The following is a 60,948-nucleotide window of genomic DNA, read 5'->3' on the forward strand; positions in this document are numbered from 1 at the left end:
AAAACGCGCATCTATCCCTCAATCTGCTCTCTCATTGGTCCGCTTTATCTCCTTTTTCCGTCGAATTTTTGTTGCGTCCCAAGCTCCGCTGCGCCACCCGTGATTTGCGCTCCGTTCTCCCGGTCGCTATCTCCGCACGGTGGACGGGCTTATCCAAGTGTGGGGAGAAGGGGGAGTGCGTGAGGGGACGGGGTAAAGCCGTCCTTTCCCCCCTATGGGGAGGGGGTGCTGCAGGTTTGAAGTGACTGGGTGGTGAGGTAATTGTGCCTCTTCCTAAATCCTTGGCCTATTGTTATGTCACCTCAATTGTATTTGCTTCAATTTATGGTGGGCCCCTCCCCTTCCGTTGGGATAAGGGGGTGTATTTGTCGTGCTGGAGGATTTAGCTGGGTGCGTAGCATCACTATAATGTCTTGGTTTCTGCATGGCCCAGAGTTGCCGAATACCACATATATCTCTGTATATCTATCAAATAAATACTTTTCATCTTGACAACTGCAAATACATCTCTTTGTATCTACCTGACTCACTGTGCATTTATTTGCGTCATCCTGGCACACTGTGCACATCTGTTCAAAATGTTACAATATCAACATAATTCGTTTAACTCTTTGTATCTACCTGACTCACTGTGCATTTATTTACGTCATTCTGGCACACTGTGCACATCTGTTCAAAATGTTACAATATCAACATATTTCGTTTAACTCAATGTTATTTCTATTATCCTTGACATACAAATCTTAAATTTTCCAATTAAGCTTCAAAACTAATCTTCGACGTCTTACACAACTGTTTGCCTAAATCTAACACCTCCAGGTCTCCAAAACTTTTCAACAGTTATTATAAATCTAGCAATCTAAATTTCTCTTGTCATCACTCCAAAACTTGTCGGCAGTTATACTAGCAATCTATCAATCTAAATATTCCTCCTGCTATCATTTGATAACCAGCAATGTAACATTAAGTCCACAATTATCTCCGACAGTAATTACTTCTCCATACCACTGCTCAGATAACTAACAAATATCAATTAGTAAAATTCAATCAAAACAAATATCAATTATCCAATAATCTCCATAACGACTCAATAATATTTATAACCGTCGATAAGGTTCAACATATAATCGGTCAGAGCACAGTGTATCATGATAAGGTCCAATCCTTAAATATCAGGTTCAATAATATCTATAAGGTCCAATCCTTAAATAACAGATTCAACAATATTGATAAGGATCAATCCTTAAATAACAGGTTCAATAATATCGATAAAGTTCAACATTTAATCGATCAGAGCACAGTGTATCATATACCAGCCTCCACTCTCTCTCCACCAACAACCAGTCGCTGGTCCAATTACTAAACAATCATAAATAACGCTCCTTTAACACTATTCTATATCGAGTGTCCTTAATAAAATTTAAGCTTAAACAAAAACTTAAAATAAGCTTCTGAACATTTTTCTTAACACATCCATTATAATTCCAAGTTTTAGTAGATCTCAATCCACCCACATCTATCTCAAATATGAACAGTGTTTCATTCGCTTTATTTTGATCCATCCAAAACTGTCGCAACACATAACATTTCAATTTCAAGTTTGAGTGCAATTTTGATTCACCACACTGTGTTATTTATATATTTGTTTTTTCTATAATTAGGTTCGGTCCGCCTGTCCATACGACCGTTCGTCCTTCCATCACTCTCTACGTCAATCTTTTTAGCTTTTTTCGTTAATTAATACATGTCAGCATTGTCCTATCGCTTCCAAACTTTACATCTATCTATTTTTTGTATTTCGAACTTTACATGGTGATTCCTGCAGTAATTAGGTACGATTTAAAAAACGTAGCAACACTATAATCATTTCTAAGACGTCCGTACTTCCATTTTTAAACATGTTGATTTTCTCTTTTAACAACAAATTTCTATATGATCTAATTATCTGATTGATTTGATTGTATACTGATTCCTGGGACAACAAAGTAAAATACTTTATGATTGCGGTGTCAAGCATCCAATCACCCTTCAGACAACTAACACTCTGAGATGCACAACCTTTGTCTGAGAAATCCCAACTGTGCATGGTATCGAGTTGCACCTGTTTTGGGCCAAGGCATTCCCCCACTCTAACTATTTACGTCAAGCATCTCACCAGTGTCCTGGATAGAAAACAGGTTTTTTTTGACATACGTCTCACAAGACCTATGTAGTCATGACCGGGAGACAATGACGGCTCAGTAAATGACCTTCGTTAAATCACAGCTGATCATTTTTGTGGATTTTTTTGAAAATTACTTTTTTATCCAAAATTTCATAGTTTTTCCCAAAAAAATCTCAATTTTTTCACATTTGCTGCTTAGTTAGCCTAAATTTACGCAAGAAAAGTATAATAAGTAACAGCTGTACTGAAGATTGTGCTATCACCTATAACAAGATCTTTCAGAATCAATGGAATAAGATTTGTAGTCTAGAAATTGAGTAAGAGTTAATTATTTTGAATTAATGTTCAACAATAAATTTGCACGTCAGAACTGCTTCTAGCCTCCATAGGCTTTCACCTGGCTTTAACATGATTCAATCTATCTGACTTTGCCTTTGACTCCACAACATAAAGTTATTGCCCTCAAATTTCTTTCACTAAAACATTATCTCCAATCAATCCACATGTTAAACTTCTTGTTTAAAGACGTTAAAGTTACTGTCCCTGTCCTTCAACTTTAACAAGTATGCCTCATAATACTTTCCACTAAACAGGGTACCTCTCTCCACTCTGGTATAGCCAGACCTCTATTCTAGCCGGCTGACATGTTTCACCCAGCCTATAAATCTTGATGGAAGTCAGTTTAGAATTCTGACCTTGCTTGTTAATCAACAATTTCACACACTTTTGACTCTTTCTTTATGGCACTTGTTTGCTATTGAACTTGTGGCTTGACTTTTGCCATATAAAGGAATAACCTCAAGATTCAGAATAAACTTTCAAGTATTCTTACTTTTTACTTCCTTTGGTTTCCTATGAACCAACTACTGTCATGAGAGATCTTTCCATGAATGAAAGCCAAGACTGCCATGCATCTAGCTACATGGTCTTTAAGACTCCCTTGCCTTAGTTACTTCAGCTACCTTTTATTTACCTCGTACGGGTGGGATTGCAGCCAAGGACCTTATTGACTTGATGTACTGTCCAGGTCCTGGTCCAGCAATCCAGGAGAACTAAGGATGACTGTTACGCACCCTTCTCTGTCCAAACACCCAAGGATATTAGGTTAAGTAACATCCAGCAGACAACCAACTCTCTGTGATGCAGGACCTTTGTCTGAGAAGTCCCAACTGTGCATGGTCTTGAGTTGCGCCTGTTTTGGGCAAAGGCATTCCCCCTACTCTAACTATTTATGTCGCGCATCTGACATAGCAGCAGTAGGAACCATTTTTAACGTCTATAGTTATGACGCGGTGGCGGACCGAGATTCGAACCTATCACCTTCCCGACGACGAGCGGATGCGCTACGTGTTGAGCCACGGTCGCGGGTAGTTACTTCAGCTAAGAGCTCATATCCTCTCATTCTCCATTACTCAGAAATTCACCATGGTTTCCGCCTACTCTGCTGATTGAAAGTCAGGTGGGTCTATGATTCCAAATTTAACACCACTTGATAGACAAACTGCCCTTTATTTTTGCTTTGCTAATCCTACATTTTGGTCTTCCTGTTCAACACCTTCCTAGGTCCCTTTACTACTGGTAGCTTTTAGGAAGGGTAGTATTGATATGCTTAGGACAAAGAACTTGCCTGTGTTTATTTTCAAATTGGATTTTAAAGTCGCCATTGGAAATCACACTTGAATAAAATCCAGTTATGATCATGTAACCAGCATTCACATTCACTCTAGTAATAAGCTACTATTATTTTCTTCAAGCTATGAGCCAAGTGCTTTCCTGTCAGTTAGCTGCTCTTACACTATCTTGAATACACTATCTTGCAAATTATTCACCCAGCTTAGAATCCAATATGTATCTATAATCATTCTGTAGGTTCACCTATGTAAAACCTTCCATGGTTCTCACTATGACATTTAATCAGTAGTAAAGACAAGCAGTGTGTATAAAAGGCAGAGACTCAATCAAGACCAGCTATAGACTGATCTTTACACGGATTCCAAGTTCATGTCAAACACTTACAAGTGATAATCCCACTTGTTAAAATATTAACCTTCTACTAAGCTCTTTTGAACCAAGGACTGGTTGTATATTCAATTGTAGCCTGGAATATATGGTAATATAGGACTTTAAACATGGCAACTGTGGTTGTGGATATATATGTTATACTCCAAGCAGATATTGTTTTGATGTTGAGACATCAAATCAGCCAGAAACCAATATTGAGCAGGATAACTTGTTAATATTTCAAGGAAACTTGTTTTAAAAATATAATATGTCATGAGGCATGCAACAGGGACATGCAATATTTTTTAAAAAGTTAATTACAAGAGTTGTTTAGACATCAATTCAAATATTTACTTCAAATAACTCTTATTTCATTTCTAGACTACAAATCTTAGATTATTCAAGATTCTTAAAGATTTTGTTATTAATGATAACGCAGTTTTTTAGTTCAGCTGTATTTATTATACTTTTCTTGTGTAAATTTAAGTTAACTAAGCTGCAAATGTGAGAAAATTGTGATTTTTGAAGGAAAAACTATGAAAATTTGGGTATAAAAGTAATTTTCAAAAAAAGCCACAAAAATGATCAGCTGTGATTTAACGATAGTCATGTACTAAACCATCATTGTCTCCCGGTCATGACTAAATAGGTCTTGTGAGACGTATGTCAAAAAAAAACCTGCTTCCTATCCAGGACACCAGTGATCTAACATAGTAGCAGAGTATTTTTCTGAGAAATCCCAACTGTGCATGGTATCGAGTTGCGCCTGTTTTGGCCCAAGGCATTCCCCCACTCTAACTATTTACTTCGAGCATCTGATATAGTTGCAGTGAGAACCATTTTTAACGTTGTTAGTTATGACGCAGTGTCGGACTGAGATTCCACTCTAACTATTTTCGTCACGCATCTAACATAGTAACAGTGGGAACCATTTTTAACATCTCAAGTTATGACGCCGTGTCAGACTGAGATTTGAACCTATCACCTTCCAATGACGAGCGGATGTGCTACATGTTGAACCAAGTGAAGCAATTCTATAATCAAGTTCTAAAAATGTAAGTATGTCCATAAACATCATTCTGTAGCAAGCAATTTTTTTCTTTTAACACATTTACTTACAATTTTACATTGACTCTTATACACTTATATTCTGATTATTCAGTTCTGACACTATACAAGTATTGTTCTACCATTCAGTGCTTTTCTTTTATGAATGTTGTCTTCCTTGTTTTTATACGAACAAATTTACTTACAATTTTTCATATATTTCTTATACGCTTATATTCTGATTATTTAATTTTTGACACTATACAAGTGTTGATGTTCGTTTGTCCTACCATTCAATGCTTCGCTTCTATTAATGTTGTCTTCCTTGTTTTTTACAAACAAATTTACTTACAATTTTGCATTGAATCTTATACGCGTATATTCTGATTATTTAATTTTGACACTATACAAGTGTTGATGTCCGATTGTCCTGCCATTCCATTGCTTCGTTTTTACGGATGCTGTCATCTTTGTTTTTATACATCATATTCGCATTACAATAAAAATCGATTGATTGATTTATTATTCTTCATGTTTTTCTGTTCTTAAAAAAACTTTATATTTTTATATCCAATAGAAGTCATATATCAGCCAATATAAGCTTCCAACATTTATTATACGAGTGTTAATGCTTCATTTTTATGAATATTATCATCCTTGGTTTATACGTCATATTCGAAAATGTTTTATATCCAATAGAAGTCATATATCAGCCAAGCTAAGCTTCCAACATTTACTATACAAGTGTTAATGCTTCATTTTTTATGATCTTCTATTTATCTTTTTCATATCCAATAGAAGTCATATATAAGTCAAACTAAACTTCCAACATTTAACCGCCAAATCTAAACAACACATTTAATATTATTCTATCTTGCATCGCCCATCCTTCATCGAAATAGATATACACAATAGACATCTCTTCTCTACTCAATCGTTTATATATAATAGGTTTATTGTTAAAACTTGCACAAAGTTTACTCATTTAATTTCCGATAATTAGTAGCATTCTCTGCATTATTTAATCATCCATATATATAATATATCTATTATACACTCAAAATTTATGTTCAACAAGAACAAAAATTTCCGTACCAGTTCTCTCTGTCTCTCTCCTTCTCTCTCTCTCCTTCTCTCTCTTTCTCTCCTTCTTTCTCTTTCTCTGTCTCTTCTTCTTTCTTTCTCTCTTTCTCTCTCTCTCTCTCTCTCTTTAAAATGAAGGTATGTCAACAATATTCAAATTTCACATTCTGTTAATCATAACAACAAGTACGTATCAATCCAAATCAACGTAAATTCAGAATAATTACTTATTTTCAAATGCACTAACAATTGTTAATTCCTGATAATTCTGAATTTTTGCATTACATCCATTCAATATGCATCTTCTTTTATCCAAGTCAGGTTTGAAACACTCTCTCTCTCTGTGCTCCCGCACGCCAGGTTTACTGCCAGCTCCAATTATTGGAACAATAATTTCTAAAATACGTAATAACAATTTGGCTTCATATAAAATTCTGATGAATCAACATTTACTAAAATCGCAATTTAATTGTTTAGAAATTAAACACTTTAAACAATAATATCGTAGTCAATTATAAAACAAAATTCTGTCATATAATCAAAATTTGCATTCTTTTTAACATAATAGCTCAAATTCCTTTCAATTACTTCAACTAAATTCATAAAATCTATTTCTGAAAATCTATATTTTCAAAATATTTGCAAAATTGTATTCCTTCTTAATTCTGAGTTTTGAATTTTTGTCATCTCTTTTACATTATACATCCTTATCCCTGTCAGGTGCATCAATAGCCTGAAAAGAACAAACACGAATATATCCAAATCCGTTGAAATATAAATAAACGTAAATCCATATATTTTGATTTTTCGTATTAAAATATATCTGTTCGTATCAAATAAAATCACTTAAGTCCAAATAAAATTTTACATTTTCATTTCAAATAATCATTCATAAATCAAAACTTCTTCCAACACAAATTTTAGAGTTGCTTTGTTTTACTCTTTATCATTTATACAATGTCAGCGCTTTTCAAATTATACATGTTATAGATTCTGTAAACCTTATGCTATTATTATATCGACAAATATCATAAAGTTATTAACAAAAATAAAATCAGAAATCTACATAGATACGACAATAGCAGATAAATTGACATTCATTCTGAAAAATCGAGTAAAATCAGAATTCTACATGGATATAACAATGGCAGATAAATTTACGTTCATACTAAAAAATGTTGCACAAAGTTGCTCCACAAGATACAATTTCGCTATTGGTTTAATTCGTTACCAATAATTGATATCATTTTTATGTCAACATAACATCTCCAAGTTTTTCATCATAAATATTGTAAGCATTTAATCAAGTTAAAATACTTTCAGGTGCACAACTTCTACACATTTTTATAAGCTGTCAAATCTATCAGATGCAAAACTTCTCAACATTTTATAGTTAGATTGCATTAATCTTTTTGTAGAATCGATTTTAATCAATTTAAAAATACTTTCGGGTGCACAACTTCTATACATTTTTATAAGCTGTCAAATCTATCAGATGCAAAACTTCTACACATTCTTCAGTTATAGAAGAAAACAACAAAAATTGATCGTCGCCACACCGCTGTCAAATCGCCGTCAAACCGCCGTCATACTCAGCATAAACTGTAAAAAGAATACATGTTTAACGTTACATGTATATCCTTTTCTCCCTGCTGTACTCAAACCAGCATAAACTGTAGAACCGTCATCATAACCACAGAGAGAACACATGTCTACGATACATGTATATCCTTGCCTCCCTGCAAACTGTAGAAAGAAACACTCGTCTAATGATACACGTCTGTCCTTGATTCCCTGCTGATACAATCCAGAATAAACTATAGAGAGAAATACACGTCTAACGATATACGTCTGTCCTTGTTTACGATACATGTATATCCTTGCCTCCCTGCAAATTGTAGAAAGAAATACTCTTCTAATGATACACGTCTGTCCTTGATTCCCTGCTGATACAATCCAGAATAAACTGTAGAGAGAAATACTCGATTAATTGATACACGTCTGTCCTTCTTTCCCTCTCATGTCTGTCCTTGATTCCCTGCTGATACAATCCAGAATAAACTGTAGAGAGAAATACTCGATTAATCGATACATGTCTGTCCTTCTTTCTCTGTCACGTCTGTCCTTGATTCCCTGCTGATACAATCCAGAATAAACTGTAGAGAGAAATACTCGATTAATCGATACACGTCTGTCCTTCTTTCCCTGCTGATACAAGAACTGTAGAGAGAATACGTATTTAACGATACTCGTCTCCCTGTAGAAACAAACTGTAGAGAGAATACATATTTAAAGATACTCGTCTTTCCTCGTCTCCTTGTAGAAACAAACTGTAGAAAGAATACATGTTTAACGACACATTTCTATCCTTCTCTCCCTGCTGATACATGTCCAGGGCGGCACCTTTCCCTCCCTAGACATTATGTTGGTGTCCTCCACCCACATGTTGACCTTCACTGGACAGGATGGTGTCGTGGTGTCCTTCAATAGACAGGATGGTGTCATGGCGTCCTCCACCAACATGGTACATGTCCAGGTTGGCACATTTCCCTCCCTAGACATTATGTTGGTATCCTCCACCCACATGATGTCCTTCACTAGTCAGGATGGTGTCGTGGTGTCCTTCAATGGACAGGATGGTGTCATGGTGTCCTTAACCATCACATATCTCTCCTCCTCCAGGTATTCGACCTGGTCCATCATCTCTCCATCCTTCTCCTGGTCCACCATCTCTCCATCCTTTTCCTGGTCCTCCATCTCTCCATCCTTCTCCTGGTCCTTGACCGTTACCTGGTCCTCTCCACCTCTACACTCTCCCCCCTCCAACCTAGGATGTGTTGGCAACACCACAAAACTTACTTGTTCAAGGGAACCATCTAATTTATTGAACCAGTCCTCCATGTACCTACCCATGAAGTACAACATGTAGTCCAATTTTTCTTCTTCAGGAAATGTTTTCAATTGTTCCAATTTTTCTTCATGAGACAAAACTTTAAAAAGTTCCCAAAGCTTTATTATCTTATCGTCCTGATCTCGCATTCCTCCATGAATCGTTCGTGATCCACCTACAACCATTCCAGGTTTTTCCTCCTGTTCTGAACCTCCAGCAGACCTCTGCCAAGGCATAGAACTATTCATCTTGTTTCTTTGCTCAATCTGATCCAAAATCCGTTGCTGTCCAGGCATAGAACCAGAAGGTAAACTACTGTTCACCGTCAACTCCTCCTCCTTAATATCACTCCCAACTTCAGGCGCAGCCGCAAACACTTTTCCATTAGCAATTCGAGCCTCAAAATAGTCCATACGATTAGCTAATCCTGTAATCGCCTCACTGCTGGTCTCAACATTATCAGCGGCGATTCATTATCAAATCCTGTATTAATTTTCTGAATATCACTCCTCATCTGACCCCAGATCTCAAACATATACTCCTCCCTCTCCTCCGGTGACATCTTCCTGTACTTAGCAATGTCCACACTCATCGTGCCACCTCAGAAATGCATGAACAAAACTAAAAACAAAACAAACAATACAACCAAAAGAAAAAAGAAATGTAAGTCCGTACTTAGACTGCGCCAAAATGTAGCGTAGCCGAAATAAAGACAAACAGATCCTTTACTAATGATTATGTATTAATTCAAATACAAGGTAAATGATAATAATATAATATAGATATTAATAGTTCACAAAATATAAACTTAATACACTTTTGTCTGTGTCAATCCCAAAGCAGAATATCCTGCTTCAAGAAGTAACAACACAAGACTGAGCTACACTTAATAATATACATATATTCTCTGGGAGAGAAATGTACTTTTTACAACACAAACATGCGTCATTTCTTCGAAAAAATGAAATGACAATTACAAATTCAGAGAGATGACAGGAATATTTTTTTCATTGAAAAATGAAAAGTAAATGACCAGCATTTATTTTTCATTTTTTTAATTTTCCAGAAAATGACCCAGCATTAAATTTTCATGTTTGACTTTTTCCAAATTATGCCAAGAATCTTCATATCATTAATTAAGAGATGAAAAATAAATGCCGGTCATTTATTTTTCATTTTTTTATGAAAAAAACATTCCTGTCATCTTTTTTTCATCTAAATGCCTTTCATTTAATATTCATGCCCTTCTGTCTTTTCTATATTACATGGTTAAACAAAATCCCGCTAGAGGTCTCAAATTTTAATTTTAAAATTGGAAAACGTTAAGTAAAAATAAATTTAATTAAAATATAGTAATTATTATGTTATAAGAAAATATAACGGAAATTTTTTTGAACATGTAATGACTTTTTAACACTCATTTAAAATAAAAAAATCTTATTTGAATTACAATTTGAATTAGTCATATAAACGACTAAATTCAGTAACTACTACAATACAATACTTATGTTAGTAATATCTTTGGCCATTACTTAGATACATGTAGCAAGTCCTAGGATGCTACTTTAAAATCTTATAATATTTCCGTAAAAAGATGAACTGGCATGTAAATTTCATTTCTCCACAAAAATGATTGTCATTTAAAAGTCAGGTTTCCACAAAAATGACTGTCATTTAAAATTCATTTCTATAATCAGTGAAAATGGTGCCATTTTAGAAGGGAGTTGAATCTGAAAAATCCCTGACTGTCATTTTTCTGGCACAATGATTTTAAATGAATAGATGTAAGAAAAAAAGATGAAAATTCAATGATTTTAAATGAAAATGTTGACTGGGTAATGTAAAATGCGACTAAACCCATAACTTTGTGTTCTTTCCATGACCCAAATTTTTTTTTTTGCGGGCTGTCCTCCTAAAGTTATAAGAGGATTTTTTTTTGAAAAAAACAAACAGTTTATGTAAAATTCTCTTATAAAACAAATATGATAATTTCAATAAAAGTAAAGTTTAAAAAATGATAGAATAAACCATAAGATCTTATTTTGGTGTATCTTTGACCCGAATCTTGCTCTTTGATATGTTCAATAATCCTAAAAAAACAACCATCCCTTTGATTGTATTAGTCTTGATAGTCTATTTTAATGACCAGTTGATTCTTTCTTATTTAACTTAGCATTCCGCGACCAATCACATGACTTAGCAGCATTATTCATCATTTTAAACGTAATTGTAAGGTGTTAATTCGAGATTTGAACCATTCACCTTCCCAGAAAGAATATGTGGTTTACAATTGTGGCCTGAATCAAAGATTTCAGCTCGACTAAGGTTTTATGTGAAAAAATATATTAATTATTTATCGAATCGTATTATAAACAGATTTCCGCAGATAGTTATTTTTTTCTAGGGGCGATTTCTCTTGGGAGGGTGGTGGTACTATCCCCCAAAATAGTTTTAAACATTCCCGGGACCTATGAAAAGCTACCCTGTTAAGGAGAACCCGATTGGTTCAGCGATAAGCAAGATCCTTTGGTACAAACACACAGACATCCTGTTACTTTAGTATAAGGATAATGCAGCATATTTCAATGTATAACATTCATGGTGGTCCATCAGCTTTTATCTTCTACTGATTTTCTTTTGATTGATAATACACTTGTCTGTCCATATGTCTGCGCATGGTTTTTTTTTGTGATCGCTACTTATGAATATTGTCATCCATATTAAGACTGTGGACTGAACTTAAATTTTTTGATCATTTAATTACCTAGAATTAACATAAGCCTAGAATATCAATATTAAAGTTTTTCACTGCTAGAATGTGGTTAAAATAAGTTGCTCTTACTTATGAACGGTCCCTTTATCTTTCAAGACTTAATTTTAGGGAAACTAACATGGTGTGGTTGTTTCTCATCCCGATACATAAAAATACTACCTACCTACACATTAAATAAAACCTAACAATTTCAATAACCAAAACCATGATTAAATATAAGGTAAATATTTAAAAGCAACAATACAATAAGCATGTCACTTTTTTATGAGCCAATCAACTACGAACTAAACAGTCATTTATAAATTTATGACTTAATGAGGTCAGATTTTTGTAGTAGTTTTTGATTATATCTTTTTTCTGTCATCAAATACACCTAGGTATAATATGATTTACCTCATCATAAAATGAGGCATACGGGCAAGGCTTCAATCCATGAAACTTTTAAGTCAGGTCCAACAACCAAGGAGAGTCTATCCAGAGAGGGAGGTAACAATGGGCTGTTTATTACACTAGTCCCCAAAGTTTTATAATAACGTTTTATTGCTCATTGGCTAACAACTTTGGGAACTTTTATTTAATCTTAGTTCGGTGTTTAAACGTTTCAACCACTAATTATAACCTGAAGCAGTGGTAATTTTGTGTATCAACATTGGGGATGTACATTTCTTTAATGACTATTGTTTTATCCCGGTAGATCCCTGAAGCCTAAGCTTCCTCTCCTTTTGTTTCCATCCATACACCCTGGTTGTAAGTTATAAGTTGGCATATTTTGATACATGGCATTCCCCCAACTCCATGCGCTTCTGACTTAGCAGCAGTTGGAAAAATTTATGACATCTTTGGTTATGAAGCAATGTTGAGATGAGATTCAAGCTCTTCACCTTCAAGACGACAAGCAAATGCACTATGTGTTTACCTAAAGTTGCCGGTTAAAAATATTTCATAAGGGGGGGGGGGTCAATGCAACCATCTCGTAATCAATGCACAAATGGCACTTAGAATCCGAATTTCGTCATGAAACTTGGCATGAGTAATCCTTGGTAGGTCTATTTTCCCTAAATCGAACGTTTAGCCGTCTTTGGGCTTTTGTTTGGGCAAAATTTTCCAATACATAATAATACAAATTAACTCTTAAAAAATTTCTAGTACCTGAAATTCGGATACTAAGTACCATTTGCGCATTGATTATGAGATGGTTGCATTAACCTCCCCCCTCCCCCATAATGAAAAAAAAAATTATGAAAAGTTTGAAAATCAACATGTTTTGAACAGATTTGCGGAATTACTTGTAACGTTTGTAGAGTTGCTATGCTCCTTAAACCTAACTGCAACAAATTTAATAACAATTTTGTTCAAACTCACACATTAATATTAAACTTATTTAGTTCTGACACAGTTGTTTTATGGGTGTTGTCATCCTTATTAGGGTGGGCCCATTTCCCCCTTTTTTTAGATTTTACTGTTATCATAAGTTGTGGAAGTCATATATATGTATGATAAGCCCCATTCAAGTGTCAAAAGTTACTTGGCTCTTATGGCTGCCGGCGCTCGGGGGGTATAAAAAGTGCCCACCCCCTTATAAAACCAAAAATTTAAATTCCTTGAAATGCTGATTACAAACCTAAAACAGTTTTGAAAAATATTGCTCCTAGTTCGAATAAGATCTCATTATTCATTAATTACCTAAAAACAGCTGATTTGGTCAAAATTGTTCATTTTGGTAGGTTATTTGAAAATAATTTCAGACTGAATCAATATTTTTCAAAACGGTTTTCAGATCTGTAATCAGCATTTCAATGCGGTTATTTTGATATGCAACATGCCAGTATTTGAAGGAATTTTAATTTTTAGTTTTATAAGGGGGTGGGCACTTTTTATACCCCCCGAGCGCCGGCAGCCATAAGAGCCAAGTAACTTTTTGGTAGGTTATTTAAAAATCATTTCAGACTGAATCAATATTTTTCAAAACGGTTTTCAGATCTGTAATCAGCATTTCAATGCGGTTATTTTGATATGCAACATGCCAGTATTTGAAGGAATTTTAATTTTTGGTTTTATAAGGGGGCGGGCACATTTTATACCCCCCGCGCGCCCGTTGTTTTTGGATTAAAGTTTCACAGGTTTTTATACTGGCCCAGTAACCCTTGCCAATGTCTACTAATGTGAAATTCCAAAATCGAGCCACCCTAATCCTTATCCCAGCCAGAAAGTCGAGTTACTATCGAGCTACGATCGCTTGCGATGTCGTAGAGTAATCTTGCGCGAGTTCTTACGATATCGCTAAATAATCGCCCTATTCACATCGACAATATCATACGATAAATGGCCAAAAAGGTCCTTACAGCTGCGCGATAAACCCACGAAATCTTAAGCGATATCGTAAGGCTCGTAAGCGATATCGTGCCAAAATCGTGAATAAAAAGTACATTTTATTTAACATCATGTAGTTTTTTTGTAAATATTTTATGTAAGTAAGAAGTTGCATAAAGAATCCATTTCATACTGTGCATGCAGAGATAGAGAGAGAGAGTGAGAGACAGAGAGAGACATGGTGTAAAGAGAAACCATTCTCTGTGCCCTTCTTCTTGATGTGTACTCTCAAAAGTTTTCAATGAACTTTGATAGAGTATTTTTAAATTTATCATACTGAATGGCAATGATTTAAGAAATATTAAGACACACATCTAAAAATCTTTTATTTGTAATATTTAATATGAACACATTATGACAATTTTAGTTATCAGTTTTATATTTATTTTGTTTGACAACAGAAAAAATGCAATATTTTTTTTAAAATAATGTGAAATTCTAGTGGCCAATTTATAAACTATATTTCTCACAGAATGATGTTGATTATATGTTGGTTGTGTGTCTGTTTGTAAGTGTGTGTTGACACACATAAAATGCTATTGGTTACGATTTCTTAGGGAAATCGTGGTTGCCGCGATTTTTACTACAAAATCGAATTAATCCCTAGCGCTTTTTTTCGATTTTTGCTATAAAATCTTAAATAAGATTTTGGCGATAAAATACTACATATCGGATGCGAGTTTCCTTATGACGTTTCTAGCTGGGTATGGTAAATGTTTTTTAGGCCCGCATATTCATTGTCGCTACTTATGGCTGTCATACTGGTTTCTTTCTTATACCATTAGTAACAGAGTAGCTACAAGTTTACATATAAATAGAGCAAGATTAGTATAATATTATTATTTTATTGAAATTGCATATATCATTGTTTAATGGAAATAGAGTATAATGATTTATGAAGTATAGAGGTAGCAGGGATTGGCTATTGCTAACGTCACAGCTTATCTTCAAGAAACTATTGGCTTCGGATCATCTCAATCTAAATAAAAAAATATTATGGATTTGGTTCAGTTCATGGTAGAACAGGGGTGTATATTCGGCAGAATTGACCCTGCTAAAGGGGGGGGGGGGATAAAATATGTGGTTTGGGGAATAAATGTTAAAATTAAGAGAACTGAAGAAAAAAAATTCAATTTCCCCCCCCCCCCTCCCTTAGTGAAAAAAAGATTTAAAAATGTGTTGGGGGGGATAAAAAGAATAAAATATAGAGTTCTTGAAATATTTTTCCATTTTCCATATTTTTTTACAGTTAGGTTAGGTTATAGGCTAGGGGGCTAAAAAAATTAGTTCTTAATCTTATAATTGTTCCTTTTTAAATCCGTGGTAAGCTGTTTATAATACAATGCGTTAAATAACTATTAAAGCATCTTATTTTAGACAGCTTTCCGCGGATATACAAATGAAAAATTAGATTAAAATAAGTTTTGTTAGTCCAAAGGGACCGATGATTTTGTTTTGACATTCGTGGAAAATTCTGTAATAATATGCTATGCATGATTTTTCAGTGTGGCTGAGAATCAGTTCTAATCCATCAGATGTTAATCGATTCGAAGCCATACTGGAAATTATATAACATGTATTATTTTAACAAGAATAAAAAGTGCAGGGGATAGGATAGATCAACTGAAGAAAAAAATACTTTGCCTCAGTTTAACCTTTATATTAATCAACTTAGTATTATCAAATTAGTATATGTTACATTAATGTTTCATTTTCATCTGCCACAGTTTCTCTTAGCTGAAAAATTAAGTAGTTATTTTAGCATGTTAATAATTCAACATCCATAAATATTAAATACCTAGCGAAGCACAAAAATATAAAACTGTTAAAGAAGTTTAACTCTCACCTCCCCAAAAAATAAAAAATGGGTGGTCCTTGACTGCCCCCCCCCTTTCCTATTCTTTTTATATATATTTGCTTATAAATAAAAACGGCTAATAAAAGATACCTTAAAGGCTTTTTCCCGTGCTGTTTCGGTTTGTATAAACTGCTAATTTAAGTTTTTAAAACAAGTTTACCTGGAACTATTGGTGAAATGCTTCTACAAGTAGAGGTTGATGTCTGAGACACTGACCATTCAGTCCACCTACTATAACCTCTCATTTAAGTTCCTATAAATAAAATAATTTAGTTGTCAGCTTATTTGTTTAGATATCAATCCCATTCCACTAGATTCAAAAGGATAATGGATAAAAAGTAGGTAATAAAAGTTAGGTTTTGATGTTAAATTTACTTAGGAAACAAAATCTATTCTGCAGTTTAGTTGGGGCCAATAAATCGATTAATTTATTTTTTATTCAATTGTCTACAATAAAATAAAATACATGATTTTTAAGCATGGGTTTGACTTTGAACTGGTTTCATTCCAGTGGAATTTAGTCATAATTGGAAATATATTAGAAACAGGGTGGCAACGTTATTATTTAATAACAATAAAACGGCAATAAATCTTTTGTGTTTTTTTTCATTTTATTATCAACGGAAAGCTGTCTATTATATTGTTTTCAGCTGCCGCTATGAGGCTGTTTAGCTCTCACATTCATTTCAAGGTTGCCGGGCTTTTAACAAAGATTACGACCATAAACAAAGAAAAAAGTTCCGTTTAATACGTTTGTTATTAAAGACAGGCGAATACTGAGAAGAATAGAGTAGCCACACCATAAAAGAAAAATATAGATTTACCCGAATAATTTAGAAGAGATTTTTAGTATAATAACCGTTGATACTTTTTGGTTCGGCTTGTAAAACTTTGAGGACCAGTGAAATAAACAACAACTATGTTTGTTTATGTCATGTATGTTGTCCTGTCTGCTATTTTAATCTCAACATGACTTTTATTTGCGTACAGTGGACAACTTTTCTCCGTAAATATTTTCCTAGTATTTAATATTAATATTTTCCTAAATAATCATATTTTCAGTAATATCTAGGAAGTTTTTTTCCAGAAACTTTTTTATCATTTATTTGTACTGCAAAATAACAACAGTATTTATGCAAACTCTACTCACATCCTGTTGTGAATATGGGTATTTGAATATTGTAGGGAACCACTTCTCTGACGTCATGAATTGGCCCAAATTGGCTAGGTTTTTAGCCATAACGGCCTTATCCAATGGAATATCTTTATTTGCTTGAGTTATTCATAATGTATATACTTGCACCTTTGATATAAGCTCATATCATATCCAACCTATATTCGCCCTTTAATACGTTATGTAGACATGTAAGAAAAGCTTAAGTTTAAAATTTGAAGTCTCTAAGTCAAAAATTGCGGCCACAGGAGCCTTTTAAAGATTTCTGGAGACCTGGAGGATCAGGACCTGCAGGATCATACCTGGAACCTGAAAAAGACTTGAACACCTGTATTTCATATTAGGATGTACTACTAGAGAATATTTTAGTGTTTTGGTATGATGAAATGCTTTGTTTTAGTCAAAAAAATATTTTTGCTCTTTACCTGGATGACCCTGCCATCCTGTGCCCGCCAGGATGGAGATTTCAACTCTCAGTTGTGTGTCATACCCATACTTAAAAAGTCACGCAGTTTGGGCTCTTTATCTTTCACACACAGAAAATGAGATAGAAAATACCGACCGTTAAGGGTTAAAGAAAATGCACATTTACCAACAATTTCAAACCATAATAACTTGCTTATTTTTAAAGATATTGAAATGAAATAAAAAGTGACTTGTTTTATTTGTCAATGCACGCAGTATTAATAGAGATTTTTTTTTAAAAACTAAATTCTGAAGAACATAAAAAGGCCTTTGCATGGAGCCAAAAAAGAAATTATGTAAAAAATTTCATAGGGGGACATTGATTTAACCTTTTACTACTTTGTTATTGTACTTTTGAAACAATATGTTGCAAAATATACAAGTTATTTCAATCTAATTGATATCTCATATTCAACATCAAGCATTTTCCCCCTACATGTACCAATCAGTACAGCTGCATTTTTAGAGATATCAAAATTTACCTTAAATAAATCCGATGTACATTTTTACATAGAATATGCACCTATAATCCTTTTTTTCATATTCCTTCTGGTTGTTTCTCAAAACCTGAAAACGCAGTTTATTTTGAAACACTGTGTATATATAATCAGTATGAGATATTTTAAACATAATAATAAACATGTTTGAAAAGATACAAAGCAAATGATGGCTTGAAAGATATGAAAAATAAAAATATCCTATTAAAGCTTTTCTTTGTTTTGATTTATTTGATGAAAATCTCTTATTGTTGATTTAAATGTGTTATAATTGTACTATCAATTGACTATTTCTAACTTGGCATAATGATATAATAAATTCCAAGTGTTATAATCTTAATTAAAACATTTATAAACATTTATGATATCATCAAAATATTTATAATTTTAGAAATATACATACTGGTTTTGAATGAAAACAACATTCCAACACTAATTGAAAGACCACCACCCTCCAAAGAAGCCTTGAAGTCTTATCTGGCCACTCATCTAAGTTTGTCAACAAAATATAAAAGAAAAGAGAAATTGAGGTTCTTTCTTCAGTATATGGAGGTGGCTACCAGTCAGGACATATTGACAAAAAAAGATGTTTATGAAATTCTTCACATAAGAAAAGCTGGATATGAGATTTTTGACACAGTTTTGAACAACTGTGTCAAAAATAATGATCAGGAGTCTGCTACTGAAATTATGAAGTTGGAAAAAGAAGTTCATAATTATGATGAGAACAAGTTATCTCTCCTTCAGTGTACCAGATTAAACCTGGATGATGAAGAGTTGAAACAATGGATTATTAGACAAATATATAATGAAGACAATAATGACTGTTTGGGAAAGATAGGGATAAACAAAGGAATAAAGATGTGGATTTCCATTATTTTTGGAACGTTTCTGTTATCTATGGGTAGCTATGCAATGGATCAGGAAAGACAAATTTTTAAAAAGAGAGAATTTGAGAATAGTAATATAACTGTTTTTCACTAAAGAGCAATGCAAGGATCATTCCTCAAAAAGAAATTCTAGTATAAAAACATCTTTGTTAATTTTTTGATGATATAAATTTCCCTAAGCTAGCTTTATCCTAAGAAATTCAACTATTAATAGCTTACTTATAGTACATGTTTTTTTTTGATAATATATATTTCCCTAAGCTAGCTTTATCCTTAGAAATTCAACTATTAATAGCTGACTTATAGTATATGTTTTTTCATATTCTTCACTTTGTTCAAGCAGATATTTTTTTACATGATATGATTTACCAAATATCCTAAGAGATAGAACCATTTAAAGCCCAACAATATAACTGAAGGCATTACAAATGGATCCTTCTGTTGCTATGTCAGGTGTCCAACACTGAAAGTTAGAGAGAGTGGGAATGGCTTGGCTCATAAACAGGCGCAACTCATTACCATGCACAGTTAGGACTTCTCAGACAAAGGTCATGCAATATTGTCTGTTGTATGTTACTTAGCATAATATCCACTAGTGGGTTAAATTTAGAGTATATGATGTCCTTGGTTTTGCTAGATGATCACTTATATCAAATGGAAATCCTGCCAGGCTATTTGTAATAATAGTGCCAAAATGTTCCTCCATTATTTTCCTATTGGCTGGTTTAGAAAGTATGTCTCTAGATTATCTCAATTTTCTATTCTTACAATTAGAAGAGATAATTTCTTACATGGAAATTTGATTGATAGACCATTATATAATATTGGTTCATTAATCTACATAATCCTCAAAAAAAAGAGATCTGTCCACCTAAAGTAGCTGAAGAAATTATATTCTTTTAAAAATTCTTGTGTCAGTAATAGCAATAGTGTATACAAGTGAATTTTATACTGGATGCTCTTTGTTAAAAAGAAAACAAAAATTTAGATGTCTATCTTATATACCTAGAGACTTTGTAGACAAAATCAAAGATGGACAAATATTCAGACAGAAGGACAAACTTTTGGCTAAATATATATTTTTTTTAAGTAAGCTCCAGAAAATGTAAAAAAATCATTTTTGAAAAATTTGTTTTAATTAGGTGTCAGATTTCAATTTGATGCTGGATTACAACTCAAAAAATGTGAATGAAACATGGGATCAAATTAAGGTGAACAACAAAACAGCCTGTACAGTAGATGATGCAATTGCTAGTCAATATGCTATTGCAGGATATATCATGATGTTGGTACTTCTATCCAATCTTTTAACACACATCATTGGAGTAATCATAAGTAATCCAACCTGGGTAGATCAAATGATAGATAGAGTGAACAAAGATTTAAAAGAGTACAACAGAATCAAAAAACTGAAAGATAAATACTTTTTTACTACTGATGAAGAAGAAAAGAAATATGATGACCTCAAACCTAAACTTCCTAAACTTGAAAGAAAGCTGACATTTCTCAAAGTCTTCAGATATTTTACAAAGTTGTTCTGGCCATTCTTGATTGTATTGCCTCATGAATACTTGACAGGTATTAAATGGTGTATATGTTCTATTTCTCTTTTTTCTCAAGAATACTTTAGATGTACTGAATCGTGAATATTTATGATAATATTTCTGTGTATTTCCATGTTAATACTCATGTGTATTGAGCATGTAAATTTTCTAAAATTTTTGTTTGCATTATATATGTATTATTGTGTAAAAGATGTTTACTATATTCAAACCCGGCTCAATAATCATAATATAACCTTGTTTAGAAATTTATGATAAAATTTGATGAATAAAGTAAAACATTTAAGAACATATAAACCCCTTAAAAGGTACATCTGACAACCCAATAAAGTACAACGACGGAAGAAATAAGTCAAACAAACTGTGGCTTGGTGTTAAGTTCATTGAAACATCAGTAGAAAATACTCTCCAGCTTTTTTTGATGATATGGTTACTTGTTCCATACTTTGCCTGTATATCACCATCATTTACTGAACTATCTTTTGAAGCATTTAGAGGACTGAAAAATATTCTCTCTTTCAATTATTATGATGCTGGAGACCTGGCAGTCAAGTGTGGAAAGATTGTATTTGCTGTCATTTCCATTTCTACTGGTTGTTCACTATTGAGAATTAGAAAACCAGGCCTGGATTTTAAAAGGAAAATGAAGTCATTGCTTGTTTTGTTGCCTGGTGCTCTGTGTCAAGTTATTGCAAGGCTGCTCTCCCTCTGTACCCTGATGCTAATGGAACAAAGTGGATTGTTGAAATACAGTTTGTTTCTCGTGACCCACACAACTCTATTGATGTTGATAAAAACCCTGTTTGAAACCAGAGCCAAGAAAAAGAAACAGAAAACTGCCAAAGTGCTATCAGAAGAAAGCTTTGAATTTGTTCTGCAAAAAATAAGAATTGCGCACCTCAAGAGTATAGTGGAGACATGTATAAAGAAATCACTTCCTTGTCTAAACAGTGTGATAAGTGGATATTCAATTTTGTATAACAAAACCAAGAGACCAATATTGATGTTCATTAGCTGCATATCTTCAACTTTCCTTCTAAATAATCTACACAACTCTAGAACACATTTGCATTACCCAAAGTTTGATATTATCAGCAGATGTTTGTTTCTGTTGGTGGTTTTTATTGAGAACAACATCCTGTGTATTCTACCATTTATATTCCCCAATCTCTTCCCCAACATATCAGAACACTCTTTTGGAATCATTGTAGCTGTAGTTAACTGTCTATGGATAATCAGTATAATTACGGAGGTAATCAAAAAAGCCTTTATTTTAACCCTGAGAGGCCATTTGATTGTTGCCATTTTTTAATCTTTTCATGCCTAACCGGCCGGGAATGACTAGCTCTTGCTCAACATCACTAGATCAAAACTGATCATCATTGGTAAGGTGAATATTCAAATCATTGTCCAAAGCAGACCACAAATAAAGACATTGAAAGTTTTACCTTCTTCTGAGAAATGGAGAAAATGCCTTGGTCCATAAAAACTTACTACCAGGCACATTTATGATTATTAAATAGGGTCTTGCAATCAATCCCCATAATTATTAATATTAAACACTTTACTTATTAAGTTGATATACTTCAAATACATCCACATATTGAACACAATCTTGGGAGTTCAGAGACTAGAAGAAGGAAAATATACCATTCATACCAGGTAATATAGATGATTTTCTTCTTACTCCCCTCATTTCTAACTAAAGTAAGATTATGCTGAAGTAGTCAAACCTGTTTACAACAATAAACACTATTTCAGTTCTTTGAATAGATGATTTCTTGTAAAAGGTGCTTTTTCTTAGGGTAACACTAATAATTTCAAATCCTAGATTTATAAGATGGTGGTTATCTTCCTCTTCTCAAATAAAACCTGCTATTTAGTTTATAAAACTCATTATCATTATTTTCTCTAGATGGTTGTGCAAAGAGCATGTACAGAAAATCTCATGGAGTTTCCCTTGCAATTTTTCAACAGAGGATTATAGAGGTATGGTAATAAAATGAACATTTTACTTCTTGATCCTGAGTCATTGTTTTTTATTGTAAACTGATAGAATGTCAAATACTGGAAAACTTATGTTTTTATGATAATAGTTGGGCAATATTTCTTTGTCGCTGTTATTTAACAGCTTTAAATCTTATGAATCAAAACTATTTATAGTTGATAATAAAAAAAATTCATTAAGGAATTGAGAATCCATTTGTTGAAGATGGTGAAGAAACTGAAGAGACTGAGTTTTGGAATAGGGAGCCAGGAAATATCATCATTGCTGAGGTAATTCAAATATATAAATATTATTTAAACTTGTTTGTCTTGTAATTGAAATGATTAGTTGAAGTACTTAAGAGTTTATTTTAATTAAGCTTGTCTGCAAACAAATTGTTTCATAGATCAGAAACAGACACTATTCTTACTTTAAAGTTTTTTTTTATACAATCTTGGCCCAACACAGTTTGTATAATCACTGAAAAGGGTAGTCTGATATAACAAGGTAGTGAGATTTTAAGCTGAAGATGGAAGGACAAAAACTGTAATACTTTTTTGATCAGTAAAAAAAAAGCAAGCTTGCCAACTTTCCAGTGGCATATTGTTGTTAAAAAAATTTCAACCAGCACCAAAGAGTCTAATTTGCTGTATCAGGTTGTATCAGAGCATGATATTACACCAACAGAAGTGGAAATAAATCATCAAGAGGCATATGGGATTGTTCAGGTTATATTACAGTTTAACAACAGAAGTTGGTCTACAATGTTCAATTCTTTATTACCAAATAAATTTTTATACTAGTAGCAAATTTATTATGTATTGCATAATTTTTGTATGATTTCTCTTCCCCAAAAATAGTAATAACATCTCTAGACCTGTAAGAAGCTTCACTATAAAGGCATACCATATATGTTAACAAGATCCTCTGTTACACACAAACAGACTTACATCCTGTTTCTTTTCTGCAAGGATTAATAAACTAATGAATAATTAATGAATTTATTATCAGGATGAAACTGTAGCAGAGAGGGGTTTGAATGAAAATGAACCTCTTTTGACAGGAAACAACCAGGTTGGTTATATTTTCAGTAATGATGCTCCTCTATATATTTTCTGTCCATGAATATCTTCATGATGCTATCATAATTAGCAATTACTCTTACTTTAAAAATTAAGTTTTGTAAAGATTTGCTAAGTTTGATTTCATACTGTTTTCTAAGTATGCAATGTTTCAGATAAAATTGAGTTTCAACAAGGGAAATAAAATTTATTTGGCTTCTATTGCAGATAGAAAGCTTATGTTTTTAAAAGAAAATTAATGTATAAATCTTTTGTCAATTAGTAAAGCTATTTTTATACTATCTTAGGTAAATGTTGAAATTCATGAAGAAATTCCCAAACTTGATGAAAATAACCACATTGTTACTGTTGACAAAACTATCAATGTTCAAGATGAACAGGTAGTAACTAAATTATAAAGCAATATTTTATTTTATATTTATAAGAACTATTTTATAGTTTCTAAATTTTATATTCTGTATTTTGTATCTTTTATATTTTGATAATTATTAGAATGAAAGTAGCAGAGATATGGATGAAAATAAGCCTCTCTTATCAAACAACAACCAGGTTTTTAACTATTTTATGTATCTGCTTTTCTTATATTTTGATTAATACTTGACTGGGTAAAAATGAAAAATTAGGGTTGGTAACCAAATAGTATTATTATAAAAGTATGATTCTATAAAACATCTCAAAATAATATTATCTAAAACAATATTCAATTTATACACCTTACTATTTTTCTAAATTTTTCTACTCATAACTATCAGACTGAAAGTGAGGGATATATAGATGAAAAAGAAAGACTCTTGACAAACAAGGTTTTATCTAATTTGTTTTTTTATTCTCCTTTACACTAATAATCTATGAAATTTACATGTATTCTAAATTAAGTGTTCAATTTTATATAATTTTAGAGAAATGTTGCAGTTGAAATTCATGAAGAAACAAATGTTAATTCAAATGTTCAAGATGAACAGGTAGGAGGAAAAATATATCAATATATCTTTGTATATTTATACTATTATCCTATAATTCTGTCATCTTTTTTAAGTATTTATCTTTTATTTAATATACATTATTATCAGAATGTGAGAGATGGAAATATGGATGAAAATAAACTATTCTTGTTGGACAACAATCAGGTTTTTGTCTCTTTAATCTTTTTGATTTTCATATACATTGAAACTTGAAATTAATTTTAGGTTGGTTTAAACTCAATTGTATGGATTGTTACCAACCATTTAATCTTAAAAGTCTGATTCCAAAAAATGAATTGTCTTACTACCATTTAGTATTATTTAATAAGTCTGATTCCATATATTTTAAATCCAAAAAAATAATTGTCCCTCCCTACTATTTAATACTTTTGCTAAATTAGAATGCAAGTGAGAGAGATCGAGGTATGGATAAAAATGAACCTCTCTTAACCAACACCAAGCAGGTTTTAGCCTATTTCATTAATTTTGCTCCTTTATAGCCATTGAAACTAATAATTGATATTTACCATTGATTTAATAAATCATTTTTTTTTCAATTTTTTCAAGGTAAATGTCACTGAAGTTGTTGACAAGAATGTAAATATTCAAGATGATGAACAGGTAGAAACTAATTTCTAGTAGCAAAGCAACTCTATAATTCCAAATATCTGTCCGCCCATCTATCTGTTAGTCATGGTGGGGGGGAAACATTATTTTCTCAGCTCTTATTTAAGATAGAAGACTGAAACTTCTTGTCATTATTCCTATTATAATAATTATAAAATATCTATGGAGGTTGGACTGCTTTTTTGCAGTTTTTTTGGCTATCTTTACATCTTAAATTTTCCCCATATATTTGGTGTTTTTGGTCAATAAAGTTTTTATCTTACTATTATTTAATATCTTTTATTTATTATCCAGATTGAAAGTGAGAGAGATGGAGATATGGATAAAAATGAACCTCTCTTGACCAACACCAAGCAGGTTTTAGCTTATTTCATTAATTTTGCTCCTTCATAGCCATTGAAACCAATAATTGATGTTTACCATTGATTAAATAAATTATTTTTTAAAATTTTTTCAAGGTAAATGTAACTAAAGTTGTTGACAAAAATGTAAATATTCAAGATGATGAACAGGTATAAACAAATTTCTAGTAGCAAAGCTACTCTATAATTCCAAATGTCTTTCTGTCCGTCTATCCGTTAGTCACAAAGTGGGGTAACTGTGATTTTCTCAGCTCCTATTTAAGATAGAAGACTGAAACTTCTTGTCATTATTCCTATTATAATGAAGGACAGTTATAAAGTATCTATGGAGGTTGGACTGCTTTTATGCATGTGTTATATTTGGTGTTTTTGGTCAATACAATTTTTATCTTACTATTATCTAATATTTTTTTATTTATTATCCAGATTGCAAGTGAGAGAGATGGAGAAATGGATAAAAATGAACCTCTCTTGACTGACACCAAGTTTTTATCTTACTATTATCTAATATTTTTTATTTATCATCAGATTGCAAGTGAGAGAGATAGAGATATGGATAAAAATGAACCTCTCTTGACTGACACCAATCAGGTTTTAGCTTATTTCATTGATTTTGCTCCTTCATAACCATTGACACTTGTAATGATTATTATTAGAAGGCTGAAACTTCTTGTTATTATTTTTATTCTAATGAAACACAATTTATAATAAAATATCTATGGCAGTTGGACTGCTTTTAAGCAGGTTATTAGTTATCTGTATATCTTAAATCTTCCCCCATATATTTGGTGTTTTGGTCAATAAAATTTTTATCTTACTGTTATCTAATAATTTTTATTTATTATCCAGATTTCAATTGAGAGAGATGGAGAAATGGATAAAAATGAACCTCTCTTGACTGACACCAATCAGGTTTTAGCTTATTTCATTGATTTTGCTCCTTCATAACCATTGACACTTGTAATTGATAATTACCACAGATATGATTATTATTAGAAGGCTGAAACTTCTTGTTATTATTTTTATTCTAATTAAACACAATTTATAATAAAATATCTATGGCAGTTGGACTGCTTTAAGCAGGTTATTAGTTATTTGTATATCTTAAATCTCCCCACATATATTTGGAGTTTTGGTCAATAAAATTTTTATCTTACTATTATCTAATATTTTTTATTTATTATGAGATTGCAAGTGAGAGAGATGAAGAAATGGATAAAAATGAACCTCTCTTGACTGACACCAATCAGGTTTTAGCTTGTTTCATTGATTTTGCTTCATAACCATTGACACTTATATAGTATTGAAACCAATAATTGATAATTACCATTGATTTAATAAATTATTTTTTTTCAATTTTTTCAAGGTAAATGTCACTGATTTTGTTGACAAAAATGTAGATATTGATGAACAGGTTTCAACTAATTTCTAGTAGCAAAGCAACTCTATAATTCCATATGTCTGTCTGTCCGTCTATATGTTAGGCATTGGAGAGGGGGAAACATTATTTTCTCAGCTTCTAGTTAAAATAGAAGGCTGAAATTTCTTGTCATTATTTTTACTTTAAAGAAGCACAATTGATAATAAAACATTCATAGCGGTTGGACTGCTTTTAAGCAGGTTTTTAGCTATTTCACATCATAAATCTTTGGTGTTTTGGATCAATAAAGTTTTTATCTTACTATTATCTAATATTTTTTTTATTTATTATCCAGATTGCAAGTGGGAGAGATGGAGATATGGATGAGAATGAACCTCTCTTGACCAACACCAAGCAGGTTTTAGTCTATTTTATTAATTTTGCTCCTTCATAGCCATTGATACTTATAATTGATAATTATCATAGACATAATAAATGAATTTATTTTTATTTTTTTAAGTTAAATGTCTCTGAAGTTGTAATTACTGAAGAAATAAATATTCAAGATGATGAACAGGTAGAAACTACTTTCAAGTAGCGAAGCAACTCTATAATTCTAAATGTCTGTCTGTCTGTCTATCCGTTAGTCATTAAGTGGGGGAACCGTGATTTTCTCAGCTTCTATTTAAGATAGAAGGCTGAAACTTCTTGTCATTATATTTATTTTAATGAAGCACAATTCATAATAAAACATTCATAGCGGTTGGACTGCTTTTAAGCAGGTTTTAGTTATCTGGATTTCTTGAATTTTCCCCCCTATATTTGGTGTTTTGGATCAATAAAATTTTTATCTTATTATTATTCATTTATTATCAGATTGCAAGTGAGAGAGATGGAGATATGGATGAGAATGAACCTCTCTTGACCATCACCAAGCAGGTTTTAGTCTATTTTATTAATTTTGCCCCTTTATGGCCATTGATACTTATAATTGATAATTATCATAGACATAATAAATAAACTTTTTTTATTTTTTTAAGTTAAATGTCACTGAAGTTGAAGCTGCTGAAGAAATAAATATTCAAGATGATGAACAGGTGGAAACTAATTTTTGATAGCAAAGTCTGTCCTTCTATCTGTTAGTCCGCCAATCTAGAAGTCATGAAGATGGGGAATCATGATTTTCTCAGCTCTTATTTAAGATAGAAGACTGAAACTTCTTGTCAATATTAATAAAGCACAATTAATTATAAATCATGGCGGTTGGACTGTTTTAAGTAGATTTTTGGCTATCTTTATATCTTGTATTTTCCCCCATATCTTTAGTGTTTTTTGTCAATAGAGTTTTTACCTGAACCTAGTAATAGTGTCTAACTTTTTATCTTTGTGACGTAACAAAAATCGAAGGATGAGAGGGGAGGTGGGAAAGGAAGCCCCAAAAAAAGAGATGGTTCTTTTATCTTATTATTATCTAATAATATCTATTTATTATCCAGATTGTAAGTGAGAGAGTTGGAGATATGGATGTAAATGATCCTATCTTGACTAAACAGGTTTATATTCTTTCCTGGTGCATTCACACAAAGTCATTGTAGAGCAATCAACCTCCCCCCCCTCATCCCCCTTAATTTTGAAATTAATTGAAAAAAAGGGAGATTTTTTAATATGCCTTATCTGTCTGATGGGACCTTACCTGAGTTTTTCTAATCCTGTGGGGCTACCTAACCTACCCTAAAGTTATCAACAAACTACCCCCCTAAAGTTTTAATTCAATAAAAAGATAGGGGAGGGGGAGTTATCAGTGTTCAACAAAGTACATTGTGTAAAAGCACCCTTTATCTTTGAACATTAATGAACAAATAAAAATAATAAACCAAAGAAAGAGGAATAAATTTATAATATAATATCTCAAGCAAGTGGTAATTGTCTTATTTCAATTATATAATTTTAAACTATATTCCTGGGTATTTCTGTAACAATTAGGAACAGTATTAAACTCTGTAATAATTACTATGTTAATATTAAGGTAGGGGACTTCTGGATGTCTATTTATTAGACTAATATCCATTATAATAACGTTTTCTTATTTGTTGGCTTTTGATTTGTATGTTCATTTTGTTGAGTTTCAATACGTTGCAACCACTAAATGCTAAAATATCATGTAAAGCCTTAATCCTGTCAGGGTTAATAAAATGGTTAAAATATCCAGAGAGAGCTGTCTATAATACAATGCGATGAATAACTACAATTATAATTTATTTTTCTAATTTAGGATGAGGAAGAAAATGATCATCACTAGATATTTCAATGTTGACAACACTATGATGAGCACATTGTTAAGGTAGGGCAAATTAAGTATAATAAATAAAATGTCTGTCTGTCTGTCATTAATATCTGTCTGTTATAATTCTTTTAAAACATGTTTTCATTAATTAAGTTCTGATTTAGAAATGTTCTTGTTGATGTTTGAACATATTTTCTTGCTTAACAATTCCCCTTTTAGAAAATATTTAAAAAGGGGAACTAAATAAATATAACAGATGAAATGACAGACTCAAACACTTACAGATAATCTTCCCTACAACAAAATATATTTCTAAAATCGGGTATTGTCCTTTTCGTGGCAATACCCCTTAAGGGGCGATTCGTTGTATTTTAAAAATGGCTTTTGATAGGTTATTTTAGGTTATAATGTCCCGCTGTGGCTAGAAATAGGAGAAATTAACTGTGAAAATACGAAGAAACGTCCCTTAAGGGGCGTTGCAACGAAAAGTACTATATGCCCAGTTCACAAATAACTTTTAAAGGTCGGCCGATTTTTTCTGTAGGTCAACCTAAACAAATACAACCCACAAATACCTTTATAAAATAAGCTTCTACAGGTCGACCTAAAATTTCTAGAGGTCGACCTTTCTCTTTTATGAACTAGGCAATAGACTAAAATCTTTAAAATTATTTTATACATTTAAGGATGTTGAAAAGAAGAAGCTTTCTGTTATCGAGAAAAACTGCAATTACCTATAAAACTTGAAATCCTTATAATAAAGTAACAGGATGTGTGTCTGTCTGCACTGAAGGATCTTGCTAACCACTGAACCGATTGGGTTCTCCTTAACAGGGTAGCCTTTCATAGGTTACGGGAAGGTTAATAATTATTTTTGGGGAGGGTACCACCACCCTCCCAATAAAAATCGTTACTAGAAAAAATGAGCACCTCCAATTTTTTTTTACTTTTTCTTTTAAAATCTAAAATAAGAAAATGGGTTATCCAATTCAATTTCCCTCAAGTGCCCCTAGAGGCCTCAAGGGGGCATATCCGCTTGTAATTATAAAAGCACAACTTCTTTAACATACTGATGTTTATATATGCATTTTCTTAACACATACCTTTAACAAAAACTTTTTATATTCAAACAATTTTACAATGTAACGTAGCATATATAATGTAGAGATAATTTTTAAAAAAGATTTGATTTTAAAATTTTGATTAATTAACAATGCCTTTCCATAAATACTTGAAAGATGATAGCTTTAATACTTTTTTATTGACATAATTGTCAATAATTATCATGATTATAATTTTGTACTATTTAATATTGTATTTTTTATTATGGGATGTTTTTGGGAAATAAAGTAGTTTTTTAATAAAACTTTTTATTATTAACATAAGTAAAGCTCCTCCTAAATTATATGTATATGTATGTCTACTAGAGTTTTTTCTCTCATATCAGTAGTAAAAAGCAAAGAGAGAGGGGGGACAATGGGCTGTTTATTACACTAGTCTCAAAAGTTTTAAAATAATGTTTTTTTATTCGTTAATTTTAGTTAATTTTGATTTGTTGAATCATTAAGTTGTGTGTTCAATCGTTTTAACCACTAATTGTAATATATAAAAGTAGTAATTTTGTATATCATCATTGGGGATATGCATCATAAAGGCAAGACAAGAAATATTCAAAATATTTTTTTAAAGCAAAGCTTTTCTATATGTGTCCATCCGTACGTACGTCCGTCTGGAACGGATAGCCTTTTTCGTTAATTTAGGCATGTTAGAATTATCCTATCGATTTCAAACTTTGCATGCTGATTCCTGTAGTAGTTAGGTATGATTTAGAAATCGTACCAACTCTATAATCGTTACCAGAATGTCCGTACGTCCATTTTAAACATGTTGATATTAATCATTTCTAACAACAGTTTTTTTATGTGATGTAATAATCTGATTGATCTAATTTTTAGAATGCTGATCACACCCCACCCGAGGGCGTGTTTGGTTAGAAAAAACCCCCCGTGGAAACGGTTTACACAGGCTGTACCGGGACCTTATGGTAGTTTCAGAACATGCTTTCCCTAAATTGAGTTAGTAGCTTCCCATAGTAGATAATTTTAAAATTACTTTTTGTGATCAAATTTTACTTTTATTTTTAGACAACCTTAACCTAACCTCCTTTATTGTCTTATTTTGTCTTTCATGTTCATTATGCAAATTCCTTCACATCACGGTTGAACTGACAGATATTGGAGCTTTCTAAAAAGGTCTCTAACAATTTTCTAGCTCTAATACTTTTTGAGATATCTTATTTCAAAGTATTGCTATTAAATCATCTTTTACACAACAAAAAGGTGAAAAATAAAATTAGATATTTTAGAGAAAATTACAAGTATCTTCATATAAATCTCTCTAGTATCGCTTAAAATTGACCAAATTGGACAGTTAAGGTACCTAAACCTATCTTCATTCAATGGAAAATCCAAATTCATACTTACAAAGACTATATAAGCCAATAGGATTAAGCTGAAGTGATTTTTAAAAATACTAAAGGAAAAAAAAATTCCTGTTTTATTTAAATAAATCGATATTTAATAAACTTTAGCAAGGATTATAAGGTAAGTTATGGTGTATAAAGTTGTCACTTTGTAATTAGAAAGCCAATAAAACACAATCATCTGATTTTTTGAACAAATATAAACATATCTAAAAAAAATAGACATAATCATCGTAAATAAACCAAAAATTGATTAGAACTTTAAGCATTTCCAAGCAGTTTACAACTGTAATTTACTAATTCTAGTAATTTTTATCTAAGAATAGTTGATTGGGCTCTTAAATTATTTAGAACCTCATGAAACAAAATTATTTTTTGCCACCTTAACTAAGAAAACATAGTAATTAAAAGACTTTCATGGATGATCTCACATGTAATAAAAGAAACAATTTATTCTTAGGCAACAATTTTTTGTTAATATACATTATTAGTTAATACTCTAAACTAGTCCTGAGGTGTTTTAAAATATTAAATCATTATCAGATATGAGTTTCTTGTTCCTTAAAACACCTTTTACATTCAAAAAAATGTCCTACAAGTGATTTTTAATTAAAATTAAATTACTCTTGTTTCTTTGATATTACATTTTAGCATCCTCCTGTCAACTTATAAAGTGTTAAAAAGTATTTATTTGGATTGTCCATTGAATATAGATAGTTTTAGGCACCTTAACTGTCCAATTTGGTCAATTTTAAGCGATACTAGAGAGATTTATATGAAGATACTTGTAATTTTCTCCAAAATATCTAATTTTATTTTTCACCTTTTTGTTGTGTAAAAGATGATTTAACAGCAATACTTATAAATAAGATATATCAAAAAGTATTATAGCTAGAAAATTGTTAGAGACCTTTTTAGAAAGCTCCAATATCTGTCAATTCAACCATAATGTGAAGGAATTTGCATGATGAACATGAAAGACAAAATAAGACAATAAAGGAGGTTAGGTTAAGGTACTCTAAAAATGAAAGTAAAATTTGATCACCAAAAGTAATTTCAAAATTTTCTACTATGGGAAGCTACTAACTCAATTTAAGGAAAGCATGTTCTGAAACCACCATAAGGTCCCAGTACATCCTTTGTAAACCGTTTCCACGGGGGGTTTTTTCTAACCTAACACGCCTTGGGGTGGGGTGTGTGATTCCTCTGACAACAAAATACAATGTTATAAGCCAAGCATCTCTATAATCTGTAAATATGTCCTTAAACATTATCCTATATTTAAGCAGTTTTTCAACAAATTTACGTAAAATTTTGTCAAAATTCAAATTCAGTTCTGACACTCTAAAAGAGTTAATGTTTCAGAGCTCCGCTGTTATGGATGTTGGCATCCTTGTTTTTATTAGAAATATGTTATAAGGTGATTAATTAAATAAAATATTAGCTACAGAATTTGGGAATAGTCCCTTTTGTGGCGATTCGTCGTATTTTTAAAATGGCTTTTAATAGGTTATTTTATGTTAGGTTAGGTTATATTGGGTTAGGTGATTGCCCCACAGGGTTAGGCATTTAGCCCCGCAGGGTCAGAGCCCCTCGCAGGGGCTAGAAATAGGAGAAAAGCTACTGCGAAAAATACGAAGGGACTATACCCCAGAATTTAATCCTTATATACATATATTAATATGAAATAGAATGTCTTTAAGTCCAGCAAGATATTTGGAACAGTAACAATTAAGAAATGAGTGAGTTTTGCTTGCCTAAGATGTTTTTATTAGTTCTGGTGATGCTATGCTTATATCCTTATGAGGAGAATTGTAGAAAAAGATCATCAACCATTTTATTGCACAATCTTTATCTATTAGTAGTGTCATTTTTTTTAAATAATAGTAATTTTGTAGAAAACACAGCCACCCTCGGTAGAATCCTGATTTTTGGTCTTTGATGATTTTTCCTAGAACAATCAGATATAATTCTACAAGCGACAGATCTCTATTAATCATGCTTTACAATGGAAGTACTTCTCAAAGAAGCATCATTTATTTTATTAATAAGGTGATTAGGTAAAGATGGTACTCCGACAAACCTCCTAAACAACAAACGTCCTAATGCGACATCTCTTATGTAAAAGCTCCTAATTATTTTTTTTAAATTAAATCTTCCAAATTTAATTTAAAAATGTTCTAAAATGAGAGGAAAATATATTTGTTTTAGTTGAAAAAATTAAAGGTCTATTTTTGTAATGCATGGATGTATCAGGTTCGAAACCATTCTGTTTGATAGCCAACACAGACTTTGGGAAAACTGTTGGACAGATTTTTAAAATTTAGCTTATGGTTAAAGTTATTCAAAAAAATAAATTTCAATTAAAAAATATTTCCCTGTGTTTTATCGCCATTTTGAATTTTATATTGTTAAATATTTTTACAATTAGAAGATTTTGTCCTTAAATTTGGAAGATTTTTTGATAATTTTTAGGACGTTTATGTCGCATTAGGACGTTTGTCCCTTTAGGAGGTTTTTCGCATTAGGATGTTTGTCGCATTATGAGGTCTAGGACGTTTGTCGCAGTAGGAGGTTAGTCGGTGTACCGGTAAAGATTCATACTGAAATTTCATTTAGACCTCAAAATAATGTTAAATATAAAAAAATGAGAACCATATCGGTTCAGTGGATAAAGAGGTTCTTCGGTTCATACATACAGACACACACATAACCTAAATTTCTATATTTCCTGAGATCTTAGACATCAGATAGACATCGTTCTACTTTGTATTATAGATGTAATGCATCCTTATAATCATTACCTGTACGTCAGAACGTCCATTTTAATTGATCTTTTCATTTAGATTTTTATTCAAATAATATTCTTTTCAAAAAATTTAATGTTTATATTTCCTTTTCCTTTATGAACGTTGTCATCAATGATAAAAATGAAGCTTTTCTATAATCAGAATTTGTACGAAAGCTCGTTTATGCAGAATTGTCCTATCCATTTATGAATGATGAATGACGATTCCTGAAACAATAAGGTAAGAATTTAGAGAGTGGTGCAACTCTGTAATCGTTACCAGAAAGTCCGTACGTCTATTTGGAACAGAATGATTTTTAACAACCCTTTATGTGTGATATAATTATCTGATTTTTGCAAAAGTGATTCATCAAGGTACTTTAATTTAAGCGAAGTATATATATTATTAGTAAGGTTTTAAATTAAAAATTACAAGGGTTAACTTTAAATATCGTCGTATTTCAGCTTGCAACAAAATATTGGAATGGATTAAATTAACTATTAAAAACTCAGAGATCTTAATTGATAAGACAATAAACAATAAATAAATGTGCGATCTCATATATAAGATAGACAAAATTTTCCCTTTTGTTCATTAAAAATATTGGTTGAAACGTCTGGATACTAAGCCTAATGAACCAACCAATTGAAATTTAACAAAGTTCCTATAACAATAAGTTACAATTTAAGAAATTGTAGCCACTCTATAATCAATTCCAAAAGTCTGTACGTCCTTTTGAATCATGCTGATTTTTTAACATTTTGACACATTTTTTGTGTGTGATATGAATATCCTATTCATTAGATTTTTGGATTAATGTTTCTTAGGACAACAATGGTACAGTCTTATTAGCGAGAGATCTCTGTAATCAAATCCTAAAGTCTATGTACAAATTCGTTCAGAAATTAATGTTATGCCTCTTAAGTTCTGACACTTTACACGAGTTACTGTTCGCTATCCCTACTTTTTCAGAGCTTTGCTTTTATGGATGTTTTCATACTTGTTTAATTAGAAGAACTGGAAAATGTATGGGCTACTTTGCTATTTTGACCTCCCCCCCCTCCCGAAAACGTATTATAAGTCCCTAAAAAAGGGGTGAATTCTGCTGTTTACAGGATCTTAGAGCACTTACAGCTACATAAAACCTGCTACATAATAATAGAATAAAATAGAATTTGAAATAAACTTTTATATTTTTTTTGGGGGGGGGGGAGAAGAAATCTGTCGAAAGGTGATATAGGTATGAATCTCGGCCCGACAACGTTAGAAATGGTTACTACTGCTACTATGTCAGGTGTGCAACATAAACAGTTATTAGCCTGTTACACTGCAATTCAAAAGCAGAATCGTCACCGAGCCCCAAAGAGGTCATCATTATGCATTACACAAAGACAAAACCGGTTTTTGCCTCCTCAATCTTCAAAGATAAATCCTTATATTAAAGTAACAGGATGTCTTTCTTTTGTTTGTTTGTCTGTACCGAAGGATCTTGCTAGCCGCTGAACCGATCGGGTTCTCCTTAACAGGGTAACTTCTCATGGGTCACGGGGAGATTTATAACTATTTTGGGGGAGGGTACCACCACCCTCCCAAGAGAAATCACAAAAATTCGAAAATTTAAAAAATATTCTTAGAGACTTCAACGCAACATAGACATTAGATATTTGAAATAAAAAAAAAATCATTTAAAGTGCCACTAGAGGCCTCCAGGGGCGTATCCGCTAATTTAACAATAAAAAAACTACACTAAAATTGAATTTATTTTTGTTTAAAACATTCAACTTTCAATGAACTCACATTCTACTTTATTTCAGAAAAGAAAGAACAGCTTAAATAATAATTAATAACATTTACAATAATTGTGATAATTAATAATAATAATAATTATATTAGTACATTAGTAGTAGTTTATTATATATATAATTAATAATAATAATGTTAGTTCGGTTTAACAAATCCGACAAAAACAACATTTGTTTTGTTTTTAAGAGTCAAGAAAAAAAGATGAAAAACTTACAAACTGACAAAAAAAGGAGAGCTTCGACTTAAAAGGGGGAAGGGGAAGAAAGGGATTTAAAATTGGCGCGAAAAAATTCAAGATGGCGACTAACTTTCCCGCTCTTTTCCATTATTTCTATAAAATCAGGGTAAAAAGCAATTAAAATTCACTATTAATTTATTATTAACTAATGTAAATAAATAAATAACAGCATCTCCCCTTTTGCAGTTGTTTTAAACATACAAGTTTTTCATTTTAAAAAAGGCATAAAAAAAATAAAAAATCACACTTAATAATTATCATCCTATAGCATAAAAAATAGAATAATAATATAATAAAAAGGTAGAGAGAGAGAGAAAGAGATATTTATTTAGTTTAAAGCATTTACAAATTTGTTTGGAAAAGCTTGATGTGCTAAAAAAATTTCATTAAAAAAATTAAGATTTGAAAAAAAGGTATTTCTGTAAAGAAAGCATGATTTAAATATATAATACACCAATAAAAAACAAATTAGAAAAGCACAGAAAAATTTAAATAGAATTTGTTTTGAATGAAAAAGAAAATTCCTATTCTAATTCAGTTTTACATGTTTGATATTAGAATTTATCATTGGTGGGATAAAATAAAAATTCATTGGAATGGATAAATGGGCTTCAAGTAAATTTTTTTTTAATAACATGGTTCATAAATATTTATAGAAGCAGTAACATGTGACTATACTATCAGCCGAGATTTGGAGCCTGAGACTTTGATATCCAGCTGTTTGATATAATCTTTGAATGAAAATGAGTGTTTAGACATAGTGATTTTAATCTACAGTTGTCAATTTTGGTTGCTCTTTTTAAAGAACTTTTTTAAGCCAAGTTTTTTTTTTATTATTTTAAGATAACAAGGATGTTAATTATGCTGTACAGGTAAGCCAGTGGTTAGAAGAAGATCTGACAACACAAAGCTGATCTGCAGGTGATGGTAATATTTTTATCTTTGTGCTGTCAGCTCAACTTGTTGCAGGGCCACCTCAATCTTAAGACTTTTTTTTACACTTTGGTTATTTGACAACTAATTTTACTTGGATGGGGGAAAAAACATTTTGATGGTGATATTAAAACTTTTTTCTTTAAAATGCAAAATTATTTTTCTTTTTGTAAATGCATATTTAATATTTTCACTATAACATTCAGCAACATTGGTTTAAACACAGAAATTTAAAATCTGTGAATTTTGGGAGAAAATTAAAAACATAAAATTATCCCAATATATTAGAAATTTTTGAAAATAACTCTTTTTTGGCCCCAAATTATGAGTTTTTTTAAAGTGAGAGGGTAAAATAAAAATAATTTCAGAGCAGATAGCAGAGGGTGGGAAAGGGAGGAGTAACAGTTTCTAAAAAGTTCAGAGTGATAACTTTTAACAGCCACATTTTTTAGAGAATTGCATTGAGAAAAAAATTAACAATAATCAAAGGACTAAAACTCTCTAAAAAATGGAGATTTTTTGCTCATTGGTGGCAGTGTTGTCATAAGGTGCAGAACAAGGTGGGTGTTGAGATGAGAGGGGCAGAGGGGCAGGGGGGAAGTGGAGAGTTTTCTTGTCTGCCTTTTTTTTATTCTTGCAGGTTTTTTTGATTTGATGTAGAATGTTGTGTTCACTCTGAACCATGTTGTATTGGTTTGCACTATCAGGCCCTGGGGGGAAAATGCTGAATCATTATATAATAGTAACAATCAATCTGTCTGTATGTCTGTACCAAAGGTTCTTGCTGGACCTATATGGTTCTCCTTTACAATTTAGCTTCTCATAGGTCCTGTAGAAGGTTTCTAACCGTTTTTGGGAGGGTACCACCCACCACCCTCCCAAGAGAAATCCCCTGAAATATATTTTTACTTTTCTTTTTAAAACTAAAATGAAAAGTGGTGATGATTGATCCTCCCCCCCCACCCCAAGTATCAAGTGTCACTAGAAGCCTCTAAATCTGAATAAATTCAGCAGTTACCCTGTGTGAGTGTACTGTGGATGAGTGAGAAGGGGCTGAGAGAACCAGTTCCAAATTATTCTTACTGTTCAACATACTGTCCCTCAGCATATTGCTGATCCTAAACAACAACAAACTAGGGTTGGGCCGGATACTTTTTTGGCCGGATACTGGATATCCGGATGATTTCTAATGCCAGTTATCTTGTATACGGCTGGATATCTGGCCAATGCTGAATATCAGGCATATAACCGGATAACTGTTTATCTGGCATTATAAATCAGCCGGATATCAGATATCCGGATATTTTCAATATTCGGATATCCAGCCAAACCGAATATCCGGCCCAACCCTACAAAAAACATTTCAAGATGAAGAACAAAATAATAATCTTTAAAAAAAATTATAATGAAAAGTTTTATTGTAATAGTTGGAAGGAGAAGTTGATTTTCAAATTTAATATTTTTAAAATATATAATTTTTCTTTTGCAGAACAATCAACTTATTTATCCAATTTTTGAAAAAAAAGTACTAAAAACCAAAAATTTGAAAAAGACTAAATTTTGATAAACTTGAAAATTTGGAAACTTAATATATTTTAAGATGCCTTATTTTGAAAGTTAAGCAATACATTTTAATGAAATTTTTTGCTAAGTTTTAGAAATATGTTATTGGTATTTACTTAACTTGCAAAATATAGGTTTAAAATATTACAGATTAATAATGGAGAATCTTTTTGTTAGCTAATACTTAAAAAATGCATAAAATAAGGGAGAAGGCACCTCAACACAAACATGTTGCCTCAAATTTTATGTGAATTTAAAAAAAAAATTAAATTTTTAATTTTAAATTTCTTTGGTTTGTAGGGGTGCCAAAACCCTTAAGTAATTAAAGAGCTATTTAATATAAATAATCACTATGTGTGAAGTAATCTAAATATCTGATTAATTGTAAAGATGTGAAAATATACAGAGATAGGCAAATGACAGATAAAATAATCTCCACCAAAAATTTTTTTTGGAGAATTATTTCTCATCCATTAACCTAGCCCTTAATCCCTAAAATATATCTAAGAAAAATAAGATTAAAATAAGAAGTAAATCATTATGATTAAAGTTATAGAAAATGTAAACTTCCAGAAAATATTTTATAAAAAAATGGAATTTTTGTGGGGGGAGGGGATTTATGAATAGTCAAACTAATGATGAGACAGGCTAAGAAAATAACTATCATAGATGGAATAAAAACATAGCACTGCACTACAGACCAACTGACAGACTTACAGTGCAGCCAAGGAGAGAGAGAGGAAACAATGGGTTGTTTAATATACTAGTCCCCAAAGTTTTATAATAACAATTTCTTATTTGTTGACTAAGCAACTTTGGGGACTTCAGTGAAATCGATTGGCGGGTTAATTAAATTTAATGTTTAAATATTTCTACCACAATTTTTTATTACAGCAGGCGTAATTTTGTGTATCAACATTGGGGATGTACATCAATTTATCAGCCATTGTTTTATCCCTTTAGATCCCTGGCAGCCATGTTGCTAGATATTCTAACAAATAATAATACTTAATTTGGGTTGAAAAAATTTAAAAATGACAATTGTAAAAAAATAATTATTATAAAGTAAATTAACTTTGTAAAAATCTAAAAAATATACTAAATTGATATTTTTAAAACTATAAGTGTTAAAGAAAGTAAAAGAAAAAGTTTTCATGATTATTAAATATCTTTTTTTATGTTTGAGGATTTTTCAATTTCCACGATTTTTTCTACTTTTTTCGCAAAACACAACCTTTTTGAACAAATATGGCAAAATCTCAAAGCTTTCCTGGAAAGCAAACATATTAATATTTGGGTTAGTTTACACAAATATACATAATTCTTCTTTGAAGATATTTAAAAATCATGATGTTTTTGTAAAGGTGCTTTTTATAACTATGTAGTGAAAAAGGGGTGATTTTCTTGTAACTTTTGAAAGCTTTTTTTTATGAAATAGGAAAGTCTTAAAAAGCAATAAAGACAAAGATTTAAGTATATTTTAATTTAAAACTTCTAATTTATACACAAAAAAAGGGTTTTGAATAGAATATACTATGAAAATCTTTGCCTTTATTGACACTGTATAAATATTTCATTATTTAAAACTTGTATTACTCTTAATTCATCAAAATAGACTATTTACTATAAAAAATATATTATTAATATTTTTTACAGTATGGCTTCAAAATAGATTAATATCTGCTGGATTAGAAAAGTTCATAGTCAGCATTACAGAAAATTTTCCATAAATATTAGAATAAAAAGCATTGTAACACAAATTTTAAATGATAGAATCAAATATTTACAGTGTTTTTTTAAAACTATTCCAGTTTCTTATTTCTATTTATATTATCAAACCTGATACTGATTTTACAAGAAAAAGAATATTTTCATTATTTTTTTGATATTTTGATTAATCAATAAAATAAATAAATTTTAATAAGTGATTTTTTTATTAACTTATTTGCAAATTTATTAACCTCCTGTTTTCTTTCTTTCTTTTCAACACTTTCCCTCTCTCTCTCTCACTCTATTTATTTATTTCCTCTCCCTTTATTTCAACTTTTTTCTTTCTATTTGATGAAAATGTCATTGCTTTAAAAAAAAAGAAGTTTAAGATACAATACCAGCACAACAAAAGACAAAATGACAAAACTTAAAAGACTAAAACTGTTACTCTTTTACAACATTATGACAATATGCAAAGTTTAATTTCTAAAATCTGCTAAAACCCAGTGAAGGGGGCAATAGACTGTAAACAATTGTTAGCTTAAAAAATGGATGGGTAATATTGAATCTTGAAACAAAGTCTAAACACTTCCACCAATAATTTAAAATAAAGGCTCAAGGGTTTATTTTGTTTCTTATAACAGGGGGGTTACATTAAGTTTTTGTCTATTGTTCCATCTCAAAATATCTCAGAACAAACTTGTCTATTGAACTTTAATTATTTAATGTTTAGGAGAAATATTGTTGAAAACTAATGACTCTTGGACCAAATTAAAGTATTGAAAAAAACTTACAGGGTATTTAAAAACTTTTTAAGTGTTTAAAGTAATGCAGCTACTATTTTAAAATTGAAATTGGGAAGGCTTGACGGTCAATTCCCCCCCCCCCTTCCTCCCCTGAAGAAATAACCACTTGGCACAATAATAAATTATTTCTTTGTTTATAAACAACTTTTTAAAATTTAAGAAATTTTTTTTCAATTTTTAAAATTACAAAATATTTTTTTGTCAAAAATTTAAAATTATTTTTTTTAATAGAAAATTGTTTGCTTGTTTCTCCTGTGCTACTTATGGATATAATTATCTTTGTTTATTAACTTAATTTATTAAATACCCTGTGTCCAAATAAAAATTAAATGTCATATCTGAAAGCTTTCAAAGAAAAGAAGCTATTTTTCATTTTTTGGAAACTGCGAATTTTGGTTTTTTGGATTACTTTTTTTTGGAGGGGGGGGGGGGTTGGATTTTAGCCCATGTTTAACACCAGTATCCCAAGATTTGATGAGTGGATCAATGAAAAAAGTTTGAATAGGTTAGGTTAAGTAAGAGTTTAAATTGCCTGTGCCCCTCAGGGGCTTGTAAAACCTTTCTTTTTTTAAATTGGCAATCTATTTTTTAAAAATAAGATAATACCTATTTTTTTCTATCCTCCTAAAATTGTTGTAAAAAACATTTAATTTTAAATTTTTTCCAAAATTCGCATTTTCAATTTTTATTTTGTTTTACCTGATACTGGGACTAGTAAAAAAAGAAAAATAATATTATTTTTTTATTACTTTATCAAAAAATTTGATCTCAGCCATAAATTATGTTCAAATCCAAACTTTCAAAAACTCACCAACAGCTTTTAAAAAATATTTTTTTTACCAAATCATTGGAAAAATAAGATTTTGGTACTTTTTGAAAGTTTAATTTTCTACTTTTTTAACTTTTGACAAACTTTATACAATTATTTCTTATTAGGTAAAGCTATGGTTTGAATTCCTGTTTAATTTTTATGAAAACTGAAAAATTATATCAATTTTAGGGATAATTAGGATACTCCAAATTTGACCAATGTAAAATAGCCCAGAATTTTGTGGACAATAATTTCCAGTCAAAAATATTACCTGATCATAATACTGTTGGTCCTGGTACACCTCCTCACCCTGCTGCATGGCTGCTGGGTCAGGAACCTCTTCCTCCTTCTTCATGCCAGGTATGATGCCCTGTACCTGGCCCATCACACCTGTTGCCAGACCCTGCAAAAAGGGGATCATTTTTTTTTCTCATATTCATTCCAATCAGGTGGATAGGAACCGGTTCTCATCCTTACGAAAAAAACTATGTTTAGCATCGTATTATAACAAGCTTTCTACGAATATAAAAATGTACAATCATAAGATTAAAACCAGTTTTTTTAGCCGGTGCCTTCGGCACCACGGGGTTAAAAAACAAGTTTTAATCTTATAATTGTACATTCTATATCCGCGGAAAGCGGTTTATAATACGATTAAAGAAATAACTATTCTCATATTCATTCAAAACTGATTAATAACCAGTAGATTAGAACCGGTTAGAACCATTATAATATGTTGCGAGAAATAAAAATTCAAGTAAAGTTGTGTGTAATAGTTTAGTCAAATGCTCTTTTTAAGTCAAACTGTTCTTAATTATAACCAAACGTTCAGTATAAATTGATGTAATTCATATGTAGAGATGAAATACAACCAGACCACCCCCTTTGAAATTTTCAAAAAAAATGTTCCTTTCCATCTTTTATCATTCTAAAGACTAACACCCCCTGACTGACAAATGTCTGTGCACGTCTTTATTAAAAACAAGAATTCATCCTCATTTTACTTTGAATGTTTTGTTTTAGAGGGTTAAATGCCCCCCCCCCCCCAACCCACCATTATTTTCAAATTTGAAAACAAGGGGGGGAGGGTTTATATGCTCTGTAGACACTTTGAGATATAGCACCCAGTTTAGGATTGCATTGTCATAAGTCATAATTGGGTTGGATAAATTTAGATTAATAGCTTCATCAAAGGTGCTTTTTTTGGTAGAATTTTTATTGTAGTGTCGCCCTGTATAGAGTATTTAATAGTAAAAGAAGTTATGATTACCAACAGGGCTTAACTATACCCCCCCCCCAAAAAAAAAATATATCTTTCAAATTTTTAGAAAAGATGTTTATAATTATTTGCATGTGGTATTGTTCTTTACGCTATAGATTTCTAATTGTGGTTCATATCAAACGCCTTTATTAGGTCAAAGAAACATTAAATATATATATTATATAAATACAAATAATATATAATATAATTTTAATTATATATATAATATGTGTTACATATAAATATATATTTATATTATATTGCCTTATATCATAAGAATTAGAAGACAATTCTATTACTAATAGTTTCTTTTTGTTGAAACTTTATTTGTATTCTCTCTTCCTATTGGCTAGAAATATGTATTCCCTCTTCCTATTGGTTAGAAAAATGTATTCTCTCTTCCTATTAGTTGACTACTTACCCCAACTTGTCCCAATGGAACAGCTCCGGCTTTAGCAGCAACACCTTCTTTCAATGAATGTGCCTGAATTGGTTTTTATTTTGATCAAAAATATAGTGAAAGTCAATGATGATTCTGGTAATGATTAGGTAGATAAGGTATTGATTTTTTTACCTTTTTACACAATTTTTTCATAAGTAAGTTATCCTATTTTTATTCAAGATGTTATAACCGAAGCAACTCTACAATCAAGTCTTAAAATTGTTTTTGTAAGTATGTCCTTGTAAAGCAATCTAAAGACATATTGATATGGATGAACATTTAAATAAAATGAAAGTAAGGGGAAGTTGTTTATGTCCGGTTAGATTCTTTTATGCTGGGTAATGGGTAGTCCCGCATGGGTTAGCCATTTAAAACAGGAATCTAAAGGGATAAAACAATGGCCATTCATGTACATCCTCAATGATGATACACAAAATTATCCCTTCTGTAGATTACAATTAATGATTGAGACGTTTGGACACTAATTTTAATGAATCAACCAATCAAAAAGTCAATAAAAGTTTCCGAAGTTATTAAGCCAAGCTTTCCTATCATAATGGATGTTGTTATTCTTTTTTAATTAAGGTGGGGAGAGGGGATGGAAAATTATTGCAGATTGTGTAAAATTTGATCAAATTCCTTCATCATAAGTCCAGCAGCGAAACCCATGGCACCGGGCTGTGCGCCCTCCACTGGGGGCAGCCCGGTTGCAGGGTCTATAATTTCTCCCTACACAACAGAATTGTCATTATTTTTTGGAGGAGTGGTTGATGCTATGATCAGTAAACAGACAAATCTCAAAATCATGAACTTCAGCAAAAAGGTTGTGCAATGAAAAAGGTTGGTGATATACGTATTAAATTGAAAAGAGAAAAAAAGAAGAACTTGTTTAATTATCAGGGATCTAAAGGGATAAGACAATGGCCAATAAATGGATGCATTTCCCCAATGATTAAACAAAATTTCCCCTTATGTAGATTACAATAAGTGGTTGAAACGTTTGGAAACTCAACTTAATAAACTAACCAGTCAAAATTCTATAAAAGTCCCCAAAGTTGTCAAGCCAATTGTAAAGAAAACAGTATCATAAAACTTAGGGGACAAGTGTAATAAACAGCTTAATGTCCCCTCCCTCCCTAGATAGGACTAATACAAAGCTTATTTATAAGCAAATGTCAATTAATAGTCCAGCCTTTCAAAAAACTTTCGTTTTAGACACAATAACGGACAGACAGACAGACAGACATAATACCACTTTTATCTAAGGTATACACATGTTCGAGAAGAAAAAGAAAAGTCAGCCAAAAATCTAATTAACCATTGAAAAAGGACACATAGAAAATGTCACATTTTCTATTAATATCGGCTACGCCCTCTGAAGGCCTCTAGGGGCACTTGGTGTTTGAAGAAAACGCCCCAAACTATCAATTTTAGTTTTAAGAAAAAGTAAACAAAATTTTGGGAGGAATATTTTTTTTCTTAGGACGATTTTTCTTGGGAGGGTCGTGGTACCCTCCCCCAAAATAAAATAGTTATACACCATCCCAAGACCTATGTGAAGCTACATTGTGAAGGAGAACCATATTGGTTCAGTGGTTGGCGAGATCTTAAGGATTAACAACTGCATGTTATAGAGTAGCTGTGTTATTAATATTTGTATTTAGAAAATTAGCAAAATAAAAAATAGAAAATAGACATCTTGTGGTTAAATTCTGAATTATAATAATGACTATTCCTGTTCATTGTAAACTGGTTCTGCAGGTGGCACCTGTTCTCCTCCAGCTCCGAAGGGGGCCTGAAAATTGTGGAAAAATTGATTTTCACCTATATCTATCTATCTACATCGTAGCTGTGTTTAGTGCTTTAGCAAAATGGGGATAGATGTGACCTCTTTTGGCAAACCTATTCTATTGACGTCATAGTAGAAGGATAATGAGAAAGGGAAGGGGGAAGAAATATCCTAGAAAAGAGATGGGGTATGGGGTATTTCCTGACGTCAATAGAATAGGTAGGTCAAAAGCAGTGACATCTATCCCAATTTTGCTAGGGCACTACAGACAGCTACACATAAGATCTGTTTAATATTTTGAATTTTTATTAGTTTAATACCAAGCAAAAAATTACTTTGAAATCTTATCAGTCATACTGAAAAATTAAGTATAGCATTGTATTATATTCAGTTTTCTTGTACATTTTCATAATCGCAGAAAGCTGTTTATAATCAGATGCAATAAATAACTATTACATTCCATGTAATAAAAATTAGAAATGTTTTTATATTCCATTTCAAGTATAAATGAAAAGCAGTCTATTTATAGGTTCAATTAGGTAGCAAAGCTTTGTAAATTCTTATGATATGTTGTATTTATTATGATTATAAAAAAGGGTTCCAAAGAAATAGGTGCTTATGATTTAGTAGAGAAAATTTTTCTAGGCCACTTAGTTTGTTTTTTTGCTTGGTTAAACAATAAAGATCTAAAAAGTCAAAACATTAAACAAGACTAAACTACATTTATTACTAACAAAAAGTCAGATTCTTCAGAGTCAAATATAAATATTTAGTCACATAATTTTTTTAAAGTCCTATTGAGGAGATTGGATAAAATTTAGTCAAGTATATAGGTAAAATTCAAAAGCTTTTAGTTTTTTTAGCCACATGTAAATACATTACTTATAAGCCAAAAAATTGAATAGTTCAAAATACTATAAAAAAGTTTATTATAGACTAGATGATTCCTGTAGAATAACTTCAGGGAAAAAATTATGTGATTAAAAGTAAGAATATAACTAAAGTCTTAGATCCCCATAATTTGTTTCCATTTACTCCCTAAAAATAATTTTATATTCTTAGACACTTGATTTTTGACCTGGGTAATGACTCTCAAGATCTGACTGATTGTTAGTCAAATCAATCAATTACAAGAATAAGAAAGAATATATCCAAAAAAAAAAATTACTGATAAAATTGTATCTTAGCGAAAAAAAAGTTTTAAATTTAATAACTCTTGGTATAATGGCTGATTGATCACAATGTGGGATAAAGCTCAAATATTAAGTTATATCTTTTTAAGTTTTAATCAGGAAGTATATTATAGAAAATTAATTTCCTAGGAGGGTGAAATATTAGATGTATACTGTTAATCCCAAACTTTTAGTCATAAAATTACAAAATGAGCCAAAAGCCTTATTATTAGTTGGCTTTTCTATTTGTATATCTTGATACCTTGTAGTATTTTTATGTAAATTGTTTAGTCAAATATTTATTCTTACTCTTGCTATTGATGTTACAAAAGTTAGTGTTGTTGTTGATATATTTTTCTGGTTATTACATAGATACACTGACACACTGATACTGACTCTGTGTTTGCTACTCAAGTATCCTGGATCATACCTAACATTATTTGTTTAGTTAAAAATCTTAAAATTGTGGCATGGAAAAGCAGGCTTTTTTGGCAAGGAATCTTAGAACCACTGAAAAAAATTTAATTATATAAATGACCAAAAAAATCAGCCAAAACAATAATAGTCCCCAAAATTATGTTACAAGTTATGCTATAATCCAGGGTACAAAAGGATATGTTATCTAAAGAAATTATATCTACCCATCATCTAATTTATTTCACACTATTACTGTATTAAAGAATGAAACATTTTTTGCAAATTTAAAAAAAATTAATAATAGCAAATATTATTACTTTAGATTTTTTTTAGAAATCTGCAAAAAATGTTTTACCATTTTCCTATTTTGGATTAAGGCCGATTAAAGCTACGTGCAGACACTCCACTACATTTAGATATGATAGCAAGTTTTTTTTTAATTTACGCATTACACATGTTTTTTTTTTATAGTATGACAAAAAATACCCAGAAATTTATGATTTTGATAGAAGGGCCCAGTCACAATCCATAACCCTTCTTTAAAAATGCTTTAAATTATGAGAAAAAAAACTTTCTCTTTTTCCAAAATAGAAATTAAATTGCGACCTGGCCCTAGAAAAATATTGATCATTTCTTGGTATTTAAAATTTAATTTCACAAAACCTAGATCAACAATATGTATATAGCACCTAATTTTTTTCAAACTCTTTTTATTGTTATAATCTTGTAGAAAAAAATTTCTTAAAAAACAATTAGCTGCTATATATTAATTGTTATCCCTGAAACACAAGACAACATTAAACCTGAATTTAAATCATTATTTTAAATTATGTAATTTATTAATTTATATTTTGTTTATAGTGTAAAAAATTTAACTTATTTCATGTTTATATCCTAAAACAAGAATTACTATGAGATATTGAAGATGTATGTCTTCAAGAAATGATTTTAATTTATTTGATGTAATAATTCAATAAGAATAGAATTATAAAATCTTTATTTGAATTAAAACTATTGATCTTTAACTAATCTTTACAAAATTATTTAGTTAATTGGTATCAATTCTTTTTATATCATGAATAACCCCCATCATTTAGATAAAACTCTTTTTTTCATACAAAGAAAGTTTTAATTAAAGTTTTAAATTAATATGAGAACAATATTTAAATATAAGTAAATTTCTTAATTAATTTTAATTTTTAAATACTTCATAAATATAAGCAACTTTTATCATATATCATGATTAAACCCTTATCTGATACCTAAAAGAGAAAATGCTATACATGTATGTGTGTGCCCCAACCCCTCTCAAATTATTTTGGTTCTTTGGTAGTTAAACCTTTCAAATATCTTTAAAAATTAGGAAAAAATAATCAGCTTGGTTTAAATTTCTAAAGTAAAATTATTGCTTGAGTTACAAATTATGCAGAAGATATATTATCTTTCCATTGTATTATTGTTCACCATATATTCTTATTAAAGGGTATTTTGTAAAATAATAAAGAATTTCATGTATGAATATGCATAGAAAGTGTTTTTATTTAATATTCAAAATTTTCACCATATATCATTATAATCTTTTACTAAAAATTTAACTAAAAATAAATGTATCATTTAATTTTCAAGATGTCATATAATCTTTTCATAGTGCTAAAGTGTTTTTTTTTTCTGATGCTATACTAGGAATCATGCTGTACAAAATGTTGAAAAAGATTTAGCATATAAATTATAAATTATTTTCATAGTTAAGTTTATTAAATTAATATGCTAAAATCTTTATTTCCTCTTTTCTACTTGGATTTGTAAAAACTGTAATGTTTTAGGTTATACAAAATAAAAGAGAGAAAATTTTAATATTTCTGATTGATTCAATGATTACCCCCTATTGTGTACACTAATATACAGTGAGCATAAACAACTATCTTAATAATTTTTTACCAAAAATAGTAGAAATATCAAAAATATTTTTTTTAAACTCAATATTTTAAGTTAATAAAAAAAATACTTTTCTCAGAAAGATATTACTTTAAAAACATATTTTTGGAAAAATATATTTTGATATTTCTACTCTACATGGACCTAAAACTTTAGATACAACATCCAGAGTACATTTAGTTGAAGTAATAATTTAATTTTTGTCAACACATTAATTTGTCTTTTTATACCTATTTAATAGCTTTTTCAAAATACACATATTAAAAGCTGCATGGTTTATAATAAACTATTTAGTGTATAATTAAAATCTTAAATCTGCAGCTTTTAAAACTGTGTATCAATATCAAGGAGAGGAACATTTATAGAAAAGAAATAATTTAAACAGATCATATAACACTTTTTAAGATTCCATACTTTTATGTCTTGCTAAAAAAAATTACAAAATCCTAAATATGTTATCTGAAAGGTTCTATTTCATGTTCCTCTCCCCCTAAAAAAGAAAGCAGATGATGAACTCTAAATGGTTATTCCTCAATTTATATGGAGTTATTTATGCAATTGGCTAGCTTAAAATTCTTGTGGGGGGGGGGGGGGAAGAATTTAACAGGATTGAGTTTGACAAAGTAAAATTCTTAATTCTTCTAACTTTAGTGTTTATCAAAAATTGGAGGAAGATCCTTTTAAAGTCAATCATGCTCTTCTTTCTGTTGTTCCCCCCAAAAAAATTAATGCTCAACATGCAACATACCAATTTAACATTTTACCTTAAACTGATCAGGACATGTAGAGAGAATACATTATTATATTATTATAAAATATTTACAAATTAATACCGCATTAAATGAAGACAAAATTCATTGTAATAAAATATTCTATAATCGTTATATTCTATTTAGAATTAGTATATTTCCTTAACCAATATTTGTTTGAAATATTGTTTTGTTTTATAATAATATGATACTCCTATATATATCCAAAATTCTTGATACTTATTTATTACTATCTTTTCTAAATTTTATATAATTAGTTTTTCTTCTTCTAATTGCAAACATTTGTCTTTCTCAAAGGTACTTTTGTCATCAATATTGTTTTTGATTCAGGTATCTCCTTCTCTAAATGTACTATGGAAATTTAGAATACTGGGATTTGTAAAAGTACATACACAGGCTTATTTTATTATTATTAAGTGGCTACTGCAAAAATAATACTTTATCTTTCTGGTATTCCTGTCTCTCTGTCATAATTTACTTCAGTTATATATTAATGTTGTACTTATAATGTGTACTTCTAATTTTACTCATTGTTTTTATTTATCCAAGATTTATCCATTTTAACAATACATTGAAATGTACACTAGCTATTATGGTTCCTATGTACCAATATGTTAGGTAAACCCTTTTTCTATAATATTTTAACTTGAAACTTGTTTTTGTTCTTTTCTATTTTCTTTGAAAAAGGAGGAGAAGAAAATGTATTTCTAGGGAAAATTGAAATATATTGCTCATCAAAACTTTAAGAACCCCAATTAGAAAGAAAACTTAGGGATCTCCAAAACTTTCATTTAAATTTCTATGATTCTGTTTACAGCCCCCACATTGTTGTAATGTATAATAAGTGTATAATATATGAAAACGAATAATATACATACAAAGAATCTAAGATGATCAATGTAGCAGAAAATAAATAACACATATTTCCAGATTTTAGCTTTTGTGGAGATAACTTTTTCAGCCCAAGAGCTACCAAAATAATTCTTTCAAGTCATGTTATAACCAATCCCACCCTGAAATATAATAAAATGATGAGTTTAATCTCTAGAAGTAATTGATTGAAAAAAGGTTACACAAAATTAAGAATAAACATCAAAAGTGGATAAAAGTTCTTGTGTTAATTATTTTGCTGCTTTTATGATCATTTCACCTAACTAAGGACCTTCATCTGCCTTAAATAACAGGAATTGAACTGCTTCCTAAAATTTGCAAACTTATTATATGGAATACAAATAAAGTATAAAATAAATAACTTTTCAAAGGCCACACATAATCTTTCCTAAATGTGCCTTAAAACATTTGGGATAGTAAAGGTTTACATATTCTTGTATTTATTTTTGGTAGAATATTTAGTATTTCTATATTTATTAAATTATTTCTACACAATAGTAAGATTTGTACTTTAGGGTATTTATACATTTTTATACTCTTTATTCAATACATCCTTTGTTTTAATTTTATGAATGGAAAAATGTTTATTGGAATTTATCTTACAAAGATTTTCCAGCAACAAATTTTTGTGTTATCTATCAGAAGGGGGGTAATGGAACACAGAAAAAGCATGAAACAATGCAAGGACCTACAGCATGACCCTCGAAAAAGTATTTTTAAGCATCTGCAGCCCTTATTTCTCAATGAATTATTAAAAAATGCATATGTCCTTGTTCTCCATAGTATTCCACGTAAGTAGATATAAAAATATTTTTTTTACCTCCATTAACACCGGAGATTTTTAGAGCTAAAGTTTTGAAAAAGTGACTGAGAAAAAGAATTTTTTTTTGTTTCTCTTATTTTTTGGATGGTTATATTATGTTTTTCTGGCAACTGAATAATGAGACACAAAGAAAAACAAGTTAACTAAATATTTCTTTCTTATTCCACCAAAAAATATAAATTTTTAATGGCAAAAAATACTACTGAATGAATTGATTATTTGCAAATTTTAGGTTATTTATTAACCCTTATTTATAGAAAAGGATTAATTATGACAGTTGCTCCGCCTACTTTTCTGACATCTCAATTATTTAATAGGGGGTAAATTAAGCTTTTTAGACTAAAAAATCATTATGTTTATTTTTATTTTCTTTATAACTTTTTTGTTATTAAAGTTAGGATTGTGAAACAAAAAAAAATTTTCCTGTTATATTCATAGAGATTTATTTGGTTTTTTAATTTTAAACAATTTTGCCTAATAAGTAAGTTTTTCAAAATATCATTAAACTAAAAAGACTCAAAAAATATGTGTAAAAAAATGCTTTTTACTCAAAAACTAAATTTTTTATTTCATTTTTGTATAAAGTTTCTGCTAGTAACAAAAATAAAAGGATTTCTAGCTTAATTTTGCTAAAAAAGTCGTTTCATGTTAAAAGTTACTTTTTCCTCAGTCACTTTTTTAAAACTTTAGCACTAAAAATCTCCGGTGTTAATGGAGGTAAAACAAGGATGACAACATCCATAAGTAGCGAAGCATAAACAATTAAATAAGAATTTAGATATTAGTTGACAAAAGCATGCACATTAGGAAAAAATCACGAAACCTTTTCAACATTTGTTAATTTCTTAATATTTATTTATATTTCAGTACTATGACTAACAGACTGACGTTCAAAGTAAATTACATACTGGATGCTCAGAACAACGGGAAATTTAATTTTGATATTTTTAACTACAAAAATTTAAAAAAAACGGACCATAAACACCAAAGATATGAAGAAAAATGTGAAAAATATAAAAATAGCCAAAAACCTGCAAAAAGGCAGTCTGACCGCCATTGATGTGTTCTTGAAACGAAAGGAAATTTTATTTTGATATCTATAACTGAAAAACTTTGGAAATTGGGCCATAAACACCAAAGGTATGGAGAAAAATGTGAAAAATTGAAAAATAGCCTAAAACCTGCTTAAAGGCAGTCTGACCGTCATAGTTGTTTTCTTGAAACGACAGGAAATTCAATTTTGATTCTATAACTGAAAAAATTTTGGAAATCGGACCATAAACACCAAAGATATGGAGAAAAATGTGAAAAATACAAAAATAGCCTAAAACCTGCTAAAAAGCGGTCCTATCGACATTGATGTTTTATAGTTAATTGTGCTCCTTGATAATGGGAATGTTGTCAAAAAATTTCAGCCTTTTATCTTTTATAGGAGCCGAGAAAATCACGTTTCCCCCAAACTAAGACGGACATACGGACAGACGGACAGACGGACAGACGGACATTTCAAATTATAGAGTAGCTTCGCTACTAAAAAATATTTTTATATCTACTTACGTGGAATACTATAGAGAACAAGGACATATGCATTTTTTAATAATTCATTGAGAAATAAGGGCTGCAGATGCTTAAAAATACTTTTTCGAGGGTCATGCTGTATATGAAGCTTCATTTAAATAAAATCTTAGTCAATTGACAGAATGTTAAGGTTGACAAACATACAAGAGGCTTCTGTTTTGACATATTGAATATTAACTAAAGGAATTATTTATCTAGATAGATATATTGACAAAATGAATGTCCAGAGCAAAAGAATTTGATTATTTATTAGTCTTATAAATAAGAATCACAAACAGACAGCTATGTTTTACATAATGATAAGTTTTATATATATTTACATGTATATCTATATCTATATTTGGAGGCCTAATGATAAATGTTTAGAAGGGGAATATCATAGAGGACAATGAAAAAGAGGGTTGGGAAGAGGAGAGGGGAGGAGTTTCAGCAAGGATTAGTATGGATGTAAATACTTATGATCAAAAAATATATATTTCTATATTATATCTTTTAATGTCACAAAACTGGATTTTAATTATTAGGGATGTCTTTGGATAGATAGAAAGTTATTTTGTTATATAGACTGATAGGAAGAAATGTAGATGATTGATGGAAAAAAATTGAAAGATATAGACAAAAAGTTTGATAAAGCAACATATAGATAGCTTGAGAGATAGACATAAAGTCAGATAATTAAATAGATAGCTAATTTTATGCATTTGTGACCTACATTTGCAATTGTACGATATCAAAAGAAGTACAATACAACATTCTTAAGTTGGTTTCTAAAATATCTAGATATTACACATTTCAGAATAAATTACTGTAGAGCAAGCCTTACACTGTGTTTTCCCACTAATAAGACTTTCACAGGAGTATTAGAATCATCTCAAAGCATAGCTTGGTTCTGAACTGATTATTAACTTTACAAAACAGATGAGCCAATGCTGGTATTTGAATGTAATATCACAATATCAATCGATTTAAGGAACCAACCAAAGAATCTTCTATTGTACTTATGTTAATATCATACAATACATAGTGTAGAATACAAATTCTGCATGAATTTACTACTTAGGAATAATGTTTGCGATTTAAGGTTCAAGTTTGCCATCTAAGAAATTTTGATCTCTGTTTGATGCGAACATCTGGGTAATTTAAAAGCTTTTAACATGTGATAAAAATGGTATAACTTTTATTGAAGCCAGGCATATAACTTTCCAGGCTTTCCTAGCCTACATGGCTTAACCAAAATTAAAATTATTGTGTCTTTAAAACTTTTGTTGTAGTCCATTATTGATGGATAGGGCCTGTAAAGTAATAATTGATGACTCTCTAAATTTAAAAAAAAAACTCTTATGGTTTGGCCTCCATCCATCCATACTTTATTACTGATGTCTGATCCTTAATCATACCCTCCATACAATAATTTAAAATTGCATGATGATTCTTGTAACAAAAAGGTGCATTATAACAAGCGAAGCAACATCTTAAAGCAAGCATCTCTATAATCAAATCCTTTTAATGTAAGTATGTCCATTGTAAGTATTTGTATTAAAGCAATCTTCAATAGATATACTGATTTTATGAGTTTTGTTTCCATGGATGTTGTCACTCTTGTTACTGCTACTATTTGTTATTCCAAGAATTTCCCACAGCCTCTCTCCTTTCCAGATCATAACATCATAATTTATCTTCAGACTTAAGTAGGTTTATTGCAAATAACATCTTCTTAGTAGGGAATAGATGGATAGATAGTTACATGCATAAATTGATGGATCTAAGCATAGATATTCAGATTATTAGAGAAACAGGGCACAAGATAAATAATTAAATAAGAAGCCAGCTATATCTAACTTGCCCCAGAAACTAATGACCCAGAGTCAAATTAAGATTGGGTCACTTAAAAGATAATAACCTAGTTCACAAAAGACGTAGGTTGACCTCTGGAAAATTTAGGTCGGCCTAAAGAAGCTTTAGGTTGACCAATTTTATAAAGGCATTGGTTAGTTGTACTTGTTTAGGTTGACCTACAGAATAAATCGGTCAACCTCTAAAAGTTGTTTGTGAACTGGGCATATAACAATCAAAAAGAAATTAAATTTTTTTAGATTGATAGATAGTAGAATAAACAAACTGAAAATTTAATAGATTGACTGATATGAAAATAGATAAACAGTTAATTGCATAGATAGATAAATAGGATTATTAATTGTTTGCTAGATTAATGGATTGATGGAGAAAAATAAACAAACATGACAGATAGATAGATACAGACATTCATCATCTAGACAAATAAATATAAAACAGAATTAGAAACAGTATAAAATTTAAAAATGAAACATATTTAATCTTATTTTTAACAAATGTTAAAACCAAATCTTATTATTTAATAAATAAATTCAAAAGAAAATTAAATTTTTATTGATTTTATGTAAATGGTAAACTTATTATGTAAAAGTTGAAAAGGTATAAATTATTTGGAAAAAAAATTAAATATCATTTTCAGTTTTTCTTAAATTAATAAACTCTTATGTTTTATATTTTTGCTTTATAAATAAATTTTAATTTAATATTGAATAATTTACTGTCAAACAACTTATTTTTTGGTTATTCTCCATTAATATTAGTTCCAGAATTTTCTTTTTTCCTACTGTATAAAACTTTTTTGTTAATAAATTTTATTAGCAATTTGTATGAAGAGAAATTTTCTGTTTCCTTGGCTAAGAGGATTTAGAATATATATAATCTTTTTGAAAGAGATTTAGCAGGAGGGCTCGGCAACCTTGCATAAGCTAAGTTAGATTCTTTAAATAAATTTGGATTGCTGAATTAGCTATGGTTGCCAGATCACCAAAATTGTTTTTGTGAAAAAACCTCCAAAATCGCATAAAAAATCTACAAAAATTAAATAAAATCATATAAGAGTTATTAATAAGATTTTAAAGAACTGGTAGATTTTTGTGTGATTTTGGAGGATTTTTCACAAATGCAGTGATGCAGCGACCTGAATCTTTTATAAGAATCCACCTCAGGGCTTAGCAATCCTGCATAAAACCTGAACTGACAAAATTTTAATTCACAAATGGAATGTCAAAAAAAGGAACACTTTTAGACATCCAGCTGATTTTCAAAATTTTATTGATTGATTTGCAAAGAAAAATGTGGTGCAATTTTCAAGATCATAATGAACATACGCACATAATACTTAATATTTCTATAAAATACATATAAATATGATAAATATTGTATAAAAAATTTAAAGATCAATAAAAATATATAATATTACCTTTTTTGTTAATACTTGAAACTATACATATTTTAGATACAAAACTTCTATCTATTAAGAATATGAAAATAACAAATTTGCCGTCACTGTGGCTTTTAGTAAATTAACTAGATAATAAAAATAATGCAGGGCTATTAGTAAAATAGCTTAAAAGGTGATGATTTTTTAACAATATATGCAGAGTAAAAGTTGATTGTGATTTGAAATAATTAATGATTTATTGATGATTTAGCCCAAAAATTTGAACAAAATTGTAAATAAATTGATACTATATGTATATACTAGCAGCGCTACGCCCCTAGATGTCTCTAGGGGCCATTGAAGTTGGTTGTGGGGGGAGTCGACTTCCCACTTTCAATTAAAAAGATTTTTAAAAATTTTGTGAGAGGAGAGTAATTTTTTTTCTAGGGTTGATTTATCTTGGGAGGGTAGTGGTACCCTCTCCCAAAATAGTAATAAACCTTCCCAGGACCTGCGAGAAGATATACTGTAAATGAGAACCATATCGGTTCAGCGGTTACACAGATCTTTTGGTACAGACAGACAGAGATCCTTTTACTTTTAATTCAAGAATGAAACTTTTCTAGTAGTGAAATTATAATAAGAAATATTTGAATAAAGAGTGTCATTTTTTGCGCATTTTTTAAGTGTAATCGTTTAGTCAAATGCTCTTATTAAGTCAAACTGTTCAAAATTAGAGCATTTGACTAAAGGTTACAGAAAATACCAGAAAAAATGTCCCTCTCTATGAATAACGTTTTGAAAATAGTTAGTTTCTTAAAAAAAATAACATTATTATTATTTCCCCCTCATTACAAAATAAAAAAAAAGTATGTTTTTCATTATACATTAAGTCTTTTTTAAATGTATTTATAACCCTAAAAAATGAGAGAAGTATAATTGAATTAAGACCAAAAAACTAAATTTTTTTTTCCATTTTTGCAGTTTTGACAGCTTGGCTAGCGGCCAAACGGTTGACCAAAAAGCCAAAAAAAATTTTAGTAATTTCTGCGCAATTTTTTACTCTTACAGATTTTAAGAGCTTGTTATAATAATGGATATAGAACATACGTCGATATTATGACAGGGGAAAAATTGTCGTAAATTTAGGTTGCTAACATGGAACTCATATTTTGGTCATTTCGTTCATCCATTAGGAATAAAGGGGATGGAATAAAGGGGGGAGGGGGTTAGCCCCTTGTGAGTTTCACTTTATAAGAGAACATAAAAATCAGGTGTAACATCCAAGAAATAATAGATCCATTGTTATAATATCATTCCAAATAAAATCTGGAAAAATTAAGTGGTCAGCCGTTTGCCTGCTAACGTCTGTCAAAATGGAATAGTCTTAATCCATAAAATATCTATTTTAACATGAATAATAAAATAAAAAAAAAACAAGACGCCTCCATAACAGGAAAAAAAAAATGAAAAAATATTTTTCAACTTCAAGACATTTTTAAAAAGAGACTTAATATCGATTCAACGACATAAAATATTGATATGAAATCATAGAAAATTTGGTACTTATGCTAAGATCAACGTTTTTTTTTACAGATTTTTTTACAGATTTTATGCATTATAGAAAACGTTTGCATATTAAGTAAAAATTTTGAAATATTTAAAGAATTTTAAAAACTATAATGTGCTTTATAAGTTTTTCTAGTATGACTTCAAAACCGATTAATAACCACTGGATTAGAACCAGTTCTCAGTCATACTAAAAAATCATGTATAGCATCGTATTACAGACAATTTTGCACGAACTTTAAAATAGAAGTCATAAGATTTAAAACCAGTTTGAATAGCCTGGACCTGTGACTCATCGGGGCTAACAAAACTGGATTTAATCTTATAATTTTTAAATTTGATATCCACGGAAAGCTGTCTAAAATATGATGCAATAAATATTTTTTAAACCTTTTTTTTATATTTTACTTAACTTTTCCTAAAATGAAAATTAACCACAAAAAGGGATTTTTTTAGTAAAGCTTTTCTATAATTAGAGTTTTTCTGAACATCCCTTCGTCAAATAGAATTATTTGATATTTATTCTTGTTTAATTGACGATTTTAAAATGTATTAAAAAGCTGTAATACACCCATGAATAGGTAATATCAACAAAAAAATTGCCCTTGAATTCAGGGATTTACAGGGATAAGACAATGGCCTATAAATTGATGTCCGTCCACAATATGATACTTCACAACATTATCCCTTTTGTTGATTACAAATAGTGGTTGAAACGTTTGGACACTGTACTCAATGCATCAACCAATCAAACTTAAATAAATATTCCCTAAGTTATTAAGCCAACGAATAAGAACAGGACTGTTGGATTTTAAATTACACTGGTACCCAAAGTTGTTAAACCAAGTTGGCTCAAAACTTTGGGTACTTTTATTGAAATTTTGAATGGTTTAATAGTGTCCAAACTTTTCAACCAACAATTCAAATCTACAAAAGGGATAATTTGGGATGGTGAAAAGTTATCATCCATTGTCTAAAGACTCCTGAAAGGAGGGTAAAGATAAATTCAGGCGTCATTGTCCCCTGCCTGACTATTATAAGTGTGAAAAAGAAGAATAATGATTAAATGGGCTCAAATTATAAATTGCACAGAAACAGTACACCATCCCCCCCCTTCCCCAACTTTATTTCCCTTTCTTGAATGCATTTTCATATAAAGGGAGGCTGCTGGCATGGAGGGGAGGGGAGTGGAGGGGGGGGGGGGAGTATTTGTGGCACGTGATAACAGCTGTGAAGTCAGCTCTGCTATTATCTTCACATAAGAAAATGCGCCAATTACCAAATAATCAACAATTTTTCGCGCCAAAATTGTAAAATTTCCCGCCATAAAAAAAATGAAATGACTTTCCCGCCAAAAAATTAGTCAAAATCCGCCATTTTCTTTTTTTTATTCTTTGGTTTATGCATTTGTTAACACATGACTTTCATCATCATAATAATCGTTTCTCATACTTTATTCTAATTTTCTTACATGTAAAATTTTATATTATTTTATAAATAAATAGTTGTTTTATTATTATAAACTGTAGGGAAACATGCCATGGTCAATGGAAAAGAGTTGTTTATCCCTCTCCAAATTGAGAAAGTACAATAGTCTGTTAATCATAGCATTGCAATATTCAGATTAGAATTATGACAAAATGTCAATAAATCATCAAATATGATGTTTTTCCATCAAGTAGATTAACCTAATCCTATTGACCCAGACATTCCCCCAACGATCAAATACAAATATCGGAGTTAAAATGTTTACCTGAAGTCCGCCAAGAGCTCCCGCCTTTTGTGCCATACCGTCCTTGGCGGCCGCCGCCTTTGCCATGAGCCCCTGGGCAAAGCCCATGGCGCCGCCGCCAGCGGCCGGCTGTACAGGCACCTCCTGCCCGTTCTCGTCGATCATCATCTCCTGCTGTGCGGGGGGCTCGCCGCCCTCAGGGGGCGCCTCGCCCTTGCCCATCTTAGAGGACACAAAGCCGGAGATCTGGTTGCCTAACCCGGAAAACATGGACATTTTGTTCTTGTTCCTGGAAGAAAGGTTTAAAAAATATTTAAGGCTTGTTTTAACAATTAAATCTCAACAAAATGCAATAATGCCCTTTTTGATTGCAAGTCCTTTATTGTTGGGCACGAGATTAAGAACTGGACTTATAAGTGTGGCTGCTATGTACTAGAAGACTGTGTGCCAGTGGACCAGAGTGGACCAAAAAATCCTTGTGACTACTGGTATAAAGTGAGCTCTCTCTCTGTATGTGTGTGTGTGTGTGCTGGATATATTCTGGGGGGAGGGGGAGGGGGGGGGGAGGTTTGGTATTGGCCTCCTGGGCCTTGCTTCTTCCTCTGTCATAATCACTTACCTACACCACCCCCCCCCCCTCCCCTACCCCTACCCTTTCTTCTTAAGCCTTACCATGCACTGTAATATTAGGGGGGGGGGCTGATATTTACCCTTTACAATGACCCAGTAGAGAGGAGAAGGGCCTTTTCCCCACCCTCCAAATG

The 60,948-nt window shown here is 30.8% G+C and overlaps 3 protein-coding genes and 1 long non-coding RNA gene across 5 annotated transcripts; 3 read left to right on the forward strand and 1 right to left on the reverse strand.

Moving 5' to 3' along the window:
- Positions 1-20,355: 20,355 nt before the first annotated feature.
- LOC145306965 (uncharacterized) lies at positions 20,356-25,087 on the forward strand. Its single transcript, XM_080149307.1, has 11 exons — positions 20,356-20,790; positions 21,083-22,026; positions 22,351-22,436; positions 22,690-22,763; positions 22,963-23,051; positions 23,418-23,489; positions 23,773-23,835; positions 24,131-24,223; positions 24,336-24,392; positions 24,743-24,805; positions 25,031-25,087. The coding sequence occupies exons 1-11, from the start codon at positions 20,373-20,375 to the stop codon at positions 25,085-25,087; spliced, it is 2,016 nt and encodes a 671-aa protein (XP_080005433.1). The 5' UTR covers positions 20,356-20,372.
- A 141-nt stretch (positions 25,088-25,228) lies between these two features.
- LOC145307426 (uncharacterized) lies at positions 25,229-25,792 on the forward strand. Its single transcript, XR_013875464.1, has 3 exons — positions 25,229-25,269; positions 25,373-25,426; positions 25,727-25,792. It is a non-coding gene; the product is annotated as an uncharacterized LOC145307426 (long non-coding RNA).
- Positions 25,793-25,933: 141 nt separating this feature from the next.
- Positions 25,934-30,289, forward strand: LOC145306966 (uncharacterized). The gene is made up of 11 exons (XM_080149308.1): positions 25,934-25,944; positions 26,221-26,227; positions 26,644-26,706; positions 26,982-27,044; positions 27,510-27,572; positions 27,675-27,731; positions 28,031-28,093; positions 28,195-28,251; positions 28,651-28,707; positions 29,427-29,495; positions 30,125-30,289. The coding sequence occupies exons 1-10, from the start codon at positions 25,934-25,936 to the stop codon at positions 29,451-29,453; spliced, it is 468 nt and encodes a 155-aa protein (XP_080005434.1). The 3' UTR covers positions 29,454-29,495; positions 30,125-30,289.
- Positions 30,290-36,451: 6,162 nt separating this feature from the next.
- Positions 36,452-60,578, reverse strand: LOC145307427 (uncharacterized). Of its 2 annotated transcripts, XM_080149868.1 has the most exons (8): positions 60,206-60,578; positions 46,011-46,071; positions 44,915-45,004; positions 44,256-44,317; positions 42,845-42,976; positions 42,462-42,473; positions 38,702-38,801; positions 36,452-38,393 (listed from the first exon to the last, which is right to left on the reverse strand). In XM_080149868.1, the coding sequence occupies exons 1-7, from the start codon at positions 60,458-60,460 to the stop codon at positions 38,763-38,765; spliced, it is 651 nt and encodes a 216-aa protein (XP_080005994.1). In that variant the 5' UTR covers positions 60,461-60,578; the 3' UTR covers positions 36,452-38,393; positions 38,702-38,762. The 2 variants fall into 2 exon arrangements, with proteins under 2 accessions (XP_080005994.1, XP_080005995.1); XM_080149869.1 differs by lacking the exon at positions 42,462-42,473 and having other exon boundaries at positions 60,206-60,577.
- Positions 60,579-60,948: the final 370 nt, after the last annotated feature.

Source organism: Acartia tonsa, chromosome 15, assembly GCF_053477335.1.
Source record: "Acartia tonsa isolate MP-2025a chromosome 15, ASM5347733v1, whole genome shotgun sequence".
Taxonomy (NCBI): Eukaryota; Metazoa; Arthropoda; class Copepoda; order Calanoida; family Acartiidae; genus Acartia; species Acartia tonsa.

What these genes read in the sequence shown, in the direction of transcription:
- LOC145306965 (XM_080149307.1), top strand. Translation starts at nt 20,373, where the DNA reads ATGCTGGATTACAACTCAAAAAATGTGAATGAAACATGGGATCAAATT. An exon ending in TTCAACAGAGGATTATAGAG is followed by an intron (nt 22,764 to 22,962) that starts GTATGGTAATAA and finishes AAATTCATTAAG; the next exon opens with GAATTGAGAATCCATTTGTT. An exon ending in TCTTATCAAACAACAACCAG is followed by an intron (nt 24,393 to 24,742) that starts GTTTTTAACTAT and finishes ATATAATTTTAG; the next exon opens with AGAAATGTTGCAGTTGAAAT.
- LOC145306966 (XM_080149308.1), top strand. An exon ending in TCTTGACCATCACCAAGCAG is followed by an intron (nt 28,094 to 28,194) that starts GTTTTAGTCTAT and finishes TATTTTTTTAAG; the next exon opens with TTAAATGTCACTGAAGTTGA. An exon ending in ATATTCAAGATGATGAACAG is followed by an intron (nt 28,252 to 28,650) that starts GTGGAAACTAAT and finishes TTTATTATCCAG; the next exon opens with ATTGTAAGTGAGAGAGTTGG.
- LOC145307427 (XM_080149868.1), bottom strand. Translation starts at nt 60,460, where the DNA reads ATGTCCATGTTTTCCGGGTTAGGCAACCAGATCTCCGGCTTTGTGTCC. An exon ending in ACCAGTTTACAATGAACAGG is followed by an intron (nt 45,005 to 46,010) that starts AATAGTCATTAT and finishes CTGTTGTGTAGG; the next exon opens with GAGAAATTATAGACCCTGCA. An exon ending in TGCTGGACTTATGATGAAGG is followed by an intron (nt 44,318 to 44,914) that starts AATTTGATCAAA and finishes AACCAATTCAGG; the next exon opens with CACATTCATTGAAAGAAGGT.